This window comes from Chenopodium quinoa, unplaced genomic scaffold (assembly GCF_001683475.1).
Source record: "Chenopodium quinoa cultivar QQ74 unplaced genomic scaffold, ASM168347v1, whole genome shotgun sequence".
Lineage (NCBI taxonomy): Eukaryota > Viridiplantae > Streptophyta > Magnoliopsida > Caryophyllales > Amaranthaceae > Chenopodium > Chenopodium quinoa.
The window spans coordinates 1272558-1344646 of NW_018743792.1; the positions used below are offsets into that span (position 1 = coordinate 1272558).

General features: G+C 41.4%; 4 protein-coding genes across 6 annotated transcripts; 3 read left to right on the top strand and 1 right to left on the bottom strand.

The window, feature by feature from the left end:
* Positions 1-33126: 33126 nt before the first annotated feature.
* LOC110685259 lies at positions 33127-33513 on the bottom strand. The gene has a single exon (XM_021861756.1). The coding sequence runs from the start codon at positions 33511-33513 to the stop codon at positions 33127-33129; it is 387 nt and encodes a 128-aa protein (XP_021717448.1).
* Positions 33514-34444: 931 nt separating this feature from the next.
* Positions 34445-35290, top strand: LOC110685150 (NDR1/HIN1-like protein 6). Its single transcript, XM_021861609.1, has one exon. It carries the CDS (start codon positions 34459-34461, stop codon positions 35149-35151), a length of 693 nt encoding a protein of 230 aa, XP_021717301.1. The 5' UTR covers positions 34445-34458; the 3' UTR covers positions 35152-35290.
* A 5603-nt stretch (positions 35291-40893) lies between these two features.
* On the top strand, positions 40894-44607 carry LOC110685180. 2 transcript variants are annotated; one of them, XM_021861653.1, is made up of 5 exons: positions 40894-41454; positions 43845-43973; positions 44047-44145; positions 44239-44296; positions 44417-44607. In XM_021861653.1, the coding sequence occupies exons 2-5, from the start codon at positions 43881-43883 to the stop codon at positions 44590-44592; spliced, it is 426 nt and encodes a 141-aa protein (XP_021717345.1). In that variant the 5' UTR covers positions 40894-41454; positions 43845-43880; the 3' UTR covers positions 44593-44607. The 2 variants fall into 2 exon arrangements, with proteins under 2 accessions (XP_021717345.1, XP_021717346.1); XM_021861654.1 differs by lacking the exon at positions 40894-41454 and adding an exon at positions 41494-41742.
* Positions 44608-48915: 4308 nt separating this feature from the next.
* LOC110685151 (ELMO domain-containing protein A) lies at positions 48916-58720 on the top strand. 2 transcript variants are annotated; one of them, XM_021861610.1, is made up of 8 exons: positions 48916-49173; positions 50006-50084; positions 50885-51000; positions 51604-51658; positions 51831-51951; positions 55409-55456; positions 58080-58174; positions 58268-58720. In XM_021861610.1, exons 1-8 carry the CDS (start codon positions 49082-49084, stop codon positions 58367-58369), a joined length of 708 nt encoding a protein of 235 aa, XP_021717302.1. In that variant the 5' UTR covers positions 48916-49081; the 3' UTR covers positions 58370-58720. The 2 variants fall into 2 exon arrangements, with proteins under 2 accessions (XP_021717302.1, XP_021717303.1); XM_021861611.1 differs by having other exon boundaries at positions 49057-49183; positions 50016-50084.
* Positions 58721-72089: the final 13369 nt, after the last annotated feature.

Genomic DNA, 72089 nt, shown 5'->3' on the forward strand with positions numbered 1-72089 from the left:
ATTATGTCCAGAAGTGCTTCTCGATTTTCGAGTTCAACTGTCAATAAGCAGATGATTTCAAAAATCCATCTGAGCACGGCCGTGCATTTTCACAGTCTCGCCCTTCGAGAGGCCTTGTAAACAACAAAGACATATTCGCTATTGTTAATAGGGGGCCATTCCTAGTCTAGCAATGTTAGCTTCCCTTACTAAGAGTACCTAGTCGCCTGAGTGTTACCGTTATAATCCCCTTTTACGGCAGACGTTTGACAACATCAAAACGGACTAGTACTTAAACAAGAGAACTTACAATACTCATGGTCGAGGAAAATGGTTCTGATAGCTATAATGAGAAATATACCTATGACAATTTTATATCTTTTAAAGTATTCTCATAGGTTGATCTGGTATAGTTCTAAACCAATACCTGTGCAAATGATATATGACAATCATGTCCTCGTAAGAAATGGTGCCATAAATCATACTACACACTAATCTCAAGTGGTCATTAATCGTCCATCATTTAAATGACCTTGATTAGGGATAATTTTCGAATGAAATATTCAATGTTCACTTAACAGGTGTTTCTTTATCAAAGACATGGTCTTGATACCCTGTGTTGAATATTCTCATAAATCAAATGGACTCGTTATTAATTCTAAATCACAATTAAATAGAAATGGAGTAATAATAAATTTGCAGAAAATTTAATTGCTCCAAAATCGAATAGTTCAACATAGTGTTTTACATTAAGAAATCAAGTTTAATTAAAACACATATACAGGGAAATCAAAGCCAATCTCCAACATGCTTGATTCCCATTGCCTCAACGTGCTTGTCGTCTACATTGTCGTCCGTTCCAATCTTACAAATTCTGATTTCACCCTTGGACTTCCATTCCCTTATCATGTAAAATCGCCGCTTGACGTGTTTGACCTTCTGATGTTCCTTTGGCTTCCTAGCCTGAGCAATAGCTCCATTGTTATCACAATAGAGATCTATTGGACCCTTGATGGAGGGTACGACATCAAGTTCACTAATGAACTTACGAATCCAAACTGCCTCCTTAGTTGCTTCCGAAGCTGCCAAGTATTTGGCTTCAGTTGTAGGATCTTCCGTGGTGCTTTGCTTAGCAGTCTTCGAACTAAACGCTCCGCCATTCAGGCCGAATATGTACCCTGACTGCGAATTGGAGTCGTCTCTGTCAGTCTAGATGCTTGCATCAGTATAACCTTCAACAACCAAATAATTACTACTACCATAGACCAGAAACTTATCCTTGTTCCTTTTAAGGTACTTTAGGATATTCTTGGCTGTAGTCTAATGCGCCTCTCTTGGGTCCGAATTATATCGGCTCGTAGCACTCAAGGCATACGATACATCTGGCCTAGTACATATCATGGCATACATGATCGATCCAATAAGTGAAGCATATGGAATCTGACTCATCCTCTCTCTCTCATTAGGTGTCTGTGGACACTGCTTCTTACTAAAAGTTATGCCATGAGACATGGGTAGGTGCCCTCTCTGTGCCCCTTCCATGTTGAATCGTGCCAGTACCTAATCAATTTAAGTACTTTGGCTCAATTCAATCATCCTTTTAGATCAATCCCTGTAGATCTTGATGCCTAATATGTATTATGCCTCTCCCAAGTCCTTCATTGAAAAGCACTTTCCAAGCAAGCCCTTTACGGACTCTAACATTTTAGTGTTGTTTCCAATGAGTAATGTGTCATCGACATATAAGACGAGGATTGCGATGTCACTCCTATTGACCTTCTTGTAAACACAAGACTCATTTGGATTTTTGATAAAACCAAACTTACTATTGGCTTCATCGAATCGCATATTCCAACTTCTGCTTGCCTGCTTTAGTCCATAAATGGACTTCTTCAACTTGCATACCTTCCCAGCATTGCATGGATCAACAAAACCTTCCGGGTGTGTCATATACACGGTTTCTTCCAAAAATCCCCTTAAGGAAGACGGTTTTGACATCCATTTGCCATATTTCATAATCATAATATGCAGCAATCGCTACGATAATCCAAACAGACTTAAGCATGGTGACTGGAGAAAAGGTTTCATCATAATTAACGTCGTGAATTTGCATGTAACTTTTGCCACCAATCTAGCTTTATATATAGATATATTACCATCTTTGTCGGTTTTCAATTTGAAAATCCATTTGCAACCAATAGGTGTGTAACCTTCGGGCAAATTAACCAAGTCCCAGACTTGATTTTCTATCATGGATTCCATCACGGATTTCATGGCCTATTCCCATTTTGCAAAGTCGAGGCTCGTCATAGGTTGTTTGTATGTTGCGGGCTCATCTCCATCCATAACTAGGATGTCTTGATCTTCGGTTAAGACAATACTGAGGTATCTGTCTGGTAGAGATCTTGGCTGTTGCGACCTACGCAAGGTAATAGGTTGAGCATTCGTATAGTCGGTTTGACTCTGACTAATGTCATTAGCTGCATCTAAAGCACTCTGACTTTGTTGCTCTTTTGGCGGTATCGTTAATGTTTAGGGTAAAAATTACCCTAGACACGTGGCCCAATGGGCTGGTGACACGTGGGGCATCGCCATTAGTCAACAGGGCTCCAATCCCCTGTTGACACGTGTCCTTTGTACCCTCCATGGGGGACTTGTCTGCCCTACTATAAATAGTGGGGTAAACCTCATTAATGGGGTATTCATAAATACAAACACTATTACCGAGCAATATTAATTGCGGAATTCTCCCAATCAGCGAGAAGAATTTTACCTATTCCGTACTCTTTCCTCCTGAACGTATACTAATTTGATCGTTGGAGGCGAAGCTCCTACCAACCGGAGTCTTCGTGATCTTGCAGGTACAGGCACCGGCAGCTCAGTCTTGGAATCGTAACTCTCCCACAGGACACATAAAAAAACCCTGAAACATTGGCGCCGTCTGTGTGGAGGGTACTTCTAAGATGACTTCTGATACTGTACCACTGAATCTGGACAAACGGCCCATGGCCGAACCTGAGCTCCAGACGGACCATGAAAGTGGTGATGACTATGAAATCAACACCTACGTGGCCCCAGATGGGTCCTTTAGAACAAAACGCACCCGTTCCAAAGAATTGAAGGAACGAGGTGAGAGTCAAGCTGCTCCCAACAACACAACCGGTATGCCGGTTGGGGAAGCTCAAGCAGCAGCGGAATCTGCTCCCATCACGAGAAACGAACTCATGACTTTCATGAATAGTTTCAAAGGCGAGATAAAGAATCTCATCCGTTCAGCCCCCCCTCAGAAGGGTCAGCCGGCCAAGAAGCCTTCATCCTCAGGGAAGAAGGCTCTGAAAGACCGTGTGCCCACCCCTCATCCAAAACCCAAAGTAGGGGAAGGGCCTCAGATCGATTTAAATAGGCTCCGTTTCCCTGAGATGGAGCACAGGAAAGCCATCCGACACTTACAGCCGGATGGGTCCAAGAAAACCTTCTATGATGCCCGGACGTTTCTCTAGGAGAAGAGAAATCAGCAACTATCTGCGTCGGCCTCAACGTCGACCTTCCCTTACAGCCTCCGTAGTGTCTCCGTCAGACACTCGGAGACAGACCAAGCGGATCAGTCTCGCGAACCCTCCGCGTGATCTGGTCCCAAAGTGATCCAGCCGGGACAATATGGTCCGCCATATGTACCGGGTGGATCCCCTTTTTCCGCACCAGGCCTCTTCGGGGGTCATCTGTAGCAGCCGTTCCAACCCACGGATTGGCAGCTGCGCCTGCTTAATCTGGGAGAACAGCCAACGGCGTTCTCGCCGGACATAACCCAGGCGGCACAGCCGCCTTAGGCCAAGAATGTGTTGGTAGGTGCCTATGATGGCACCTCCAACCCGGAAGACCACCTAATGGCATACTCCAACCTCATGTATCTACAGGGGTTGGATGATGCCGCCTGGTGTCGATGCTTCCCGGCTACCCTGAAGGGCATTGCCCAACGGTGTTTTGGTAATCTACCAGCCGGATGCATAAACAACTTCAGAACTTTGGCGTATTTATTCATGTCAAACTTCTCATTGAACATCCCTGCCAAAAAGACCAGCCTTGATCTTGGGGCAATACAGCAGGGTGAAAAGGAAAGACTCCGGTCCTATGTCTGACGAGAATTCAGACTCCAGGGCTGTCTGACGAAGTTGCTTACACAGACTTCTTCAAGGGTCTGAAAGATGGGTCAACCTTCAAGTTCGACCTCGTCCGGAAAAGGGTAGCCACCCTTCAAGAGGCATTAATGGAAGCAGAAGCCTATATACAGGCGACGGAGCTTTGTGCTGTAAAGCAACCGTTAGATTTCAAAAAATTTGACTGGAGAGATAACCGGCCACAACAACCGGCAAAAAAGGAAGACGAGAGAAAAGGAATCTGGGCGGCTGACCGGTCTGCTCATCCGGCCCAGAAGGCAAGAAGAAAATCTGAACTGTACGTCCCCAAGTACGAGTTCACAAAAGACTGCATCTCCATTCTCATGGAAATCAAGGACCGGTTGTGCCTCCATAAACCAGCTGCCATGAAAAGCCCCGCCAGTAGCCGGGATAAGAGCAATTACTTCCAATACCATGAGGATGTTGGCCATGACAATAATGGCTGTTACAGCCTCAGGCGGCTATTAGACCATCTAGCTGACGAGGGAGCTATAAAGTCTTACCTGCCAAAGCCTAAAGGCAACCCCAAAACAAACAAGGGGCAAACGACAAAAACCGATCCTGCTAACTCCAAAACGGAGGAAGAAACTGCCTTCACAATAGCAGGCGGTTTTGCCGGTGGAGGCCCAACCATCCGGGGAGCAAAAGACAACATCAGGAAGCTGGTCAACTCAGTGGATGAGGGCCAGGCGTCGAAAGACACCTTTCTTGAGGTCCTTATTTATGAAAAGGACCGAGGCAAGGTCAGACGGCCTCACGATGACCCCATCGTCATCGAATGCAAGGTTGCTTACCAAAAGGTTGGCCGGATCCTAATAGATATCGGGAGCTCGTCTGACCTAATTAGCTATCAGTGCTTGACAAAGCTCAAGTACAAGCCCACCAGCATGCAGCAGGCGCCTCACCCCTTAGTTGGTTTTGGGGGAGGAGTGGTGCATCCGGTAGGAAGCATTGATCTTCCTATCCGGTTGGGTGAAAATTGGCAAGGACGCCACATGGTCGTCAAGTTCTTAGTTGTGGAGGAACTGACTGCTACTACATGATATTTGGCTGTCCGACCCTGAACGAGTCTAAGGCTGTCATTATCCCGTCTCTCATGCTGGTCAAATTTGAGAAGGATGATGGTACAGTCGGTTCCTTAAACGGGGACTAGAAGACGGCTAGGGAGTGCTATCTCTCTGACGTCAAGCCAACTATGGGTACAGTCGGTCAAGGTGAGCCCATAGATGTTGATAACTGCGATCCAGCAGTCCCGGCTCCAAGGGCAGCCGGTAAGAAAAGAAAGGCGGACCAACTGGCACCCGTCAAAAAAGAAAAGCAATAGCAATCACTTGCCGGAGAAAGGTCGGATGACTTTCGACCCCAACCGGCAGGAGAGAGCGTTGATGTCGTCCTAGACGACAACCGGCTCGACAGAACCATCAAGGTTGGGACGGTTGCTTTTGAGGTGTTGGGGGCAGATTTGCTCCAACTGTTGAAGGAATTCAAAGACATTTTTGCCTTTGAAGTGGAAGAGATGCCAGGCGTAAGCCCGGATCTAGCTGTCCACAAACTCGCCGTGGATCCAAAAAAGAAGCCGGTTAGGCAGAAAAAGAAAAATCATGGCGAGGAACGATATCAGGCAGCAGCCGCCGAGGTCAAGAAGCTGTTAGATGCTGGGTTCATTCGGCAATGCTACTACCCGGATTGGGTAGCAAACGTTGTCCTAGTTAAAAAGTCGAACGGAACTTGGGGGATGTGTGTAGACTACACAGATCTGAATAGAGCATGTCCAAAAGACAGTTACCCGCTTCCACAGATCGACAGCCTGGTCGACTCTACAGCCGGTCATGCTCTGATGAGATTCATGGACGCTTACTCAGGTTTCCACCAGATACCCCTTTGGAAAAAAGATCAAGAGAAGACGGCATTCGTCACTGATCAGGGGTTATTCTGTTACACTGTGATGCCGTTTGGGTTGAAGAATGCGCCTGCTACATTTCAGCAAATGATAAACACAGTTTTTCTTCATCAGATAGGCAGGAATGTAGAGACGTATATCGATGACATGATAGTCAAATCCAAGATATAGACGGATCACCTAGCTGACCTCCGAGAAACGTTCACCACACTCAGGCGGCACAGGGTCATGCTTAACCCTAAGAAGTGTGTCTTTGGTGTTGAGTTTGGGAAGTTCCTCGGATTTCTAATTGACCAAAGGGGATTTGAGGCTAATCCGGAAAAGGTACAGGCGGTAATTGACATGCAGTCACCCCACACTGTAAGAGAAGTCCAGAAACTCACCGGTTGCCTGGCGGCATTGGGGAGATTCCTCAGCCGGTCTAGCGACAAATGCCTCTATTTCTTCCAAGCAATTAGGAAGAGGTCAAGGTTTGAATGGGGAGAAGAGGCTGAGGCCGCATTTCAGAAGCTCAAGCAGCATCTGCATTCTTTACCAAGGCTAGTGAGCCCTCTGCCCAGGAGGCTCTCTATATGTACCTAGCCGTCTCAGATCACTCTCTTAGTGCTGTTCTCCGTGCTGAGAGAGACGACAATCAACTCCCGGTGTATTTCATCAGTCATGTCTTTAGAAATGCTGAGCTCCGGTACCTTATGATTGAAAAATTTGGGTTGGCCCTCTACAAAGCAGTCAAGCGGTTGAAGCCCTATTTCCTGGTGCATTTGGTAACTGTATACACTGATCAGCCACTCAAGCGCCCAATGACCACCATAGAGTCATCCGGTAGAATGATCAAATGGGCTGTTGAAATGCAAAGCCTGGAAATAACCTTCGAACCCAGGCGAGTAGTGAATGGTCAGGCGTTTGCCGACTTCATTGTTGAGATGACTAGGCCGGTGCAACCGAAAAATCCTGATCAGGTTTGGAAGCTGTTTGTAGACGGTAGTTCTACAGCAAACGGCTGTGGTGTAGGCGTTATTTTCCATTCTCCGGAAGAGGATAAGTTTGAATATGCATTGTGGTTTAAGCAGAATATGAAGCCCTGCTACCCGGCATACGTATGCGTAAGGCAGCCGGAGCAAGAAAGGTTGACGCCTGCTCAGACTCTCAATTGATCGTTAGCCAATACCACGGTGACTACGAAGCCACCCATCGGCTATGATCAAATATCTGCAAGCGGTCAGGGAAGAGGCTGCATCACTTGATGAATTCCATTTGAGTCAAGTGCCACGGTCTGAAAACAATCAGGCGGATGCGCTCTCCAAATTAGCATCATCCGCCTCCTACGACACGCCGAGGACAGTCTTTTGGGAAGTCATGGATAAAAGAAGCATAGAGCATGATCCCATTGGAATTTTGGACCGAAGCGCTACCTGGATGGATCCCATCTGGGCTTATCTGACAGACGACTCTTTGCCGGATGTCCCCTCAGAAGTAGCTGCGCTCAAAAAGTGAGCTTTGAGCTTTGTTATGCACTAAGGAGAACTTCTCCGGAATGGACACTTACAACCGTTTCTGAATTGTGTAACCCTAGAAAGAGGAAAGGAAGTCCTGGAAGACCTGCATGCGGGCTTTTGTGCCTCGCATATAGGCGGTAGATCCCTGGCTAAAAGAACCAGGCGGCAAGGATATTTTTGGCCCACTCTTGAGGCGGATGCCATGGACCTGGTAAAGAGATGTGATAAGTTCCAACGGTTCGGCCGGTTGATTCATCGTCCGGCAACGGATCTCACAGCTATACACAGTCCGGTCCCGTTTGCAAAATGGGGGATGGATATCTTGGGACCTTACACGCCTGCTTCAGGCGGTCAGCGCTACATCTTGGTAGCCGTAGACTACTTCACCAAATAGGTTGAAGCAGAGGCGGTCAAAGGCATAAAGACCAAGGATGTGATCTCCTTTATTTGGAGAAACATCATCACCCGGTTTGGGGTCCCTATGTCTATGGTCTTCAGCAATGGTCCTCAATTTGAAACGCATGTGCTCTATGGCTGGTTGAGGGATCAGGGTATCTCCAATTGCTTTGCGTCTGTAGGAAGGCCCAGGAAAACGGACAAGTTGAGGCCTTCAATAAGGTTATCTCAGACGGCATTAAGAGGAAAGTTGAACGGGCTGGTGATCTATTGGCAGAGGAATTGCCTCATGTCCTTTGGGCTATCAGAACAACTGAGAAAGGGGCAACCGGTGAAACCCCATTCCTTATGGCATACGGCTCTGAGGTTGTCTTCCCTATTGAGCACTATGAGCCAACTCTCCGTGTCATTCTATATGATGAAGAGGCCAATAAGGAAGCCATGCGTCTTGCCCTGGATGCTCTTCCAGAGCGAAGGGGCAACGCCGCCTTAAGACAAGAGGTCTACCGTCTGAAAATGACTAGAGCCTACAACAAGCGGGTACACAAGCGGCCCTTGAAAGTAGGGGACTTTGTACTCAGCAAAATGGAGGCAACCGGTAGGGCTAATGAGAAGGGCAAGGTAACCCCAAATTGGGAGGGCCCCTACCGGATTTTTGAAGAAGTTAGAGATGGTACATACCGCTTGAAGACCCCAGACGATAGGAAGTTGCCTAGAACTTGGAATGTAGACAACTTTAAAAAGTACTACTTCTAAGAACTGTAAATCTCTTGTAATTACCGTATGATTAATGAGAACAGTTTGGTTCATTAAGTTTCTGTATCTCTACCATGTCATGTGCTTAACACAAGCGGCTTTCATCATTTAACTTTCCATATGCCAGGTCTTATGCTTAACACAAGTGGCTTTTATTATTCAATTTTCATGCGCTATCTTGGGCATTACCCAAGCAGCACATCCGGTGACACCCATACAGGTGAATTCACTGAAGAGAGCATCTCCCTTCTGGGTGGTAAATTGTTCTAGCGGTCAAAACTCAGGCGGATATAATAAATGGTCATCGGTCCCTAACCGGCGGCATACGGATAGCCGCCTGGCTAAGCTCAGCTCTACCAATCACTTATCCGGGGGGCAATATACTCATCCCCACTGCGTCTTTGTTTCGCACGGCAATAGTACTTGGAGAAATTTCAAAGCAAAATTTAAAGTGCAAGTAGGGAGAAATCATTTAACAAAACCGGCACAGCCGGTGAGAAAATATATATATTAATATCCAAAGTAAAAAACAATGGCAGAGTAAGCCGACTCATCCGTCGCGATTACAAAATAATGCACGGCGCGCAGGCCAGGAGATCGTTACTATTCTATCTGTACGGTCACCCGGTCCTCTAGAGCCTGAGTCCCTTCTGGGTGGTGACAGGTCAACGATGGGGACGGAGCCAGGAGCAACTTCATCTTCAATTGCCTCCTCGTTAGCAGCCGCTTCCTCCTCCATCCTCTTGAACTCCACCTTAACCCACTTGTCATAGGGTTCAGGCCCCGCCTTACCCTCCTCTTCAGCCAGAATGGCAAGATCTGCATATTTGTAGGCGAGCTCCCAGACGTTATAGTTTGTACACGGATGGATAATGGAGAATGCCCACTTCATCCTGTTTTCGCAGTCTTGCTGATTCTCCTCAATGAGCCGGCTCTGTTCTGCTTCAAGGTTGGTCTGGAAGTTGACCTTTGCAACAGCAGCCTCCTTGATCAGGCGGTCATTATCTTGTTGCAGGCGGGTGCTGGTCTTCTCCGCCTGATTTAGCCGCTTGAGGGGCTCCTCATGTTCCTTGAGCTCCTTCTTGGCGTTATCCAGCGCCACCTTGAGATTGTCCAATTTGACCTTGGACTCATTGAGGGCCTTTTGGAGGGTCTTGACCTGGTCCGCCTGTCGCATGATTATAGATTTAGTTTCTAAGTTATGCACAATCAATGAATATTCAGCAACGTTATAAGCGTTATCCGCATAACGTTTGGCTCTCCTTACCTCCTCCTGTTTGCGTATGTAGGCCTTTTTGAGCCCTTCCACGCACAGCAGTGCCTGCAAAAACACAACCGGTGTTAGTAGAAAAACCGGTTGTGCACATTACAAATAAAATGCCGGGTGGGTACTTTCAGCTTACATCAGCTAGCTCGACCATTACACGGTTGGCGTTGAAGGAGTTGATTCTAGGAATCGCCTCCTTCTCGTCCCGGGGGACGGCTTTCAGTATGGCCCGGGCATACTGAGCTGCATCCGGCCAGCGGGGGGAATTATCTTCACCAGAAACAGACGGTGAGAAAACTGCATATGCTCCGCCTATAGATTGCCCGCTGATTGGAGAATCTCCCGGCTGAGACTGAGAATAAGACTTAACCCGCATGGGCAAGTCAAGCAGCGCGAGGCTGAAGGGATTTGTACATTGTTGTTGGAAACCTCTCTGGCCTCCGTCAGTAGATGTACCAGTTGTGGTCCTTATTGGTGTGACCTCTTTCGAGGCCGCTTCAGTAATAGACCTGCCTAGGGTCTTTATTGTTTTACCACCGGTAGAGGGCCGGGTGGTGGATGTGGTCTTCTGCACCTTAGATGCAGGCTCCACTACAGTCGGCCTTTGTCGAATCTGCTTTTGCAGGGAGCGAGGAGTTTTTCTCCCATCCTGAAACGAAGTCACAAACGGTCAGGTGAAGAAATGGGCAAAACGGAAGTAAAGCAAACAAATCAAAGAAAAGTCAGACGGTCCAACCTTCTTAGCCGCCTAAGCGGCAAGCTTTTTCTCCAGATTCTCCTTGCGAATGTTTGAAGCCTTTCTAGCCGGTGTTTTATCTATTGGCAACATGTTCTTTGCTTCTTCTGCAAAAAATAAATCAAACACGTCCGGAAAAGGTCAAAACAATAGCAAACAGGCATTGTAATCAAGAGAAAATAGTCAACCGGCATAAACACGCCGGATGAGGCTTTTAACCTACGTTTTTCGAACATGTTGCTGAGCCTGCAGGCGGACAAAAAGGCCTCATCCCATAGAAACTCATGTTTGGGCACCCAGTTTCTGGGCACCCTTATTACCTCTCCGGTTGAGAGGGTGGAAGGGACGAGCTCGAAAAAGTGGGAGTCCAGGATTGCTTCCCTATCCCTCTCCGGTACTGGGGGTATCTGGCATTTCTGCCCCAAAAGTTCAGGTTTCCGGTTGTATGTCCGGAACACTCTGTTTTCCTCATTAGTTGGAGCCTTGACCAGGTAGAAGCGGCTCTTCCAGTCTGACCACTTAGACGGCTTGTCAAGTGTCATGAGGACTGGGGGTAGGTGGTCAGGGTGTACCAGGCTCTCCAGCCGCCTGGGCTCCTACTCAGGTAGTGCATATGGGCAAACGCCTCCAATCCGAGGTTCAAATCCTGCATTTTGCAGGCGGCGATGTACCCAAGAATATTCACCTAAGAGTTGGGGGTGAGTTGCCAGATGCCCAGGCCATATCCCCTTAGTATGGCCTTTATTGTGTCATGAAGGGGGAAGCGGAGCCCCGCTAAGAATGCCGCCTCGTAGCAGCCAAGCTAGCCGTCTTCTTGGTTCTGGCCATTGTGTCCTACACAGACACGGAGACGGTCGGATTGGGAGATAAACAAGGCAAATCCCAGAGGCTACAGTCGGTGTTTCCAGTTCTAGACTCATCCGTACTAATAGACCGGTTGGTCTCATTATTATGTTCGGATGGGGGTATAAAGGGTCCATCTAACTATGGGACAAATAAACGAGAAAATAAACAAAAGACTCAAGCAAAAATACATGAAAGAGCTTGAAAGAATAGAGGCGGTACCTAAAAGAAAGAAGGAGAAAACCGCTTGGTCGCTGAGAATTTCTTGGGATTGCAAAGACACAGGCGTCTCTTGAGCCGGCTGTGTTGTCTGAAGTGCAGGTGTAAATTTTGATTGCTATCAAACCCCTCAGACGGTTGTAAGCCGGATGATCACGCGATGTTTATCTCAGAAATGCTCTCAAATACCGGCTGCTCTCGAAAATAAAAAAATTCGCAAAGTTTGTAAATGAGAGTTCGGGGAAGGGACTTGCCTATTTATAGGCCCCTCCTCAGAAGGCGAAGAGTCCCGACTCTTCACCTTCTGCTTCTCCCGCCTTTTCACCCAAACAGCAAGAATCCAAGAAATTAAAAAAAAAAAAAAAAGGGTTCTTCACAGGTGCCACGTGGCACAGCCACGTCAGCACCTGTGAGGGGCAAATGTTTAGGGTAAAAATTACCCTAGACATGTAGCCCAATGGGCTGGTGACATGTGGCGCATCGCCATTAGTCAACAGGGCTCCAATCCCCTGTTAACACGTGTCCTTTGTACCCTCCATGGGGGACTTGTCTGCCTTACTATAAATAGTGGGGCAAACCTCATTAATGGGGTATTCATAAATACAAACACTATTACCGAGCAATATTAATTGCGAAATTCTCCCAATCAGCGAGAATAATTTTACTTATTCCGTACTCTTTCCTCCTGAACGTATACTAACTTGATCGTTGGAGGCGAAGCTCCTACTAACCGGAGTCTTCGTGATCTTGCAGGTACAGGCACCGGCAGCTCAGTCTTGGAATCGTAAATCTCCCGCAGGACACATCAAAAAACCCCGAAACAGTTAATGTTATAAGCTTGTTTGTCTAATCATATGTAAAATATGCAATTTTCATAGAATATATAAGCAAGACATTCGAAACAACCATTGTCATAGTCTTGTGATCAATATAACCCGGTGTCCAACACCAAATATCAAATTTAAGTATGTTCAAAAGCATTATAAACAAAGATTAGTTAATTACAAGCCATAGACAAAATATGCCTACAAGCACGACCGAAAGACCATCTTTATCGTCCGCTCGTAGTGCACATCCACTTGTGCAGCCCTCTCACTTGGTCCCTGAAATGGGAGCATAAAGTGAGTTAAATACGGTATCTAATACCTATGATTAGCTTTATACACAAGTGTTAATGAAGATACTTGAGGTAGATGAAACATTCCTCTCCTCCTCATCCTTTCGGAAGATCTTGCATTTCCTCTTGTAGTGGCCTTGTTCTTAGTGCACATCCACCACAATAGAAGCATCGCATCTTCGCCTTGTTCTTGAACTCCATCTTTCTTGCTCTTAAGGGCCTTTCAGTTACTCCATAGGAGGTGGCTCGGAGAAGAAGCTGCACCACCTTTCTTAAAGAGCGTCTCTCCCTTCCCGCAACTATATGCACTCTAAGTGCATCATAGCCCGAGTGGAGTGAAGCAAGCAAGATATGACCCGCCAACTCATCCTCCAATGTGATTCCGAGAATAAGTATGCTTTGCTTGTCTTAACACTTAATATTTTAGAGTAAGCAATCCAATTGCTAATAGCTCTAAGCTACTCTTGGTTCGATAAAACGTCGCATCTAATGCTTCCATGACATTTTATCTCCATTGCCACGACATCTAAGGACTCTTTACTGATATCGTTGAGCTTAACCAAGACCATCTTGTATACCTATTTGACCTTACATTCCTAAGGAAGTAGTGATGCCTAGCTTTAGCGTAGCCCATCACTACGCGCATTAGTTCGGTAAGTGCTGTTCTTGGAATGTGAAATTTGGCTCAATATTATAGAGACCTAGGTGAAAGGAATGGTGTCATTCGAACAAGTGTATTATTCTGATAGAGGGTTCAGAATTATTACAAAGCTAATTCTTCAGTAAGGTCAAGTGACCAGAATGCCTAGGTGGAGGCTGCTTCCGATCAATAATATTAAGGTACAATTAATATTACAGCTTAATCTTAACTGAACCCTTTGGGTCGAACCCAATCGAACAACCGATCCGAGACGACGAATCAATCGGATGGATTCGATGAGTCGTCGGAGTTTTACGAATACAAACGTCGGATATCTAGCCTAGGGTGTCGAAACTAAGCGTCGCAAAATAATAAGCAACAAGTACGAGCATAGCCGTAGCATCACATTGGCCTAGCCATGTGAGTGCTAGGCTAGGCTAGTTCATCGCAAGCCTAGGCGCACCATGTGTGTGCTAGGCGTGCCATGTGTGCTAGGCGCACAAGGCAGCACCATCGCAGCATCATGCTTGCGTGTGTGCGTGCCTTCGCATAGCACAGCACCACCGCAGCATGCGTGCTTGCGTGCCTAGGTGCTATCGCAAGCCCTCGCACAGCACAGCACCATCACAGTGCTAGGCACTTGCGTGTGTGTGCGTGTGTGTATGCCTAGGGCCATTGCACCATTGCAGCACAAAGCACAGCACTAGGAAGCATCGCCATGTGTGTGTGCATCGCTAGCACAGCACCAAGCAAGTGCGTGCTTGTGCGTGTGGCTGGCGAGGCAATGCCTAGCATGCGTGGCTTGCTAGCAGCACGCATGCTGGCTATGCGAGTGTGTATGCAAGAGGGCAGTGCGTGCTGGCTAGCAAGCAGCAGCAGGGAAAGGGGCCTCGCCCAGCACCGAGCACCCAACAGCATGCGTGGCTCGCTAGAATCACACATGTGCTTGCTGTGCTGGCTAATGCATGTTGTGCGTGCTAGCTATGCCAGCTGGTGCGTGCTGGCGTGCTAGCTGGCAGCCAGCCCAGCTGCCTTACTAGGTGGCTAATTGAGGTGTGGGGACCAAAAGCCTCAAGGCTTCCCTAGGGGAGCAAGGCAATGTTTCCCCCAAGGGACATGGTCCTCACCTAACTCTCTCTACTCTCTTGACACTTGTTGCATTGTGATTGCTTTTGATTAATTATATAATTTAGAATTAAATAAATCATCACAATTGCACATGATCCCACATTGATCATGTACAAGGGGTTCAAGTCCTCATTCCTTATAAATACCCCTTGAGTGGGATTTTGGGAATAGACACTTGAGTGGAACTATATAGGCATCTCCATTGTTGAGAATACCTTAAGTTCGTAAAACTCCAAAGTTTATATTTTGTTCGGGTCCTGACTAACCTTCAGGACTCAGGACGATCGGGTCAGGTTCGAGGGTACGAGCCGTCGGAGACCTTGCGTTTGGGGGTTCAAGTAAGAGCTCTTTTAGCGAGCGAAGCACACATCTAGGGTATAATTCTTTATCCCTCTTTCTCTTAATTATGTATTAATTATGTTTTGTATGCTTTAATTGCTTTAGTTATCGGGGCGGGTCTTGGTGGGTTTCTTTCCGCGTAGAGTGGGTCTCTACGAAACCCTACAGCAGTATCAGAGCCGCGCTCCTTTTAATTATTGCAATTATTTATTAATTAAGGTGTTTTAAAGTAGATTTAATTTCTGGTTTTGCTTTTCTAATTGGATTAGAAGCTCGTTTTAAAAAAGTTTTAAAACTCGTATTTTTCTCTTTTTGGTTGTCGAACCCAGATTTATGCTCAAAAATAGTGTTTTTTGGGTGGAATCAATGAGACCTATCCAGAAGCCAAATTCGAACTACAAACCCAGTTTTTTGAGGGTTTTTCGTTTTAAACAAAATTTTAAATCTTTTATGCCTTGAATAATGCAATCATGTCAAGGGTAGATTAAATGCATTATTGCATCCCTATTCTACTGCAATTTAGATATCTTTTAAGCATGATTATGGAGTTATAATATGTGCTTAAGTTGATAAGTTCTTTTTCACATAAACTTGTTTTTCACAATTATGCAAATAAATTGCATTAATGTGTGAATGTTTGTTGTGAATGTGTAATTTTAAGTTCCTAGTATGTTAAAGATCTAATCTTTAAATGTTTAAATGATTGGAACTTTAACCCTAAATTCCATGTTGAACTAATTTTTGATTTTTTATATTTGGTTGATTAAAATCCTTGGAATTCAAATGCTTGTGAGTAAATGTTGATAAATCTTCATATTGGAAGATGTAATCTTGTTATTTTACACAAGTATAAAAGTTGGAAAATTTTATCATTGGATGATTAATTTATTTTTCCAACTCCCTATTTGTCAAATCCATTATTAATTTGCGTATTGGTTAAATTAATTATGGACATAGCTCTTTCAATTTTAAGCATCAAGAAAGACCTAAAATATTCCAAGGTAATTTTGGAAATTTAGGCTTGTGCACCATTAAAATTGAATTCAATTAAGTTGGACTTATCTTATTTTCATTTTGTCCTAAATTAATTCTAGAAATAAATTTAGATTAATCTTACGTCGCACGTAAATCGGGATTAAAATCCCGAGAAAATGCACACAAATCGAGGCAAAACCCCCAAGCGTCACCAAGGCTAGTCTATGGTGCGCACAGGGGCTGAGCATCGAGCATGCGCTGCTGTGTGGCGAGGGATGCTAGGGCTGATGCGCGGGCAGTGGCCTAGGCTGCTTGAGTGCTTGGGCACGCTGCTAGGCAGCATGGCAACAAGCTCCAGCCAGCCCGCCACTTTTTGGCAGGCGCCAGCATGCAAGGCAGGCTGCTGGTGCTAGCAGGGTGGCATGCTACGCTAGGCGCTACATGCTAGCACCACGCACCAAGCACACCCCATGGGCTGCCTAGCAGCCATGGTGCGCAACCCACAAGGATAAGAGTGGGTTGTTTTTGCTTAATTTCGAGCTATGTGTTTTGTGAAAATTTTTGCCGTTTTAAAATATTTATGTAATTATTTTAACGAGATTAGACCTCGATTTTTCCGGCTCTTGCAAAATTTTTGATTTTGACAAATTTGGGTTAACCGGCTTAATTAATTGGATTAATTAAGTTGGATGCGGAATTTAGTGGGAGCTTAGCTAATTACGTGAACAAATTGCACTTTAGTAATTCATAATTTATTAAACAACTTTGACTATTTTTAATTAGGCACGTTAATCGGATTAACCACCTAGGTTAGTTACTAGTTTTGCGTGTTTACTTGTTTTATCTCGTAAAATGCATGGGCCATTCACAAATAGTGAATGGGTGAATGAAAGATTGTTTCAAAACAGGTTTTGAGAAAAATGGCAACTAGTAGGACCCGACTAGGATAGAAAATACGGACTGCGTTCCGTTACGTATTTTTGTAAATCTAACGGTCTGCGAACAGTTAAGTATTTTTTTACTTTAGATTAATCTTAGTCGTAGTAGCTAGTAATTTTATTTTGGCCAAGATGTCTCAAGACGGCGTTTCGATGAAGACGAGCCAAGATGAAGACCCTTGAAGATTTGAAGATTTCAAGGGGTCATGCTAGTTGCCAAATGCATCTATTTTTATGCCTTATATATTTGTTGTTATATATATATTTGAATGTTAGATGCATGTCTAGGATTTCAAATATTGCGATGATTAGTTAAGTTCACTTAAATCAACCAACATAGAAACCCTAGGTCCCTTTAAATATTGAGCTAAAATTTGTCGTTCCAAGAACAACACTTACCGAACTAATGCGCGTATGTGATGGGCTACGCCAAAGCGAGGCATTACTACTTCCCTAGGAACATAAGGTATACTAGGTATACGAGTTGATCTTGGTTAAGTTCAACGATATCAGTAAGGAGTCCTTAGATGTCATGGCAAAAGAGATAAAATGTCAGGAATGCATTAGATGCGACGTTTTATCAAACCGAGGTAGCTTAGAGCCAAAGCGTGCTTAACCATTTCTTGATCTTTAGGATCTCGGAATCATTTTATTCTCGCCTAAAAGGGACAAATTATTAATGCGTGGATAAAATGCTCAATAAGATTGAAAATTTGCATGAACTCTTTTAAATTTCAAACTTATTGGTTATATGAATGGTTTTTCATTTTGAATTCTTTCAATTGTAGAACAATGTCTGCAAGTAACTCAAACAACAACCAATTCTCTTTACGCTCAATTCTCGACAAGGAGAAGTTGAGCGGGCTAAATTTTCTTGATTGGCAAAGAAATTTGCGTATTGTTCTCATGCAAGAACAAAAGGAATACGTCCTTGATGAGGAAATGCCCGACGCTCCCAATGAGGAGGTCACTCAGGCTGCCCTTAAAAGATGGCATAGTGCCAATCGGGATGTCAAATGCATCATGTTGGCCACTATGTCTCCGGACCTTCAAAAAACTTTCTTTGAGAAGGAAACGGCTTTTGAGATCATTTCTGAGCTTCAGAATATGTTTAAAGAGCAGGCCCAAACTGAAAGGTTCAAAACCCACAGGCAAATCCTTGAGAGCAAGCTCAAGAAAGGGGAGCTGGTAAGCCCGCATGTTCTTAAAATGATTGGATTATTTGAGAACATGGAAAGGCTAGATGCTGGGTATTCAACCGAGATGTCAATTGACATCATTCTCCACTCGCTGCATAAAGACTATGATCAGTTCAAAATGAACTATAATATGCACAACATGGAGAAAACTCTCACCTAGCTTCATGGTATGTTGAAGCAAGCCGAGCTTTCCCTCAAGGATGAGGGAAAGCACGATACGCTCATGGTGAGAAAGGGAAAGCCATTTAAGCACTCAGGCAAAAAGAAGAGCTTTAAAGGGAAAAAGAGAAATTTTCCGCCTAAGTCTAACACTGCCAAGGGCAGAAAGGACAAAAAGGTAGCCACTTCCAAATCCGACTCCGAATGTTTCTACTACAAGAAGAAGGGACATTGGAAACGGGACTGCCTCAAATTCAAGGAAGATAAGAAGAACCGCATCATTGCTTCTTCATCAGGTATTTTTGTTATAGACTTAAACTTCGCTAGCAAAACATCATGGGTATTAGATACCGAATGTGGCCCACACCTTTGTTCCAATGCTCAGGGACTAAGGATAAATAGGAGGCTAGAGAAGGGAGAGGTCGAGCTTCGGGTCGGCAATGGAGTGAGGATGTCTGCCGTCTCAGTTGGAACTCTCAGTTTGTCTTTGCCCTCTAGGCTTATTTTAGAACTTGACAATTGTTATCATGTTCCTAGAGTTACCAAAAACATTATTTCAATTTCGGCGTTGGACGCCAAAGGTTTTCAATTTCGAATTAAGAACAATAGTTGTTCATTTTATTTCGATAATGTTTTATATGGTAAGGCATATTCAGAAAATGGTCTTTATGTGCTTTCTCTTGACAAACGAGTTTATAACATTGATGATACCGCCAAAAGGGCTAAGACCATCGAGTTGAATCAAACCTACTTGTGGCATTGTCGTCTTGGCCATATTAACGTCAAACACATCAAGAAACTTCGACAAGAAGGTGTTCTTGACTCATTCGACTTGGAGTCGTTTGAAAATTGCGAAGGATGTCTATTAGGCAAGATGATAAAACAGTCGTTCTCCAAGTTGGGAGAAAGGGCTAGTGACTTATTAGGTCTAATACACACGGATGTATGTTGGCCAATGAGTACACACGCAAGACAAGGTTACCGATATTTCATCACCTTCACCGACGATTTTAGTAGATATGGCTATGTCTACCTAATGTCGAATAAATCAAAATCTTTTGAGAAATTCAAAGAATTTCAGATAGAAGTTGAGAATCAACTTGGCAAGAAAATTAAAGCACTTCGATCGGATCGAGGTGGCGAATATTTGAGCCATGAATTCGACGATCACTTGAAAGAATATGTTATTCTTTCAGAGTTAACACCTCCCGGAACTCCTCAATGGAACGGAGTGTCCGAACGGAGGAATCGAACCTTGTTAGACATGGTTCGATCAATGATGGGTCTTAGTGAACTTCCTATCTCTTTCTGGGGATACGCATTACTAACTACGGCACTAACACTGAACCAAGCTCCGTCAAAAGCTGTTGAAAAGACTCCATATGAATTATGGACTAAGAAACCTCCTAGGTTGTCTTTTCTCAAGATTTGGGGATGCGAAGCATATGTCAAACGATTAATTTCGGACAAACTTCACCCCAAATCCGACAAGTGTTTCTTTGTGGGATACCTAAAAGAAACCAAAGGGTATTACTTCTACAATAAATCCGAGAACAAAGTGTTCGTTGCTCGTAATGGTGTCTTTTTGGAGAAGGAACACCTTTCCAAAATGACAAGTGGGAGGAAAATCAAACTCGACGAAGTTCGAGAGGACGAGTAACAATGTCAACCTGATAAAACTGACAATCTAAGTGCTTTGGAAGCAGCTGAGAAGATTGGTCAGAATCAAACAGACAATGTAAATGCTCAATCCATTACCCTTCGTAGGTCGCAACGGCCAAGATCTCAACCAGACAGATACCTTGGTATTGTCTTAACCGATGATCAAGACATCCTAGTTATGGATGGTGATGAGCCAGCGACATACAAACAAGCTATGACGAGCCCCGACTCTGCTAAATGGCAAGAGGCCATGAAATCCGAGATGGACTCCATGTCTGAAAATCAAGTCTAGGACTTGGTGAATTTGCCTGAGGGTTACACACCCATCGGTTGCAAATGGATCTTCAAACTAAAGACAAAGACAGACAAAGATGGAAATGTATCAATATACAAAGCTAGACTGGTGGCGAAAGGTTATAGACAAATCCACGAGGTTGACTATGATGAAAATTTTTCACCAGTTGCAATGCTAAAGTCTGTCCGGATTATCCTAGCGATTGCTGCATATTACGATTATGAAATATGGCAGATGGATGTCAAAACCGCCTTCCTGAATGGGATTTTGGAAGAAATTGTGTATATGACACAGCCAGAAGGTTTTGTTGATCCAAGCAACGCTGGAAAGGTATGCAAGCTTAAGAAGTCCATTTATGGACTGAAGCAGGCAAGCAGAAGTTGGAATCTGCGATTTGATGAAGCCATCAGCAAGTTTGGTTTTATCAAGAATCCAGATGAGTCTTGTGTCTACAAGAAGGTCAGTGAGAGTGACATTGCATTCCTAGTCCTATATGTCAATGACATACTGCTCATTGGAAACAGCACAAAATTACTAGAGTCCGTAAAGGGCTGGTTGGGAAAGTGCTTTTCAATGAAGGACTTAGGAGAGGCATAGTACATATTGGGCATCAAGATCTATAGGGATAGATCTAAGAGGATGATTGGATTGAGCCAGAGTACTTACATTGATAAAGTACTAGCACAATTCTACATGGAGAGTGCCAAAAGAGGGCACCTACCCATGTCCTATGGTGTAACTCTCAGCAAGAAAAAGTGTCCACAGACACCTGTTGAGCGAGAGAGAATGGATCAGATTCCATATGCTTCGCTAATTAGGTCGATCATGTATTCCATGATATGTACCAGGCCAGATGTATCGTATGCTTTAAGCGTTACGAGCCGATACCAATCAAACCCAGGAGAGGCGCATTGGACTGCGGCCAAAAACATCCTAAAGTACCTGAAAATGAACAAGGATAAATTTCTGGTCTATGGTGGCCACAAAGACCAAATTGTTGAAGGTTACACCGACGCTAGCTTCCAGACTGACAGAGACGACTCTAAGTCACAGTCAGGGTATATATTTTGCCTAAATGGAGGAGCGTTTAGCTTGAAGAGTGCCAAGCAAAGCACCACTGCAGATTCTACAACTGAAGCCGAATACTTGGCAGCTTCAGAAGTCACTAAGGAGGCTGTTTGGATTCGCAAGTTCGTCAGTGAACTTGGTGTTGTACCCTCCATCAAGGGTCCGATAGATCTCTACTGTGACAACAATGGAGCTATCGCTCAGGCTAGAGAGCCAAGAGAGCACCAGAAGGTCAAACATGTCCAAAGGCGATTTCACATGATAAGGGAATGGAAATCCAAAGGTGAAATCAGAATTTGTAAGATCAGAACGGATGATAATGTGGCCGATCCTTTGACTAAACCTCTGCCTCAAGTGAAGCACAACAAGCACATTGAGGCAATGGGAATCAAGCACGTTGGAGATTGGCTTTGAAATTCCCTGTACATGTGTTTTAATTAAACTGGTCGTTTTAATGTAAGACACTGTATTGAAACCATTCATTTATATAGTAATGAATTTTATATTTTATATTCACTCCATTGCTATTTAATTGTGGTTTAGAATTAAATAAAAAGTCCATTCGATTTATGGAAATATTCAAAGCAGGGTATGGTCATCTAACTGATGGACGATTGATGACCACCAAAGATTAGTGTGTAGTATGATTTACAGCACCATTTCTTGTGCTGCAAGGACGTATGGTTATAAATCATTTGCACAAGTGTTAGTTTAGAACTGCATTGGATAGACCTATGAGAGTACTTTAAGAGATTTAAAATTGTCATAAGTACATTTCTCATTATAGCTACCGGAACCTGTTTCCTCGACCATGAGTATTGTGAAGTTTTCTTGTTTGAGTACTAGTTTCTTTGATGTTGCCTAACGTCTGTTGTAACTGGGGATTATAACGGCAACACTCGGGAGATTAGGTCCTCTAGTAAGAGAAACTTACAATACAAGACTGGGAATGTCCCCCTATTAACAATAGGGAACATGTCTTTATTGTTTACAAGGCCGCTCGAAGAGCGAGACTGTGAAAATGCATGGTCGTGCTCAGATGGATTTTAGAAATCATCTGTTTATTGACAGTCGAACTCGGAGATCGAGAAACACTTCTGAACGTAATAAGGATGACGAGGAATCTTACCTTATAGTTCACGAAGAGACATTAAGAGACATAGGAAATGGGCTATACACTGTGTCCACTCTTGTCCGGGAGGACAAGTGGGAGATTGAAAGGAATGGTGTCCTTCCTACAAGTGTATTATTCTGATAGAGGGTTCATAATTATTACAGAGCTAATTCTTCAGTAAGGTCAAGTGATCGAAATGCCTAGGGGGAGGCCCCTTCCGATCAGTAATATTAAGGTACAATTAATATTACAGCTTAATCTTAACTAAACCCTTCGGGTCAAACCCAATCGAACAACCGATTCGAGACGACGAATCAATCCGAAGGATTCGATGAGTCGTCGGAGTTTTACGAACACAAACGTCAGATATCGAGCCTAGGGCGTCGAAACCGAGCGTCGCAAAATCACAAGCAACAAGTACGAGCATAGCCGTTGCATCACATTGGCCTAGCCATGTGAGTGCTAGGCTAGGCTAGTTCATCGCAAGCCTAAGCGCACCATGTGTGTGCTAGGCGTGCCATGCGTGCTAGGCGCACAAGGCAACACCATCGCAGCAGCATGCTTGCATGTGTGCGTGCCTTCGCATAGCACAGCACCACCACAGCATGCGTGCTTGCGTGCCTAGGTGCTATCGCAAGCCCTCGCACAGCCCTTCGCACAGCACAACACCATCGCAGTGCTAGGCACTTACGTGTGTATGCGTGTATGTATGCCTAGGGCTATCGCACCATCGCAGCACATAGCACAGCACTAGGCAGCATCGCCATGTGCGTGTGCATCGCTAGCACAGCACCAAGCAAGTGCGTGCTTGTGCGTGTGGCTGGCGAGGCAATGCCCAGCATGCGTGGCTCACTAGCAGCACGCATGCTGGCTATACAAGTGTGTATGCGAGAGGGCAGTGCGTGATGGCCAGTAAGCAACAGCAACGAAGGGGCCTCGCGTAGCCCCCAGTACCCAGCAGCATGCGTGGCTCGCTAGCATCACGCATGTGCTGGCTGTGCTGGGTAGTGCATGTTGTGCGTGCTAGCTATGCCAGCTGGTGCGTGCTGGCGTGCTAGCTGGCAGCCAGCCCAACTGCCTTGCTAGGTGGCGGATTGAGGTGTGGGGACTAAAAGCCTCAAGGCTTCCCTTGGGGAGCAAGGCAAAGGTCCCACCAAAGGGACATGGTCCTCACCTAACTCTTTCTACCCTCTTGACACTTGTTGCATTGTGATTACTTTTGATTAATTATTTAATTTAGAATTAAATAAATTATCACAATTTCACATGATCCCACATTGATCATGTACAAGGGGTTCAAGTCCCCATGACCTATAAATACCCCTTGAGTGGGATTTTGGGAATAGACACTTGAGTGGAACTATATAGGCATCTCCATTGTTGAGAATACCTTAAGTTCGTAAAACTCCAAAGTTTTTATTTTGTTCGGGTCCCGACTAACCTTCGGGACTTAAGACGATCGGGTCGTGTTACGGGGTTCAAGTAAGAGCTCCTTTAGCGAGCGAAGCACGCGTCTAGGGTATAATTCTTTATCCCTCTCTCTCTTAATTATGTATTAATTATGTTTTGCATGCTTTAATTGCTTTAGTTATCGGGGCGGGCTTTGGTGGGTTTCTTTCCGCATAGAGTTGGTTGATTTAAGTGAACTAAATTAAACATCACAACATTTGAAATCCTAACCATGCATCTATCATACCATTCAATCATATATAAACACAATTAATATATATATATATATATATATATATATATATATATATATATATATATATATATATATATATATATACATATTTATAGATGATAAGAAAAAGATGCATTTGGCAAATAGCATGACCACTTGAGTCTTCAAATCTCCAATGGGTCTTCGATGCATCCTCTTGGCTTGTCTTCTTAGAAACGTCGTCTTTAGATATCTCTTCCAAATATGAAATTACTAGTTACTAAGACTAGGATTAATCTAAATATTAAGGTATAAAAATATGCAACGGTACGCAGACCGTAGTTAGATTTACAAAAAAACATAACGGATCGCATTCCGTATTTACTATCCTAATCGGGTCCCACTAGTTGCCATTTTTACAAAACCTGTGAAACAATATACATTTCATTCATCCATTCACTATATGTGAATGGCCCATGGAAAAACAAGTAACAATGCATAACACGCGCAAACTAGTAACTAACTTAGGTGGTTAACACGATTAACATGCCTAATTAAAACTAGTCAAATTTGTTTATCTTTTTATGTGATTAAAATGCAATTCGTTCAAGTAATTAAAGACGCTCCCACTAAATTCCGCATCCAACTTAATTAATCCAATTAATTAAGCCGGTTAACCGTATTTTGCTAAATTATTTTGCAAGTGCCGGAAGAACCGAGGCCTAACCTCGTTAAAAAAATTAAATAAATACTTGAAACTGCCCAATTACAAAAAAATGATAGCCTATCATATGCCCAAGTGCCTAGCATCAAAGCCACGGGGCTAGGCTTTCTAGGCACCAAGCTTTGTGGCTAGCTTGCCTAGGGTGCTGGCCTGCCCAGCCAGCAGCGCACCCCACGCCTGCTGGCACCAAGAGCCTCGCAGCATGCTCGCATGCTGCTGGCGCTGGCAGCTTGTGGGTAGCCTGCTAGCGTGGCTGGCTTGCTGCCCCTATTGACGCACAAACCGCAACCTATTGCTCAGAAAACGCAGCACATAACAAACTAGCCGCAGCATCAAGTTTGCACTACCTTGCACACATCACACATTAGCGCATCAATGGGGCAAGGCACCTGACACACACGCAACTTGGCAGCCACATGTGGGTTGCGTGAGCAGCCCGGCTAGCCCAAGGTGTGTTTTGAACGGTCCTTGCCTTGATGTGCATGCACTTGCCTTGGGATTTTTTTAATCTCGATTTATGTGTGATAGAAATTAATTCTAAATTTATTTTAGAATCAATTTAGAGCAAAATGAAAATAAAACAAGTCCAACTTAATTAAATTCAATTTGAATAGTGCACAAACCTAAATTATTCAAGAACCGTTGTTTAAATCAATTTTAGGTTTATCTTGATGCCACAAATTGAAGGGCTATACTCATAATTAATTTAACCATACATAAATTAACAATGAGATTTGACAAAATAAAAGTGGTTGGAAAAAAAAACCTATTCATCTAATGAAAATTTTTCAAATCTAATTTGTGTATAATTGAAAAATTACATCTTCCAATATGAAGATTATTTAAACTTCAATCACATGTTTTGAACATTAAGGATTTTGATCAACTTAAAATGATTATATCCAAAAATTAGTTCAACATGGAATTTAGCAATCAAAGTTCCAACAAAATAAACAAATAAAGATTGGATCTTTAACATATTAAAGACTTCCAAATTACAAGTTCACCATAAACATTCACACTTGAAGCAATTTATTTGCAAAAATGTGAAAATTTCAAGTTTATGTGAAAAATAAACTCACCACAGAAAGAGATAGGAAGTTCACTAAGACCCATCATTAATCGAACCATGTCTAACAAGGATCGATTCCTCCGTTCGGATACTCCGTTCCATTGTGGAGTTTCGGGAGGTGTCAACTCTGAAAGAATACCATTTTCTTTCAAGTGATCGTCGAATTCATGGCTCAATACTCGCCACATCGATCCGATCGAAGTGCTTTTATTTTCTTGCCAAGTTGATTTTCAACTTCACTCTGAAACTCTTTGAATTTCTCAAAAGATTCAGATTTGTTTGACATAAGGTAGACATAACCATATCTACTATAGTCCTCGGTGAAGGTAATGAAATATCGATAACCATGCCTTGCAGGTGTACTCATTGGTCCACATACATCCGTATGTATTAGACCTAATAAGTCACTTGCCCTTTCTCCCAACTTGGAGAATGGCTGCTTTATCATCTTGCCTAATAGACATCCTTCGCAATTTTCAAACGACTCCAAGTCGAATGAGTCAAGAACACCGTCTTGAAGAAGATTCTTGATGCGTTTGATGTTAATGTGGCCAAGACGACAATGCCACAAGTAGGTTTGATTCGACTCGATGGTCTTAGCCCTTTTGGCGGTATCATCAATGTTATAAACTTGTTTGTCTAGAGAAAGCACATAAAGACCATTTTCCGAATATGCTTAACCATATAAAACATTATCGAAATAAAATGAACAACTATTGTCCTTAATTCGAAATTCAAAACCTTTGGCGACCAACGCCGAAATTGATTTAATATTTTTGGTAACTCTAAGAACATGATAGCAATTGTTAAGTTCTATAATAAGCCTAGAGGGCAAAGACAATCTGAGAGTTCCAACAGATACGACAGACATCCTTGCTCCATTGCCGACCCGAAGCTCGACCTCTCCCTTCTCTAGCCTCCTATTTATCCTTAGTCCCTGAGCATTAGAACAAAGGTGTGAGCCACATCCAGTATCTAATACCCATGATATTTTGCTAGCGAAGTTTAATTCTATAACAAAAAAAGAAGAAGCAACGGTGTCGTTCTTCTTATCTTCCTTAAATTTGAGGCAATCCCGTTTCCAATGTCCTTTCTTCTTGCAATAGAAACATTCAGAATCGGATTTAGAAGAGGCTACCTTCTTGTCCTTGCCACTCTTAGCAGCTCTTGACTTAGGCGGAAAATTCTTCTTCTTTTTCCCTTTAAAGCTTCTCTTCTTGCCCGAGCGCTTAAATGGCTTGCCTTTTTCTCACCAGGAGCATGTCATGCTTTCCCTCATCCTTGAGGGTTTGCTCAGCCTGCTTCAACATACCATGAAGCTCGGTGAGAGTTTTCTCCATGCTGTGCATATTATAGTTCATCTTGAACTGATCATAGCCTTTGTGCAGCGAGTGGAGAATGATGTCAATTGCCATCTCCGTCGAATACCCAGCATCAATCCTTTCCATGTTCTCAAATAATCCAATCATTTTAAGAACATGCGGGCTGACTGGCTCTCCTTTCTTGAGCTTGCTCTCAAGGATCTGCATGTGGGTTTTGAACCTTTCCGTTCGGGCCTGCTCTTGAAACATATTTTGAAATTCAAAAATGATCTCAAAAGCCATCTCCTTTTCAAAGAAAGCCTTTTGAAGGTCCGGAGACATAGTGGCCAACATGATGCACTTGACATCCCGATTGGCGCTTTGCCATCGGTTAAGGGCAGCCTGGGTGACCTCCTCATTGGGAGTGTCGGGCATTTCCTCATCAAGGACATATTCCTTTTGCTCTTTCATGAGAACAATACGCAAATTCCTTTGCCAATCAAGAAAATTTGGCCCACTCAACTTCTCATTGTTGAGAATTAAGCGTAATGAAAACCGGTTGTTTGACTTATTTGCAGACATGTTTCTACAATTGAAAAAATTTGAAATGAAAAACCATTCATAAACCAATAAGTTTGAATTTTAAAGCATTTATGCAAATTTTCAATCTTATTGAGCATTTTATCCACGCATTAACATTAGTCCCTTTTGGGCGAGAATAAAATGATTCCAAGATCCTAAAAATCAAAAAGTGATTAAGCATGCTTTGGCTTGTCTTAACACTTAATATTTTAGGGTAAGAAATCCAATTGCTAATATCTCCAAGCTACTCTTGGTTCGATAAAACGTCGCATCTAATGCTTCTTTGACATTTTATCTCCGTTGCCATGATATCTAAGGACTCCTTAATGATATCGTTGAGCTTAACCAAGACGACTTGTATACCTAGTATACCTTATGTTCCTAGGGAAGCAGTGATGCCTCGCTTTGGTGTAGCCCATCACCACGCGCATTAGTTTGGTAAGTTTCGTTCTTAGAATGACAAATTTGGCTCAATATTATAGGGACCTAGGGTTTCTATGTTGGTTGATTTAAGTGAACTTTTTAATCATCGCAACATTTGAAATCCTAAACATGCATCTAACATATCATTCACATATATAATTATAATTATATAAATAGAAAACATGAAATAAGATGCATTTGGCAACTAGCATGACCCCTTGAAATCTTCAAATCTTCAAGAGTCTTCGATGCACCATCTTGGCTCGTCTTCATAGAATACGTCGTCTTGAGACATCCCCGCTAAAATGAAATTACTAGCGACTACGACTAGGATTAATCTAAATATTAAGGTACAAAAATATGCAACGGTACACAGACCGTATTTTGATTCACAAAAATACATAACACATCGCAGTCCATATTTACTATCCTAATCGAGCCTACTGGGGCTTGCGAGCATCTCCAGCAGCCACGCACCACAAGCATCAAGCACCCCCCATTGTGCACTCCTAGCCTGCCACACAGCCGCATCACTTTGAGGTGGGAGCACCTCCATGCGCACTAAGGCAGCCACATGTGGGCTGCGTGAGCAGCCAGGCTAGCCTTGGTGGTGTTTGGGTGATTTTACCTCGATTAGCGTGCTATTATTTCGGGATTTTAATCCCGATATATGTGTGACATAAAATTAATCTAAATTTATTTTAGAATCAATTTAGAGCAAAATGAAAATTAAAATAAGTCGAACTTAATTAAATTCAATTTTAATAGTGCACAACCCTAAATTATTCAAGAACCATTCTTTAAATCAATTTAGGTCTATCTTGATGCTATAAAATTGAAGGGCTACACTCATAATTAATTTAATCAAATGTAAATTAATAATGAGATTTGACAAAATTAAAGGGGTTGGAAAATTAAACCCTTTCATCCAATGAAAAATTTCCAACAATAACTTGTGAAAAATTGAAAAATAACATCTTCCAACATGAAGATTAATTTAATTTCAATAACAAGTTTCGAACTTTTAGGACTTTAATCAACACAAAATGATTAAATCCAAAAATATTTCAACATGGAATTCAGCAATCAAAGTTACAAACAAATAAATAACTAAAGATTGGATCTTTGAAATATTAGAGACTTCAAAATTACAAGTTCACCATAAACATTCACACTTGAAGCAATTTATTTGCAACAATTTTAAAAAATCAAGTTTATGCAAAAATAAACATACCAAATTAAGCACCAATTATGACTTCATAAACATGCTTAATGAGGTTTATAATTGCAGTAGATTAGGGATGCAACCATACATTTAATCTACCTTCAACATGCAATAATTAATCAAGGTTAAAAGATTAAAAAAAAATCGTCAAAAACGAATAACCCGGTGAAAAACATGGTAAAAAACGGTTTAGAACATCGATTCCACCCAAAAATCACTATTTTTAAGTCAAAATCTGGGTTCGTCAGCCGAAATTAGAAAAAATGCGAGATTAAAACTAATTAAAAACGAGCTTCTAATCCAATTAGAAAGCACAACCAGAAATTTAAATCCATTTTAAATCACCTTAATTAATTATTAGTTACAAAAATTAAAGTGAGCGCGACTCCGATACCGCTGTTCGGTTTCGTAAAGTCCGACTCTACACGGAAGAGAAACCCGCCTAAGACCCGCCCACTAATTAAGGCAACTAAGCATGCAATCACATATTAAACAACAATAAAGAGAGAGAAGGAAAAGACATTCATACCCTTGGCGCGTGCTTCGCTCGATCTCGATCTATTACTTCAAAACCCGAACCCTGCAAATGCGAAGGTCTCCAACGGCTCGTACCCACAAACCCGACCCGAACGGTCCTAGTCCCGAAGGTTAGTCTGGACTTGACCAATAAAAACTAGAGTTTTATGAACTTAAGGTTTTCTCACTTTTCTAAGGAGATGCCTTTTTAGTTCAAATCAAGTGTTCTTCCTAAATCCCAAAACTTGGGTATTTATAGGAAAATGAACCTTGATTTCCCATTCTCAATCAATAAGGGAGATTTGCAATTTCCCTATTTTATTTTAATCAAAAAAAAATAAAATTGCAATTCATTCAACAAGTTACAAGTGGCAATGTGAGGAGAGGGAGAAGGTGAGGACCACCAAGGGAGGGGACCAACCCACCTTTCTCCCCAAGGCAATGACCAACCATTGGTCCCCACACAACAAACCGGACTACTCCTCCATGTGGTTGGCTGGCAACCTACCTTGGCTGCCAAGGCTGCCAGCTGGCACCTTGCACCAAGGCTGGGCAGCCCATCCAGCCAGCTAGCACACACGCACAACTAGCTCGCAATGCATGCGCAGCCAGCCAGCACAAGGCCAGCCAACACGCATGCCTCGCTGATGCTTGGTGCATGGTGTTGGGAGCTGCTATGCGAGGCTGTTGCCTGCTAGCACACTCGCACAACCCAACATGCCCAGTACGCTGCTAGCTGGTGCGTGGTGCTGTGCGATGTGCGAGGCTGCTGCTAGCAATGCACCAGGCCTTAGCACGCTAGCAAGCACGAACAGCCCAGCACGCTGCTAGCATGTGCGATGCTTGCGGCTAGTGATGGATGGGTGCTTGGCCTAGCATGCTAGCAAGCACGCACCATGCTTACGATGCTTGCGGGCTGTGCAAGCCTATGCCTAGCACGATGCGATGGCTACGCCTAGCCACGCATGCAAAGCCATACCACATGCATGCACGCATCTTGCGATGTTTGTGCCATGCGATGTGCATGTGCTAAGGGATGCTAGGCACGCATTGCTTGGGACCTTGCCTAGCCTAGCACTCACATGGCTAGGCCAATGCGAGGCTACGGCTAGGCTCGAACTTGTTACTTGATTGATTTCACGTCTCGTCGAATTCCAAATTCGACTCGACTTGCGACGCTCGGTCTCGACGCTTTAAGCTCGATATCCGACGTCTTTGTTCGTAATACTCTGATAACTCATCAAATCCTTCGGATTGATTCGTCGTCTTGGATCGGTTGTTCGATTGGGTTCGACCTGAAGGGGTCAGTAAAGATTAAGCTGTAATATTAATTGTACATTAATATTACTGATCAGAAGCGGCCTCCACCTAGGCATTCCGATCACTTGACCTTACTGAAGAATTAGCTTTATAATAATTTTGAACCCTCTACCGGAATAATACACTTGTTGGAAGGACATCAGTCCTTTCAATTTTTCAATCCGAAGGGCATTATTTTGTAATTGTACACCTTGGAACTTGCAACGAATGTCGTGGTTTTGCTCGGTCATCGGGGTGCATAAAGATCTGATGGTACCCAGAAAATGCGTCCATGAAGCTAAGCAGAGCATGGCCACTTGTCGAGTCAACTAGCTGATCTATCCTCAACAAGGAATAGAAGTCTTTCGGACATGCCCTATTTAGATCTGTGATGTCAACGCACATTCTGTAGGTGCCATTTGCCTTCAGAACCATCACAACATTAGCCAACCATTCCGGATATTGACAAGGTTCAATGAACCCTGCATCCAAGAGTTTTTTTACCTCGGCTGCGATGTCTTGGTTCTTCTGAGCAGAGTAGTTCCGCCTTTTCTTCTTAATGGGGCGGCATGCCGGGTCGACATTAAGCTTGTGAGAGATGAGATTCAGATCGATCCCGGGCATTTCTGATGCCGAGAACGCGAACACATCATTGTTACCCCGAAGCAGTTGGATTAGTTCAGCACGAACGTTTGGTTCGAGTCCCAGTCCGATGCTGACACATCTTTAGAATTTCCTTCGGCTGACTTTATTGACTCTGTCTGATTATCCAGTTCCATAGCTCTGGCACTGGATTCTTCGGATTCAGGTCTGTTGTCAATATCAGCAGACTTCCCAGACTCTGGCTGATCTTCTGAGTCTTTCGGCTCAGACGAAGAACTAGCCTTTTCTTCCCCCAAAGATTGTTCTTTTGTTGGGCTTCCTTGGGCCGAAGTACTTAATCATTTAGGCTTTTTCGCGCAACGGTCCTGCTCTTTTTCCTCCTCATCATCCCGTTCGTCGCGACAACCCTTGGATGGCTTGAGGTGGTTGCATCTTTGGGCTTCCTTTTGGCTTCCCTTTATTTTTTCAGAGTGTCCCTCATCCGAAACATATATCATTACTTGATGGTATGTCGAGAGAACTCACTGAATATCGTGAATGATGGGTCTCCCCATGATCACATTATACACAGACGGGGCATCCACGACCAGAAATTCAGCCATGATGCTTCGTGCTGCTCGGCCTTTGCCGATGGTGACAGGAAGAAGGATCTTCCCATCTGGATATGATGAAGAGCCATTGAATTCGGATACCGGGTAGGGTACCGGAGTTAAGTGCTTGGCCTCCAACTTCAGCTGGTCCAATGCTCCCCGAAAGAGGATATTCGCCCCGCTACCGCCGTCAATAAGGGTTCGCCAGACGTTGCGGTTAGCAATGCCCATTACAATCACCAATGGGTCATCATGAGGGTACACCACCCCCTTAGAATCTTTGGCTATGAGCAAAATGTTCGGCACCGGAGATTGAGGCGCTCGGAGCTCGACATGATTTATTTGATGGGGTTAAACCCCTCAAATGACGTTTCACTGCGCTTCGAGAAGTTCCTCCAAAAATGGCAAGAATGTCAAGGGTGTCCTTGTCTTGTTGCTTATCTTTTTCCGGAGAAAATCCAGATCTTTCCAATAGTCTCTCTCGGCTTTTTTTCTCCTCGGGACGATCCGCGAAGTACTTCTTCAGATAGCCCTTTCGAAGCAGATCTTTGATTTGGTCCTTCAGCTGGAGGCAGTCCTCGGTGCGATGTCCAGGAGATTCGTGGAACTCGCACCATCGGTCTTTGCCTTTCTGCTGATGCCATGGTGGCAGCGGGCTCGGCTTCTTGAACTCCCCTCGTGTTTGGTCGTGCTGTAGATTTTTAGCATGATGAAGAGTAAGGGGAGTTTAAGAATCGTATCTCCCCGTATAGGGGGCGATCTTTTCTTTCTTCAGCTCGGCAGCCGAGGACGGTTCTGAGGCCTTGTCCTTCCCTTTCCTCGATGTCGGGCCCTTAGACAGTTGTCCTTTAGCTTTCCCAGCCCCTGATTGGGACTGAGATTTTGTCTTGATCCATTCTTCGACTCGGATAAATTTATCCGAGGCATCCAAAGCTTCCTCCAAGGTTTGCGGGGGATGCATGACAATGAAGTCAACGAACTTTCCAACTTGCAGACCATTCCGTAGCGCAAATACGGCAAGGCCCTGATCCAGACTTGTAATTCTGGATGACTCGTTGCTGAAGCGAGTCAGATAATCACGGAGGCTTTCGTCCTCGGCTTGCTGCAGACTCATTAGTTATGCAGTTGTCTTCTCTCGGCGGTTTGCCATAGAAAATTTGCTCTTGAATTTGTTGGAGAGATCTTTCCAACCAGATATAGAGCCTTATTTTACCCCCTTGATGATCCACGATTGTGCAACACCTTTAAGGGTTGTTGGAAAATACTTGCACCAGGTAGCCTCGGACCTGGGGTTGAGATACATGTGCCCCTCGTAAGAGGCAATGTGATCCTTTGGGTCCGAGGTAAAACTAGCCTCGGGGGTTGTTCCAGGGAAGGCCCCTCTGATGCGAAAGTCAATATAGTGTTTAACAGAGAGAGAGAATGAGCTATGCAAGAGATTTGAGTGATTGAGGCTGATTGTGAATGAATGTAAAATGAAATAAGTTTTGGCTTTTATACTTTTGCTCAATTAAGGGACTTGGGCCCTTGGAGTCAAGTGGGCTTGCCACTTTGACCGGACCGTTGACTGACTTGGCATTGGGCTGTAGAGTTGAACCTTGCCTTTGGGTTTTGAATTGCATCATTTGTGGACCAGGCCCAATAGAGGATGAATTGGACCCAAACACAAGATTTAGGTAGTTTAATCTAGACTCGTTCAACATGGATGTTGAGACAATCTTTTTATAGAACCAATTAATATTGATTCCAACAAAATAGGAGATATATATGTTTTTATCCATGCCTAGAATGCAACTCCTATATATCAGCAGCATATATTTAGCCTGGTTGTACCCCTAAACAAATAACATTGCCTTTTAATCATTTTACCTCATCAAAAACACATTTTTTGGACATCTAATTTGTCTAAACCTATGACAAAAAATTGAATGATAAGGAGGAAATGGCGTAGATTCTAATATTAGCAGAGTAAAAGTAAACAAGGAAAAATATCCCATTGAATATTATTACCTTCCTTAAGATGTATTCAGGTCAACACCAACCGCCACCAAACTATGTAATGCTGCAACACCAATACGGTAATGTGCCACCCTATTATGCACCTCATCAACCGTATGGTCCGTATCCCCAACAACGTGCTATCCCTCAATATGAGAATCGACGATCAGGGTGTCATTGCTGCCTCAGGTTTATCTGTTGTGTCTATTGTCTTCTCTTTCTGTTGATATTTTTCATGGCATTAGGCCTTGTTTTGACCTACACTTTTTACAAGCCGAAAATTCCCATTTACAAATTAGAAGATTTTAGTGTTACAAGCTTTAATGTACAGCCTGACATGAGCATAGGTACACATTTTATGATTACTGTTAGAGCAGAAAATCCCAACACAAGAATTGGCTTCATTTACGGGAAAGACAGTACAATCACGGTCTCTTTTGAGGGTTCTGTTTTATGCAGTGGTAAGATGCCTGCATTCCATCAAGGACATGAGAACGTGACAATGATCAATATCCCATTAGCAGGGAATGCCGTGTTTGGGTCTGAACTTCATAAGGTTCTTACTGATGACCAACATCAGGGAAGGATTCCATTGATCGTTCAGGTTAAAGTTCCTGTTACTGTCGTTATGGATACGATCCCATTAAGACAGTTCGAGTTTCATGTAAGTTGTCATGTCACAGTTGATGATTTGAAGCCTGATAAGAAGCCCAAAATCCTGTCGACTACATACACATTTGGGATCGGAATATGATTAGTCCTTTTTTGGCAAAGATTTTGTTCAACAATGACGATGCTATATTATTTTTTTTTGTTATTATTTTGGTGATCAGCAATGCTATATTTAGAGTACGTGATTTGATATGGATTGACACAATTCTTTGCAACTCCCTCCGTGTTTTACCGAGTGTTACACGTTTTTTTTTGGCAAAAAACTACTTTCGTTTATTTTTATTTGCACCATTTGTGAATGCGCGGAGTTTTAGGAGAATGAATTTGATATAATAATATAATAATGTGAGTGGATTAATAATTTATTATGGTAAAAGTAATGTGGAAACCATGAAAGTGAAAGTATGTGAGAGAGAATAGTGATAAATTGAGTGGGGTTTAAAGCAAGAGAAAGAAATAATAAAATATAGTATAGAGTTATCATATATAGAAGCAATGTAAATAAAAATAAAAATTAAAAAAAAAATAAAAAAAAAACAACCATAAAAAGGAAGTGATGCAAATAAAAAAATCGGAGGGAGTACACTATAATATTATTTCCCGCCAAAACCTACTATTACTTTTTTTATATATTATTTCTTTTGTCCCCATATTCATTACTTTTCAATAAATTATTAACCCCGCTATCTTTCTTTTATTATTTTTTAATAGTTCAATTACCCCACTTAATTAAAGTGCCTAAGACTATGTGCGGGTCAAAGTGTAACTCTTATTGAAATACGGAGGGAGTATATACGTATTATTTGATACTCCTTTCGTTTTTTTTAGTGCCTTATTGGGGTGTGCGTGAAGATTTAAGCAACAGAGTAAAATAATATATATGTGGATATAGTTAGAAATAAAAAAATTGAAAAAGTAAGAAAAATATAATTAAACGACCACTAAGTATAATGTGTGAGAGAGAAATATTATAAAATGATGATGGGGGTCTAAAGAAAGAGAAGAAATCTAATCATATCACTAATAAATAAAGTCGGCCTCGCAGCCAGGCCACGAGACAACGACACTTGGTGATTAGGGGATTTTTACCCCGCCACGTGGACCAATCAAGACCATCCACGTGGACCAATCAGAGTCCACCACGTGTTACACAGTGAAGAGTCCAAAGTGGATCAATCAGGGCATGACACGTGGCAGACAGATATCTAACTAGGAATGGCTGCCTTCAAGGCCAAAATTCCTAGGCAGCCCAATCAGTCCTAGGTTTCTATAACCTAGGACTGGGCACGTGCTTCGAGACTCTATAGAAGGGAGATGTTCCCACCTTGGGAACAAGATTCACAAACATTTAGTGAGAGCATTAATTGCAGAATCAAACACACTTGAGAGTTTACACTTGGATATTAAGGCTGATTGCTATAGCCGGATGATCATTGCTCCCTTAAGAGGAACCTGATCCCATTTACATTCCGCACTTTTTACGCCCGAACACGTTCTAACTTGATCGTCGGAGGCGAAACTCCCACCCAACCGGAGTCTCCGTTGTTTTGCAGGTATAGGCGCCCGAAATCCGGTCTTGGAATTGTAACTCTCTCGAAGGACACAGAAAACCTGGAAACACTTGGCATTCCAGTTTTTCGTCAAGTGTTGCGCCACGTAAGAGATAATAAATAGGTGTTATTGTGACACATATGATGCTAAGTAAACGATTTTTGGATAGATTTTTTAAAATAAAATTGTTACATAGAGTTTTATTATTCTAATATTTCATATATACAAAATTAATCATAACTTTTAATAAATGTCCTATAACTCAATTCTATTTTCATCATCAAATTCGTTTTAAAAAGTTCCTTAAAACTAGATCCATTTATATTATATTTAATCACAAACTTTTATACGTAGCTGGCCAAACCGTGTCACCAATTATTACAAGATTAGAGTCACTTCGTTAGTGCTATAGGGGTTACTTGGTCGGTGTTATAGTGGTTACTCAATAAGTGTTATAGATAGGGGTTAGTTAGTCAGTGTTAGAGGTTACTCAGTTATTATCATAAGGGTTAGTCGATCAATTTTATAGGGGTTACTTCGTCTGGCTAGATGGTGTGGTTAGCTGCATACAAAATGCATTGTTATTTAATTTATTTAAAAAAATATTAGTGAATCAGTAAAATAAGTTTTAATCAATAAAAATAATTTTAGTTTGGTAAAAATACTTTTAGTTCAGTGAAAATAATTAAGTTCAATAAAAATAATTTCAAGTCAATAATAACATAAATATCTATTTACAAACAAAACTATACAAAGTACACTCCATATGATATTACATGACTTGAAGGTGCAACCATTGACATTTCATCATCATCACCAATTAATGCCTATATAGTCAAATGCACATGACTTCAAGGGGCTATTATCATCATTCAAAACTTTTGTTCGGAGACTCCCCTCTCTTCGAAGGCAATCGAAGGCACATTTATCAATATTCAGTGATCATCCCAAAGCGCGGAGGATTACTACTCATACGTTAATTGCAGGTTTCAAGAGGCGCAGAGACTTTTAATCTTTCATCATCAGGCACTTTTTCCGAGGATAGGAGAATTGTCAACTGTTGCTAACTTCTCGAGGTGTAGAGGTTTGCAGTTTCGTCCTGAGGCGCGGACACCTTTTTTGGTGTGATTTCCGAGACGTGGAATCTTACATATGGTGTTGTGAGCTACTCGAGGCGTAGGAGTTTACGATAGGATTCTCGAGGAGCATAATACTATCATTTATCATCCGATACTTTTCACGAGGCGTGGAAGATTATCATTCATTTGGTAGACTACATGAGGCGACTGAGTCTACGGCATATTTCCCAAGGCGCGAAGACTTGTCATCCCTTTCATTTAGTGGATCGCTCGAGGGGTAGTTATTAACGATTTGGTTCCTGAGGCGCGGAAGACTATCATTCGACATTCGGTAGATTTCTCGAGGCGCAGAAATCTAACAAATGTATTTGCTACCTGTAGGGAATTTTTCAACTCTGCCCTATTGTGGGTCATGTTTTTAGACATGGCGGCGCTCCAAGGAAAATAAGCTAGAGAAAAAAGAGTCGCCAACAAGTTTTAGAAACTTGTAAACCGTTCATGAATATAAAGGTTACACCCATTGTTATTGGGATCGCGATACAGATCGTAGGATCTACGATCTAATTTTTACCTAACGATCTGGATTGTTAGCAAAATCGCAATTAAGACGGGATCTTAGTAGGATCGTACGATCCCATTGATCCTACCCGATCTTACAAATCAACTAAATGGTAAGGAATTTTAGCCAATGTTTGGTAGGATTTCTGTCGGATCGGATAGGATCGCGTAGGATCGTATAGGATCGTACGATCCTACTTGATCCTATGTGATCCTACTAAATTTTTAAATTATTTAGTTTTCTAAATTATTTTTTGGGTTGCATTGTCTTAAACATATCTCCTCAGCTGAGGCACCATTATACCAATTACGGCTATCATACCCCTGATAACCACTATTATAATCACTTAAACTATTATAATCATTAACTTTTCAATAGTTACCAACTTACCACCAAATATTATCAGTCATAGCTAAATAAACACCACTAAACATTCAACAATCGCTCATTCAGCTTAGAAGCAACAACAAATTCACCATTCTTAAAGCAAGAAGAAAATCAAACAGGTTTTAGCAAGCAAAATACAAATCTACATAATAAAACGTGGGGAATACTCTGGTTATAATCACAAACCAAATATTAGCAACTAAAAATCAGAAGTCTACAACGAAATCAAACAGCGATGTATTGAATACACAAGTCTAAAACCTGAAAAAAAAAATTAGGGTTAAACAACACTAATAGCAGAAAAACATGAATCAAAAATAAAAAAAAGTAAAACCTAAGTTTAGATTTCGGGGGTACCAAAGCTATGACATGAGCAGCGATGAGAAGGACAACAAAATTGCAGATATTGAATTAAAATTGTTTCTGAAAACCCTAGCCATCGATGGAAACGCTTGCGGCGTAGTGGCGGAGAAGGAGATCGAAGAAAAAGGCGATGATGGGTTTCTGAGGAGAGAGAGGCGATGGTGGTGGACTGGTTGCTTGGACTGGTTAACTTTTCGGTGATGGTGGGTTTTTGAGGAGAGAGAGAGGCTAGATGAGAGAGAGAGGTAGATGAGGAAATGAAAGAGACCGGGTTTATTATTTATATTTACCAAGATTTTTGGCACCGGTTCGGTTTGAACTGGTGGGGAAAGTTTGTTTTTCGCACTGGTTCGGTTTGAACCGGTGGGGAAAACTAACTTTTCGCACCGATTTGGTTGGAACCGGTGCAAAAACTCTATTTCCTAGTCCCGCCTATTTTTTTCCGCACTGGTTTTCAAAAACCGGTGCGGATTGTGCGGTGCCTATTTCATTTTTTCTACTAGTGGACCTGGCATCCAGCCCAGCCTTGGTGCTAGGCGCCAGCTAGGTAGCCTTGGCAGCCAAGGTGGGCAGCCAGCAAGCTGTGCAAGGGAGGCCAACTCACGGTTTGTGGAGGGGACTGGTTTTAGGGGTTTGCTTGGGGAGCAAGTGTGGTATGGTCCCTCCCCTTCCTTCTTCCCCTAAATGGTCCTCACTTAACCTTGCTCACCATGTGCCACTTGGAGCTTGTTGATTCATTTTGCATTTTTATTTGTGTTATATTAAAATAAATTGGGAAAAATGCAATTCTCCCACATTGATGGGGCATGGGAATTCAAGGCTCCTTTTCCCTATAAATACCCAAGTTTTGGGTTTGGGAAAAAGCACTTGAGTTGAACTCAATAAGACATCTCCTTGAAAGTAAGAAAACCTTTAAGTTCGTATTACTCTAGTTCTTCCTTGGTCTAGCCCCAACTAACCTTCCGGGTAGAGACCGCTTGGTCAAGTCGAGGGTGCGAGCCGTCGGAGGCCTACGCACTTGCGAGGCTAGAGCTTTCAAGTAAGAGTTCGTAAGCGAGCGAAGCATGCGTCGAGGGTAAGATTGTCTTTTCTCTTTCTCTCTCTTTTGTTGTTTAATTATGTGATTGCATGTTTCGTTACTTTAATTAGTGTGCGGGTCTTGGGCGGGTTTCATTCCGCGTGGTGTTAGACACTACGAAACCCAACAAACCATTTATGTATGGAGCAATTTAATTTTTCTGCAAATTATTATTCCATATCTATTTAATTGTGGTTTAGAGTTAAATAACGAGTCCATTCGATTTGACGGCATTCAATATAGGGTATCAAGACAATTTCTTGGATAAAGAAGCACCTATTAAGTGAACATAGAATGTAATATCAAAACTATCCCTAATCAAGGTCATTTAAAAGTTGGACGTACAATGACCGCGCGAGATTAGTTTGTAGTATGATTTATAGCACTATTTCTTGTACTACAAGGACAAGAATGTCATAAATCATTTGCAAAAGTATTAGTTTGGAACTATACCGGATCGACCTATGAGAATACTTTAAGTGACTTAAAATCGTCATAAGTATACATTTCTAATTATTGCTATCGGTACCTTTTTTCTCGACCATACGTACTGTAAGTTCGCTTTTAAGAGTGCTAGTCTGTTTTGATGTTGGTCAAACGTCTGTCCTAAAAGGGGATTATACAGATGACACTCGGGCGACTAGTTCTCTTAGTAAGAGAAGCTTATCAATATAAGATTGGGAATGCCCTCCTATTAACAATAGGAAACATGTCTTTGTTATTTACAAGGCCTCTCGAAGAGCAAGACTGTGAAAATACATGATCGTGCTCAAATGGATTTTAGAAATCATCTGTATTTTACTACTAGAAAAATTGAAATAGGCACCCCCCCTTTAGCACCGGTTCGTGAAAACCGGTGCCAAAAGAAATGGGCGGGATTGAAAAATTCAGTGTTAGCACCGGTTCCAATCAAACCGGTGCCAAATCATATGATTAGCATCGGTTCAAACCAGTGCCAATTTAAAAAAAAAAAAAAAAAAAAAAAAAAAAAAAAGGTATGGAATAAAGTTGGCACTAGTTCGCCTTATATGGTATTTAGCACCGGTTTAAACCGGTGCCATTTTTGAAAAAAAAAACCCGGGCAAAATAAAAAAAAAATCAGGTATTCATTTCTCTGCTTCTTCTTCTTTCTTTCTTTCTTTCTTTCCCCCCTGCATTTCATTTCTGTTAACCCTAACTCTCGTTTAATTTCGCCCTTCTCTTAGCTTCGACCACCTTTCTCCATATTTCTCCTCCATTACGCGTGCTCGTAGTTCTCCATTGAAGCGCATTCTAAGCTTTGTCCATATCACTCCTCCACTACGCGTACTGTTAATTCTCCATTGAAGCGGATTCGAGCTTTCTCACCTTCATTGAAGCAGCTTTGAGGTAAAAATTTGTTTTGTCCTTTTTAGATTATCGATTTCAGTTTTCGCAATCTAAGGTTTGTCGTTTATTTGATTTTCGAATTTAGGGTTAGTTCTTGTAAACTAGGGTTAGTTTACTACTGCAACCCTCTTAATTTCGATTTGGGTTCTCTGGGTTTGGGTTTCACTTTGAGGTTTTTCTGGATTTGACTTTCTTTTAGGTAGTCAATGGGGAGGCAGTTTTGTGGGGGGTTTACAGGTTTCGTGGGTGGTCAGGGTGACATTATGCACCATCTTCCTATTTGCTCAGGTGAGGGGTCAATTAAATTAACCGCATATTTTGTTTTTCTCTTTTCTTTTCGCCTGGGTTTCCTCACGCTGCTAAAGATGTGCTTAAGGTCTTAAACTTTTATTAAATTAACCGCATATTTTTTTTTGAATTGTTAAGTTGTTTGATTTTGCTTATTTTGATTCACTCCAATGTATATAGAATATGGTTTTTGATGCGGATTCAAAAAAAAAAAAATTGTTTGCTAAAAGAGGTTTGTTGTCTTAATTTTTTTTTTTTTTTTTTTTTTTTTTTTGTTTAGTATGTTTGGTTGTAATAGTAATTGTTTAGTCATTGTTGATTATAAGCGGTTACTGCTGAGGAGCTGAGGGGAAACACAGGATCAGTGCTGGTTGTCGTGTATTTTGTGGTTTTTCTTAATGCTATTAACTACAAATTCCATCTGAAATTGTATGGGGTTTTACGTCAATATATTTCTTCTAATGCTACCTGGTTCAATGTACCACAACAATATTTGCTATCTGCTTATTACAACCAGTGGAGGGATGAATCAGGATCAGTGTTGGTTGTCTTTCATACTTTTTTGTTGTATGTCATTTTCAGATGTAGAATTGAAGAGTGAGTAGAATTGAACGGCTATAAGGCTGGTATTTAAATTGAAGTGTGAGTAGAATTGGGTCAAATTCGAATCTAGGAATTGATGAATTGGGTTTGATTTGATCAGTTTTTGAACTTGAAGGTTGAGATTTGATGTTTGGTTGTTTGGTTGAAAACTTGAGCTATTTACTTAATAGTAGTTAAGTTAAGTTGAGTTGCTCCTATTTTCTAAATCGCAACCTTCATGTTGTGTAATTTATTAGTTCAAAAAGAGAACAGTTAGCTTATCCAACCAAATTAGAGAACCTTCAAGTAGAGATATATTGGCTTCACAAATTCATGGGTTGACTAAACTTTTGGAAGATAATATCACCTTGCCCTTAATGCTCAGCATCACTCTTATAACGCTGAAGCTCTCTGTTTGTTTAGTTCCCTGTATCAGATACTTGTGAGTTGTGACTGGCAATCCCTCAACTTCTGGCAGGATTTCTTGCTAGACATGTCAGGTGAACTAAGTAACATTGTCTTGGTTGCTTGCCCTAGTTTAAAGCAGTAAGATAGGTTTCTATGGCTTAGTGTGTATGTTTGCTGGAGTGCCTTCTATTATATGACCTATCAGTTGATTTGGTGAAGTTTACATTCTATTTGATAGCTCAATGGTGTTACGGAGTAATTGGTTTAACTAGAATGCTAGAAGCAAGCTATACGAAGTATGAATGACCTTTTTGTTCTTATTATTTTCTTTCTTCCCCATTGGTCCTAGATTAAGTTTTTGCTTGTGTGGTAATCTATTTGGTTGACTATCTGTGTGTCTGGTTTTATTTACAAAATTGAAAAATAGCTCACAGTTCTTATAAATTTGAGCAATGGGCATAGAGGCAACATGTGTTAAGCAAAAGCTTGGGAATATGGTTGAGCAGATTAGGAAAGGAAGTGATGACAAAAATCTGTCTATATAAAATTCTTACTTTTCTTTTTCTTCCAAAACAGCAAATATTGGTTTAAACGTGAAAAAAGTTGTGAATCTCCTAAATTACTCTTTGTTTTCTTTGAAAGTCTATAGCAGTTCATCATTAGTTAACCAAATTAAGGAGCCATTTCCAGTCTAACCGATTAAAACAAACTATATTTCCTAACATTTTTTTTAATCATTTTACTTTGGAAGAAATAACAAGATTATGTGTTTTGTTTAATCCAGTGTCCGTCTCATATCCATTAAATTTGTTTTGGAAAATAGTTTGAGAATTCGGTTCAATGGAAGGCTGTTATTTGGGAAATGATTTGCAGTTCAACAGATCCTGTAATCACTCTGTTCTTCCAGATTGCCTGCAACCTTAATATCTATGTTACATTTTGTTTCTAGTGTAGCTGCTGTTTCATTTAATCTGATTTTATAATTAGTTTTTGATTAGTTTAAAATTCTTTTTTCCTTGATGCGCTTTACTGAGTTCTCAAAGATAATATACATCTAAGAACTTCTATTTGATCATATTTATCGTCTTACGAAATATTTGTTTCAACAACAGGAGGATCATGTGGCCCTTTTGTCTGCATTTTCAGAAATGGGACTCAAGTTGTGCATGGACTTACCTGAGCAGGCAATGGAAGTGACAACAGTATTCTTTCGTAACTCAACTCCCGCAAGTAAAGCTGCTGTGAGTGCCCAGTTTGGTGTTAAGGTCACTGTTTTTTAATCTAATCTATACTAATTTCATGTTCTCTGTCCAGGAAACATTGAAGAATTTCTCAGAAGAAAGAGCAAAAAAAATGAAAGCCTTACAAGAAAAAATGAAGCTTGATGACAAAGAAGCTAAACGATTTAGTCCTATAAGTACACTTGGTTTCAATGAATGATGCTACGATTGCTACACTATTTCTCCTGTCATATGTGTTTGTAAAAATTGTAATGGTTGCTTTTAGGTTGATGCCTTTCCTGGGGATATAGTGATTTTTGCACGGGTGCTAAATCTTTTGAGAGGCTAGGGCGTTAATGCTTCATAGATAATCTTTTTTTAATTCACCTTCATTAAACAATGTCTTGACTTTTGAGGTTAATATACATGGCTTGATATTAGTTAAACGTCTGACTTTGAAATAGGTCTTTCTGCTACAATGGAAGTCCGCATAGTCTACTTTGATATCATAAGACCAGCAGTAGCAGTGCAGAACCAGGACAACAGTACCAGTGCAGGCAGAAGACACACAGCAGCCAGAAACCTTGGACACTTCAAATTTTTTTGTGGACTAAAATTGTATTATTTTAGCCTTTTTTAATGAAATAATGTAACTTTATATATATGTTAATGTTTCTATAACAATTTTAGTGAAAAAAATGCAAAAAAAAAAAAATTATTTTTTATTTTTTTAGGGTATTTTTGGCACCGGTTTGGACCAGAACCGGTGCCAAAAGTTTTTTAAAATTTTTTTAGACTATAGGCACCGGTTTAAACGGTGCCTAAAGTGGGGTTTTTCGCACCGGTTCTAACTCAGAACCGGTGCCAATAGTATTGAAAATAAAAAAAAAATTTGGCGCCATGGTAGTTGGCACCGGTTAACTGATGCTAAATACTTTAGTTGGCACCGTTTTGAACCGGTGCCAAATTTTCTTGGATTTGGCATCCCTCAAATCCCCAACGGTTCAAAACCGGTGCTAGAGGGGGGGTTTGAACCGGTGCCCTTTTACCATTTTCGTCTAGTGTTTGGCAGTCGAACTCGGAATTTCGAGAAACACCTCTGAACGTAATATGGATGACGATATGTCTTACCTTATAGTTCATGAAGAGACATTAAGCGACATAGGAAGCATATTGCACACTTGTCCGGAAGGACAAGTGGGAGATTGAAAGGAATGGCGTCCTTCAAACAAGTGTATTATTCCGATAGAGGGTTTATAATCAATTACAGAGTTAATTATTCAGTGAAGTCAAGTGATCGGAAAGTCGGACTAGAGGCCATCTCCGATTGGTGAGATTAATTATATTAATCTCACAGCTTTCTTTTTACTGAACCCAATGAGTCACACCCAAGCGTGCAGCCAAAACTAAGGCGACGAATTAAAGCGAAAGTCTTAATACGTTAAACAAAAGGATACGTGCTCCAACGTCGGATTCCAAGCTTAGAGCGTTGAAGCCGAATGCCGAACGTCGAGTTAAATTCTAAGAATTAATGAGACGTACAAATAAGTCAAACAACAATAAATAAGTCAAAGTGCATAGCCCTAGCCTTGCATTGGCCTAGCCATGCGAGGGCTAGGCTAGCACAGCATGCCGCAAGGCAAGCATTGGCCGCAAGCCTAGCATGGTGCGCGCACGCACTAGTTGGGGGCCTATTGGCTGAGTGCATACCGTAAGCACTAGGCCACCAATAGCCCTCGCAAGGCACAACTTGCTGCTGGCCTTGCTTCCGTGCTGGCAGCCTAGTGCTACCGCAAATAGCAGCAGCATGGCGCGCCAAGCAAGCCTGCATGCTGTTTGCTCGCAGTAGGCCTGCTAGCAACGCGCGCCAGCAAGCCCGCAGTAAGCGCCAACTTACGAGGTCTGCTGTTAGGCCCATCAAGGCAGCCTTAGTGCCTATAGCTGGGCTGCCACATGGCGTGACTATAGGGTCTGGTTTTTTTGCTTGTGGGGCAAGAAGGACCTTATGGTCCTCAGCTAACCCTCCCATGTGATTGCCACTTGTTGTTAGATTATTTGTTATTTCATTTTAATTTGTTTTAGAATTAAATTGAATGCATTTATTTCTCAACTTTGCAAAGTCCTACATTGATAGAATATCAAAAGGGTGGATATGCTTATCCTATAAATACCCTAGGCTTACCTTGGGAATTGATTGTAAGAGTTGAACTGTATATAAGGCGTCTCCATTGAGAAAACCTTAAAATGAGATCCTTTTGTTAGTAGTTTTAATATTACCCTAGCCGATAATATTGACCAAACTTTGGGCGCGTGGGTGGACTGCGTAGGAGGAGTCGCATTTGAGGCTCTAGCTCCGTTTGTGAGTTCGTGTTCGTGCTAAGTGGAAAACACGCTTCAAGGGTATGAACGTCTTTTACCTCTTCTTTATCTCTCTCTCCTTTATCCTCTTCCTGAGGAAGTGGTTGGAATTAAGCCGTGTGGCGGTACCTGCCAAAAAAAAGGACTATTTTATTCGTTTTTGGGGCAGGGCCTTTCGTACTCTAATCCACAAATAAGTGCTTGGGCCACAAAAATGTTTATTGTTTTATTAATTATATGCATGTTTTGCTTTAGTCTCTTTAATTTGTTCATGTGCTCCTTCGGCGGGTTTTGGTTCCCTGCGGTGTTTGCACACCGTAAAACCCAACACAATTAACGCAAGATGCTTTATGGATTAATTTATTGAAAGTTGTTTAAAGTGAACAAACAACACTAATTAATTCCTTAAAGATGTTTTAGGACAAGAAAAAGAAAGTGATTTAACTAAGTGCTCGGGAATTACCACTTTTCCTTGCTAAATCATCGCTTACAATGCATATGGACTCCTTCTTGTTCAGGAACCTCCACCATAAGGACAAAATAATCAAAGGGGCGAGTGTTTGGGACAAGAGGGTTAAATCAATGCAAAAATTATGAAGTTACTAAATGTTTTTCTGGGAATTTTGTATGTTCAAAGCTGGTAAATTATTCCCTACCCAAAGAGAACAGCGAGGATTAGGGTTTTGACAATGCTGCCGTGGCAGGGGGCACGCGTAAGTTTGTTAATTGCGCTGAGCAGTAGAGCGTGATCTCCGTTCTTACGCGTGGTACTATGGTAAGATTCGATTCAGTATATGTGTAAGAAATTCTGAATCTGCATGAGCGCAATTCTGAATACCGCGGTGATGCGCTGCCCGCAACCTATAAAGTTGCACGCATCAGCTGAGATCGACTTCTTGAGTTGCGCGCAGATTTTCCAGTGGCAGGTCTTGTTTTTAATCTAAGCGCACTAACTCCGTCAGAAATTTAATTTAATTCGTGGATTAAACCTAATTTTTTAACTGGAACCTAATTAACATTAATTGAACTAATTTGTTTTTTTTTTTTAATTTTTAAGGTGAAAAGAATACACCGTCCTATATATAGAGTACATAGTGTAGGTCACCTTATTTTTTTAAATTAAAACTTTTGAGTTTTAGAGCATAACTAGTCTTTATAGTTCAGAACTTATTTCATTTTTTAAAAGACACAAATCACTAACTTGACATCGGAGTGTAATTTTGAAATTAGCTTGGCCAAGACATACATTTTCTTAACAAAAAGGATGAAGAATTGTATGCAATGAACTACTTATTTTTTAAATATATAGAAAGATAAGGTAGCTAATCATTGGGATACAAGATTGCTAGAAACAAAATTAGTTTCCATAAGAAATGCTCTATGCTCCGTTAAATTAGAAAGAAAAATATTATGTTGCCATGTGACAATTTAATTTACAATGCTATACGGTCTTAGTATTCACAAAGAAAGGAAAATAAGGAAACAAAAGTACCAAGTGATTAATATACTTGTTTAACAAATGTCCTTTATATTGTTGATATAGTCTGCGTTGTCTTCCTCTCTTTCCTTTTACCTCACCACCTCTAATCCAAAATGCCATTTTTAAGTTCCTCTGAATTCACCTTCACAAGCTTTGCACGACGTGTTTCGTCTTTCTCTTTCCCTTAACCATTTCTAATTTATCTCAACCTCCATTTTCAATAATTCTTTTTTTTTTTTCCATCATCAAATTACTACAAAAATGCTACAATAAAAGGTAATTAAGTTTTCGTTTATACACATGTAGCTTTCATTTATTTATTTAACAAGTTGTAAAATTTGGCATCTCTCTAACTAAACTTTATGTTCAAATTGAAAGATGTTTCTAAAATTTCTGTTAAAAAATAGATAGATAATCTTTTTCTGGAAAATTTTCATTGATTTGTCTCTCACCGTTCTTGGGTGGGTAGATTAGATATTGAAAGAATGAAACGTAGTTTTACAAATGATTACCTATCTTGAAATATTTACAACTAAGAATGTAATCATATATACATAATAATTACCATGTACATTTCAATTACCTTATTACCTTTTCATTTGGGATAAAAAAAATCTAGTGAATTCACGAAATTTAAAGGTTTTTATTATTATTATTATTATTATTATTATTATTATTATTTTTTTTTTTTTTTTTTTTTACAATTTTTAATAGTATGAGATTAAGGATTCATCGATGCATTTCTTCTTGTTTTTCTATGTATGAAGTATAATATCATGCCCATATTCATTAGTTTAATTATACCCATGTCATACAATATTATATGTATATTTTGTTTTGATTTTTGGAATATTTTTGTGTAGAATTTTATTTTAAATTCAGCAATGTCGTTGTCCATGATTATTCTTTTAATAAATATATTAACTAAATATTTAGCCTTTGTGTTGTAAGCTCACATATGTTGCCAACTTTTGGTGTAGGATTGAATTTTCATCTTTCGATAAAGTTGCTAATTTATCTAATTTAATCAACTTCTAAAAAATATGTTAAAAAAGTGTATTGCATTTAAAAGAAAATAGAGAAGAATGTGATATCATTTAGAAATGAGAAAGAGGTAAGTTTACATAGTGTTCGAATGTCAAATAATTTACTAGTGTTAATGTGGTTGGTATTAAGTAGAGCTGTGTCCAAATTGTATTGATCGATTTTTTTGGTTTTAATTATAACATATTATTTTCTACATACACAGATTTGTTATTGATGTCTATACATAGTGGTTCTAGCTAGTGCTATGGTTGGATCCCGAACATGGTTTGGTGGAATTCTCTATCGTTCAGGTCTTAGGCGTCATGGAAATGAAAAGTTTCTTGAATTTCAATTAACATCCCATCTGGTAAACCTTATTAATTTCCATGTATTGTACTTTCTTTTATTTCCTTGTGTTAACAACCAAGAAATTTTTTTTCTTTCCTAATTTAATATCATACCACTTTGACTTAATTTTTTGGTGATCTTGTATCCTTTCAATGAATGCAATTACTATTTGTGATATTGCATTTGGCAAATCAGCCATTATGGTGGATTAGCTAAGCACAATCTACAATACACGTCGGTCCTTACAAATGCACTACTACTTTTGCCTCATACATGTTTTAGGCCAACCCAAGTTTGGGAAAATGAGATATTGGATTGAAGCCTAGCATATGCACACAATTAAGACTAGCATATGCACACAATTAAACCACTAGTTGGTCGGCCCAACGCCAAGTTTAAATTAACTTTCAAACTTGGGCAAGGAATTTTCTTTCTAAGGAATATTATTACATCATCAAGGACTAGAACTATATGCAGTGCGTTCATACAATCTTCACAACATGATTTATGAATAGAATTATATAGTGTCTCATTATTACCTTAGCACATTAACAATCTCATATCAATCTTGACTCATTATTAAATACCTTGTTTGCTTTTTCATCTTACATATAATATAATGTCCTTTATTATCACAATAGATAGCATAATACTCTTTAATTATACAACTGTCTAATCAACAACTATTTTTGTTATAATGCGTTGAATCAATATGCTTTTATTCCTTATTTGGACCTACTTTTAGGGCTTACACATCTTTTGTATTATTGAAATATCTAGTTTGGGAAGAATTTTTATACTATAACATTCTTAATCGACGCTTCTTTTTTTGTTCTTTGACATCTTTCCAGGAACAAAGGTTACAAAGGTTGCGAGACAGATGTCAAGTTTCTTTTGATGAAACTCGCTCTGATCATCAAGTAAGCTTCCTTGCACTTTATTTTGTTAGTCGCTAAATCTTAGTTCTAATTAGTTATAACATTATTAATTTATAAAATCTTTATTTATTATGTACTTCTCTATCCACTTTGAATCCATTACCAGTGCCTCCCAAATCGAAAAAGAGAATGAACACAAGAAGGAGGACAATCAAACAAAGAATAAAATATAGGGTTTACAATTAGCTATTTAAACATGCAAGGGATCATAGCTAAACAATAGGTGGTCATCATGTAATTCTTGTTGTTTTCCACACCTTATTAGTTATCCCTAACATTTTAATTGAAAATTAATTAACTTGAAAATTCATTTATTCCTTAAAGGCTTGTTGTGCTTTAGCCACCTTCAAATATTTTTAACAATAACATTTTTTAAATCTTATAACTTCATTAGGTGTTGTTGGCTTGGGGATTTAAAATTTGTCTATAATGATGCATTGGTATGAACAATGTATAATAAAAAATCTCAAGGTGCACCTAAATCAATAAAGGTCCTACTATGCCTAGGCCAGTGCGCTTCGATTGATGTGTCGTGAGGTGCATATTTAGAAAAATTCACTATGGTGTCTTATGTGTGTCTTTGGTGAACCTCATGGCTCATGCACCTAAAATAAAACTGTGCCTTACCTACGAGCAAAAAAGAGCTCTATGCTAATTTCATAGGACTTGAATGTTGTTTTTATATACACTGGATATGATTGTTCAATATATTTTTGATAAAAACGTTGTTCATTTGCAATTAGACACTAGCAAATCGACAATAAATGTGTGTTTATGTACAGGAATCGCTAAAAGCATTGTGGTATGCTGCCTTTCCAAATGACCGTCTTACCGGTTTGGTTTCAGAACAATGGAAAGATATGGGTTGGCAAGGCTCAAATCCATCAACAGATTTTAGGTAAGGGGGTTTCTAGTCCATAAAGCACCATGCATATAACATGATGTTCAGTTCTAAATTAAAATTTTGTTTAAATTATAAAGTTTAATTAGCATAGATGATGTTTCCAATGCGTGTAATATGGAATTATGAGGATTCGGTAAGAATCAAACCATGTTTCATTACTAATAATCTAATTAGTAGATAATATTCGGATTTATTTGGTGTCACTTCACTATCAATAAAACAATCTCTGTTTTTTTATTTCTTTTTTTTTTTTTTTTTTTTTTTTTTTTTTTTTTTTTCACTACCATTTTTGGATGTTCATGAACCTAATCCCTAGCCTTGATTTTATGTGTCTTTAATGTTAAATGTTTTGATAAATGATGAACTCGTATAGATCTAAAATGAGAATATTGTACAAAGAAGAACTTAAGGATATCATCATGTCTGCTTCATACATGTTTTGCTCTATGTCATATAATAATTTTTTAACACTAAGCTAATGTTGGCTATTTTTTTAATAGGTATAATAATATGTTAAATATAGAAAGAAATTTATGAAATCAATTGATCTTGTTATCATCCTCATGAAATTTTTTCCTACATTATGATTAAATACAGGGGTTGTGGCTTCATATCACTGGAGAATTTGCTCTTTTTTGCCCGAACATACCCAGTAAATTCTCTCTTTACTCCACTAGTCTTATATATAGTTATAATAATATGATTAAATCAGTTCCTATGATTTCATCACTAATTTCTTTTTAGATTGTTTTATGTTATTCATTGGTTTTCTGTCTTAGCAACTTGAATATGTTTTCTCAAACTTCATGCACTTACAAATGCAGGTCTCTTTTCACAAGCTATTGCACAAGCAAGATGGCAAGAGAGCAATGTGGGAATATCCCTTTGCTGTGGCTGGGATTAATGTGACTTATATGCTTATTCAGATGTTGGATCTATTCTCAGGTTTGCCTGTGTGAGCTTTGATACCTATTGTTTTAAGCTAGCTCTCTACTTTCCTTCGTTTCTTTTTAGTAGCATCACTTTTCTAAAATGGAAGTTTCAAATTAGTTGCTTCACTTTCTTAGTTAGTTAATAAAGTTTCTCTATCTCTCTCCTATCACATGTATGATGGATTTTTTTTATTATTTTTTTCTCTCTCTTTTTTTTTTCTCTCTATCTCTCTCATCTCCAAATACATTAAAAAATTACAATACCGAAAATTTAAACTAAATACAATGGAACATACAAAAATACACTAAAATAGGACGAGATTATGCTGTACTTAGGATAATATTAGCCCTCCCCATATACATGCTGTTGGGATAACCTATGCTAATTTACCCTATGATTCTCCAATTTCTTAGAATGAAAAACATAGCATAAGGATTCATGGACATGTTTTTGTGAAGCATTGTGTGAGAAAGAAGAATAAAATAACTGATAATCTACATTGTCAATTAAATTGATTATATAGAGATTGACATGGCAGTTATTAATCCCAAAAATAACCGCCGTTCAATTCTATCCGAAAATCATCAATATAATTAATAAAAAATAAAATTTAAATAAATTGGCAATGTTAATCAAATATTATATTGATAAAAATACTACTAATCAAACCACTAGTATAACCATGACCAATTTCAATTACATAAGCCCAAACATATTGTTACACATAGCACACACAAATTAATAAACACATGCATGCTTTTATTTTCTTTCCATGTGGGAGAACTTTTCCCACCCTAAGGTTCACACAATTTGAAGACTATTTACAATAATATATTGTCTAGAAATCCGCACTTTACAAAGTCATGCAACTAAAAACAACGGAGAAATTGAAGCAGATATTTTGCCATTGTAAATACATTACTTTTTGACAAATTTAGGGTGAAAAACTTAAAGAATGACCTGTTTATTATTCATCAATAGATAGAGTATTTATACAAACTCAAAGTTTTATATGTGGCTGGCCACATGGTGTGGCCAACCATAATAAGGATTATTTCGTTAGTGTAATAGCGGTTACTTGGTCAGTGTTAAAGGGGTTACTTCGTCAGTGTTACCGGGGTTACTCGGTCAGTATTACAGGGGTTATTTGATTAGTGTTATATGGGTTACTTTGTTTTTTTATATGTGGCCACATGGTGTGGCCAGCCACACACAAGACGGGCTGTTATACAAAACCTACGCTCATAAGATAGGAAACAATTTTCCTAAAAAATATATTAACATAATCATAAACCTTGTTTCGGGGTTTTTTGATGTGTCATGCGGGAGAGTTACAACACTAGAACTGGTAGCCGACCACCTGTACCTGCACAAGCACGGAGACTCCGGTTGGTTGGAGTTCCGCCTCCGATGATCAAGTTAGAATACGTCCGAGTGAGTAAACGTGCGGAAAAGTAAATGGTCTCTCGGATTCCAGGAGATTCTGCAATTAATATAACTCGGTATTTGTATATGTATTTATGAAGGTGCATGAATGTGCAATAAATGAGGACTTTCCTCTATTTATAGTAGAAGGAGATCAGTTCCCCTATTAGGGTTACAGTGCCACGTGTCAGCAGAGGAGTGTATCCCATTGGGCCTCTCTGAGGCTGACACATGTTAGCATACCATTGGGCCACGTGGCATAGGGTAATTTTACCCAAAACAAACCTAAAGATATATTCTCTAACTAATATACATAAATAAACCTAAATATGTTATTTTCTTAATGATATCTACGGAAAATATATCATACATATATTTTTCGATATCTCATATCTCTAACACCCTCCCGCAATCGTAATGGCAGTAACACGAACGTTGCGATTGGAAATTCTTTTTTTGGTTGAAGTCGAGATGCACTACTTTGGTGATGTTGCCTTCAATTTTTTTTCCTTCTTTTTCAATGATGACAACGTTTATCTTTTTCGAACTCACCAGTCATCAATCAAGCAGGAACGTCATTCATTTCGAACTTGCAAATATAACAATTTTGGTTTTTTCATGAGCAAAACCGAGCTCCAATCAAATATTGGTTTTTCAGAGCAAACCACACTCATTTGTTTTTTCTAAGCAAAACCGAGCTCTAATCAAATATTGTTTGTTCAGAACAAACCACACTCAATCTCTTTTTGGTTTTATTTTAGAGCAAAACCAAACTCATATCAAAAGGAGCAAAATCATGCTCGAATCAAATTACAAACCCTGTCTCACGACACAAGGAGAACCAATATATCTTGTCTCATAACACAAGAGAGTTTTTTTTTTTTTTTTTTTTTTTTTTTTTTTTTTTTTTTAAAAGAAATTTCTTCATTTCCATAAAGATGCAACATTGGAGGAAACCCACACATACACTCCAACTTAACCAAATCATCACATACCACCGTATGTTTATTCCATCAATCACAATATCAAAAAGGTATCTCAAAGGCACTAAATGTGCACAGCAGAAGTATTAAAAAAATCTTATCTAATATATAAAGGGGAGTTTTTTCCCGACTTCTTAGAGAGCCACGTAGGATTGTGAATTTTAGTTATAACCAATCAAACAAGAGATTTATAATATTTTTTAGAATTAAATAATTCAAATGCCACATAAGCGAAATTGGCGAATGAGATTTTAAAGTTTAAATTAACTAAATATTCAATATTATCTTTTGATATTAGAAATTTTATCTAATATATAGCGAGAAAATTCTTAATTTAGTTTAAAATGAAAATAAAATAATACAATACGTATAACGATTAAAATAATAATTTTTATCACATACATTAAAAAAAATATTTGTTTTAAAAAAAATACAAATAAACTGTACATCACACGGGTTTCATCTAGTTAAATATATTTTTGGCTAAAGGTTTATCCCACGGTAGGTTTAATTATCTAACCCACTGGCAAGGGGGGGGGGAGGGGATATTTTTATGAACACTCCCAAGATCTTACTTGCTCTTGATACCATGACAAATTCGTATGAACTCGACTTATATCACACATATATTTTCCGATATCTCATATCTCTAACACTTTTGTAGTTACCAAAGCTAGCCATTGAAGTATAATCATTGTCGTTTATTATCAATTACTTTCTTAGTAATTTAATGCAAGTTCTTAATCCATTGGGCAACTTTTATATTTCTTTACACAATATACAAATTAAAGAATTTCTTTATTGTCTCATTACATTAGGATCATAAAAAATAACATGTGCGCATATGTAGTTTTTTTTTTTTTTTTTTTTTTTTTTTTTTTTTTTTTGACAAAGAGATCATTAAACGAAATAATATTATTACAATCTAGACTAAGTTAAAAAGTACAAGCCACACACACTATAAAAACTACTCATACAAACCAAAATAAAACAAAGCATTAAAAGTTGGTTAACATTATTACAACCAAAATCATATGTTTGATGCATGCTACTCATTGCAGATAAACCAAGATGCATTTCAGGAGTGAATTTTGTTAAGATGCTTGGAGGTGAGTTATTTTTTAGATTGCCAAACTACTTTTTTGGATAGGTATATTAATTCATGTCATTGAAATCAATATAACTTTATTTGGGTCGGGTCACACTTGCATTTATTGTTTATTACACATCAATCCCATAATATAGTGTACTAATTAGTTTTTAAGTGTATAGTCCTAAAATGTTCATTTAAAACAAAAATAAATAAATAAACAAATAAATAAATAAATAAATAAAAAATATTGTTTTTTAAAAACACATTTAACAAATTAGCCTCACAACACTAATATTATTTGAACAATGTCTCAATTTTATTTTGACAATATATGCCTGCTGCATTATTAAATATTCATTGAAAATAAAGTATTTCTTCGGTTGTGATATATGTAGCCCTTAGGGTTATGTATAAAAATAAAATATACTTCCTAAAATGAAATTAAAATGAAATTCATGACAAAATCACACACAGATCGGTGTAATTAATATTAATCTATCTTCAATATATTCTTTTTTTGCTTCTTATACATAGCCCTTAGGACTATGTTTATCATTTTTCTTATTTCTTTAATCCCAACATTTAAGCATGATTATTAATAGTTAAGTTTCAAATATTCTTCATTGATGGACTGTCTAAAGCTGACACGACTCGAAAAATTAACTTGGGAATGATCATAATTTTACTTGCTTGAAACCGAAATAATAGTGACCTGACTGAATCTGATATGACCTAATTTGAAATTAGCTTAAGATATACAGGCTGGGTTGATGTTTAAGGATCGGAGTTAAATCGAGTTTTCTCATTTCAGGTTTGAGCTTGGTTTAGACGAGGTTAATAATTTGCAGGTTATATTCGAGTTGAGTCATTTACAGGTCGAATCATGTTCGAGTTTGGGTCTTGAATTCTCAAGTCACTTATACCAAACTTGAACATGATATTGACTTGATATGTACTTAACTAGACCCATACCTAACCGTTGATCTTACAATTAGTCGATAATAAACTTAACACGAACTTGATAATAACCCAACCTGCTCCAAATGTAGCCCGATCCAACAATGGCCCGACCCAATATTGACCAGAACTCGCCGACAACCCAACTTATAATCGACATGACAAAAAATTAAACTAAACCCAAATAACATACTAACAAACCCATATCAAACCTGAATTGAGTAGATTTAAACTTGAAATGAATCAACTTGAACATAACTCAACATGAACCCAACTTGAACCTAATAAAATGCATGACTTGGCATCACTTGACTTGAATATTACAACACAAACTGAACCCCAGTAGATGAGCCCATCAAACCCTACATGACCTAGCCAAATTGACCTGACCTGCATTAACCTAACTCAAATCTAATCTGAACACTCAAATTGACAACTCTATTAGTGGAGCAAGTAAATCTCAAACTGATTGCAACAATTTTTCTTTAATCTCAACATCCATTATCGATTAAATTAATTTCAACTTGCTTTAATAATCTTTTTGCAAACATATTAAATAATTAAATTTATAACATTGTATCGTACTTATTTGTTAACTTTTATAAGTATACTCTTATGCTCCACGTTCAATAATTACCTTAAAATTAGAAACAAATACTGTATTATGGGACGAAGGGAGTATCTTATGTAGTATACCATGTGTACCAATTACAAAATATAACTCACAATAATGAATATTACATGCAATGGTCAGTTGTTATCAAATTTCGGTGGGACACTAAAACGAAATACCAAAGCTACAAAAGGTCATAAACTCATAACTCATAACATACTTCATGAATTGTTGTAGTTTTAAGCTAATCTAATTTCTAGGATATTTTGCATTTTACTAACAATAACCATTTTTTTTTAATAATATTTTTTTCATTTAAGAACTTATTAAAAGACAACATATTATATTATTTCACCACTTAATAATTTTCGTTAAGAAAATATAGTTAATTTCTATGTTATTATTTTTAAAGACCATCGATTTTTGTGCTGAAAACTTGTTTAATTAGGTTTTGGGGGTCATATTTGCTCTTAACAAAGGGGAATGAGAAGAGGGAAGAACGAGGACTTGGAGAAGGGGGTTTCTGCTAGAAGATGATGACAAGTGAGATGAAGGCCGTTGGTGTATGGGGAGGGAAGAAATGTGGTTGACAGAGGAGAGAGATGGGGTTTCTAGGGGGGGGGGGGCGGAGGGAGAAGATAGAGGTTTTCGATAAGGGGGAGGAAGGAGACGGGGTCGTCATTGAGGAGGTGGTTTGAGATGGGAGCTAGTGAGGGGGAGGCTGGAGATGGGTTCGCATGTGAAGGGGGAGGCTTGCTCGTGGGTGGTAGAAGGGAAGGTGGTCTACCATGGTGAGGGGAAAAAGAAATAATATGACTTTTTTTTAAAATAATTTAAATAATTAAATAAATTAGATGGTGACACGTGGATGAATAATCGGGTACAATAAGTGCCACTAAAATTGAATATGGATTCTAGTTCGGATTAGTAAATAATAATACAAAGTTGTAATAAAGTAGGGATTATTAGAATATTATTTCTATTTTTCTAAGATCAATTTCATCATAATTTTGTTGTGTATCATCTTCAAGTTTTCCTTTATAACTCTATTTCCCTTGGTTGCTTGCAGAAGATGAAGAGGCCTTTGATGTTCTATTTTGTATTGCTTTTGAAATGATGGACGGCCAATGGCTTGCTATGAATGCCTCGTACATGCAATTCAATGTATTGGTTCCTTTATACCCTCCCGTTGTTGACATCTTTGTTATTGGCTCCATTTCTTTCTTCAAACTATGTAATTGTTGCCCTTTTGTGCAGGATGTTTTACAAGCAACACGAACACAACTGGAGAGAGAGTTGTCTTTGGATGATATGCAAAGAGTACAAGATCTTCCAGCTTACAATCTCCTATACAAATAATCACTTATAAATTTTTAAATTTGGATCTCTTTTTGACTAGGGTGGTGTCGAAAATTATTTATGACATAAAAATGAATGGGAAATCGACCTGTTCTAGTCGGAAAGCAATGTGTGATTGTGTTGTATGGCATGCTGATAAAGCTAAGTTCACCGGGGATGTTTTTTCAAGATACATTCACTACGTGACTACTCCAATTCCTTTCGTTGAGAAACCACGTCACGTATCACCTTTGATCGGTCATAATGTAGGGTAGACCAAGTTGTATATATTGTTCTGTACAAATGATTACTCTTAGATTTTCTTACATTCATTGTAGCAATTGTTAATCCAAAAAATCTTTAGAATAAAAGACAAGTAATTCACAATACATTTAGGATATGATAAAGTGATTCTGAAATCATCATAATGTAATTACCCCTGCCACGTGGTCCAATGAGGGCCTGACACGTGTCACCCTCATACAGGTCCAAGGGGATCCAATAAGAGGATGCCACGTGGCATTGAACCCTAATGGGGGAGCAGATTCTCATTTGCTATAAATAGAGGAATCATCCTCATTTATTGGCATTCATAAATACATACACAAATCCCGAGCAATATTAGTTGCGGAATCTCCCAGAATCAGAGAGAAACACCCATTTTACTTTCTGCACACTTACTCATCCGGAATCATACTAACTTGATCTTCGGAGGCGGAACTCCACCCAACCGGAGTTTTCGTGGTTTTGCAGGTACAGAAGTCAGACGCTTATACCCAGTATTGTAACTCTCCCGAGGGACTCCAAAAACCCCCGAACATTTGGTGCCGTCTGTGGGGAGAGTACTAATGAGATGACATCTGATGCTGTACCGAATGCAGAGGGCAGCCGACCTACGGCTGACCCTGAGGTCCATACGGACCATGAAAGTGGCAGTGGTGACGATTACGACGTCGAAACCTACATGGCCCCAGACGGGTCATTCCGTTCTAGGTGCACCCGTTCCAAGGAAACAAGGGAACGGGGCCACGATAAAGTCGGTCCCAGCAACCCAGGCGGCAAGCCCGTGGGACAACCCCAGGCGGTGGAGGGTGCTGCCCCCGTCACCAGAGACGAGCTCATGAAGTTCATGACAAGTTTCAAAGGGGAAATAAAGGACATTATCAAGAAGTCAACTAGCTCAAACAAGGGTCAGCTGGCGAAGAAGCCTTCTCCCTCCGGGAAGAAGAAAATCAAAGACCTGGTGCCTACTCCTCACCCCAAACCCAAGGGGACGGAAGGGCCCCTGATCGACCTCTCCAAGCTTCACTTTCCCTGAATCAGGGCAAAGGAAGGTCATCCGGCATACACAGCCGGATGGGTCAAAGAAGACTTTCTCTGACGCCTTGATGTTCATCCAGGAGAAGAGAAGTTAGAGCATGTCTCAGTCGGCCTCTACGTCGACATACTCAGACAATTTCCAAAATGCTTCAATGAAGCATTCGGAGATGCAGCAAGAGAGTCAGTCACGCGGCGTGTCCGCACGTACTGGTCCTCACGTGATCCAGCAGGCTCCGTATGTGCCCCAATAGCAATACGCCCCGTATGGATCTCCATTCATGAAGTCGGCTCCTTTTGGGGGTTAGGCGGCATACCAGGTCCAGCCTATGGGCTGGCAGCTCCGGTTGCTAAACCTTGGGCAATAGCCTTCGGCTTTCTCCCGGGAAATAACCGAGGCGGCACAGCCGGCCAAGGTTAAAAATGTGTTGGTTAATACCTACGACGGTACCACCAACCCGGAAGACCACCTTATGGCATATACCAACCTCATGTACCTACAGGGGTTAGATGATGCCGCCTGGTGCAGATGCTTCCCGGCTACATTGAAGGGCATAGCCCAACGATGGTTTGGCAGCCTGCCGGCTAGGTGCATCAACAACTTTAAGACGCTTGCATACCTGTTTGCGTCTAACTTTTCAATGAACATCCCTGCTAAAAAGACAAGTCTCGACCTAGGGGCTATCCAGCAGGGTGACAAGGAGGGACTTCAGTCCTATGTCAGGCGGTTCAATCTGATGAGAATTCAGATTCAGGGACTGTCTGACGAAGTTGCATATACAGACTTCTTCAAGGGTCTGAAGGATGGGTCAACTTTTAAATTTGACCTTGTCCGTAAGAGGGTAGCTACCCTCCAGGAGGCGCTGATGGAGGCTGAGGCCTATATACAGGCAACTGAACTCTGCGCCATCAAGCACCCGTCGGAACCCAAGCGGTCTGACAGGAGAGACAGCCGGCCTACTCAGCCGGCCAACAAGGAAGAGAAGAAAAGAAAAGAAGTCTGGGCAGCAGACCGCCCAGGTCAGCCATCCACTAGTAGAAAATTTGAATTAGGCACCCCCCCTTAGCACCGGTTCTTGAAAAGCGGTGCCAAAATAAATGGGCGGGATTGGAAATTTGAGAGTTGGCACCGATTCTAACCTAAACCGGTGCCAAATAGCTTAATTAGCACCGGTTCAAACCGGTGCCATCCTTTATTAATAAAAAATAAAAAAAAACTGAAGCAGGGAGTGGAGTTGGCACCGGTTTAGAGAGTACCGGTGGCAATTACAGCAATTAGCTCCGGTTTGAACCGGTGCAAGTTTAAAAATAAAAAACCCGGGTGTTTTAATTATGCCCTTTGCTTCTAACGTCTCTGCCTCTGGTTTTCGCTGCTTTCCTCTTCTCTTCTGTTTTCGCTGCTTCCCTCTTCTCTTCTCTTTGCATTGCTTCCCTCTTCTCTTCTCTTTGCATTGCTTCCACTCCATTGAATTCGGGTTTAGACCTTCCATTGGAGCAGTTGCCGCCGCACGCACCACCTTCATCTCTCCTCCATTAAAGCATCTTCGAGGTAAGTATACCAGGTTTCAATTTCTCCATTGAATTCCTTCCCATTCATGGATTTTTGAGGATTTGCGAGTCATTTTAGTAATTGTAAGTTTCTTGTAATATAGGGTTTGTCAAATAAACGCGCAAGGCCCCCCTCCACAACGACCCTCCACATATATACTTAGCTTGTATATGGTTATGAAATGTAAGTTCTTGTTTTGATTTTTTAGCTATGTTACTTAATCTGTATGTGAGTATGTTGCTTGAATAGAACAAATTATGCTAATGTTGTATACGTGTGACATCTATTTTATATATATGCATGCTGGTTGGGGGGTTTTGGGGCTGCTGCTTGCTGGTTGTTGGGGGCTTCTAGGGCTGGTGGTGGTGTTGTTGTATGTGTGGCTGCTGCTGGTGGTGTTATTGTATGTGTGGCTACTGTTGTGAGTTGCTGTAGTGATTTGAGGTGATGTTTAGCTGCAAAGGGTGGAGAAGGTCTTGGGTGTTGGGTGTTTGGCGTGGTCGGTGATTAGGAGTAGTATGGCTACAATGGAGCTGAGGGAATGCGGGCTAGATGTGTAGTGTTTTGGTGTAGGTGTTTGAGTGAGGTAGTAGGGGAGCAAAATTAATAAATAAAACTTAGCCACTTATCTCTCGAATTATAAAATTGCAATTACTAAAATGAATAAATAAAACTTAGCCACCAGGGTTCAGTAGTAATAGGTCATATAAAATTGCAAAAATGCGAACCAAACATGTATAAATACATTGTGGCGATAAATTTGATATATAGGCGATATATAGGGTTAAGTAGTGTTATAAATTTTGTGGTTGTTGTGGTTTGTTGCCCCATTTTCTCTCTCATTCCTTAATCATATGCCCCTATATTTTCTTATTACCCATTTCTCATACTTACTAACTTTTGTTTATTCTTTTGTTTTTTCTTTTTTGCGTTTTTATAGATTCATATGTGATATGAAGTTCAATACCAGCTTGAAGACTACATATTTAGCTCAAGTGGGAAGTTAGAAAGATTACATCCATTGTATTGGTATGAATTATAAACTTCTCTAATAAGCTATGTATATTTCTTTCTCTATATTCTTTGAATAAAAGTTTTTTCATGACAAACTAAATACAACAATAAATATGTGAAATGCTTGCATCATCATATGCCTAGATACCTGTTCAAGGCTTTCTCATTAGGAGAAAGTCTTGAATAGTCCCCGGTTGGGACTGTTCTTGAACGTTTACTCTCACTTAGGTGGTGAATGTATGTCTTTTTTTTCGATTTTAAGGAACATCTTAGCTTACCATTTCCTCGATCACCATGTTCTCTGGGTACATATGTGGGTAAGTTATTACCAACATCGTGTACTTGGAGAACTACGGGGAAATGCTGCTGGATTTTCCTTAAAATTGGAAAGTCGATATACATTCACTAGTGAGAGTAAACGTTCAAGGATGGGTTAGGTTGGAGTGATAAGGGCCCTTTGGAAGCATATATGCATTTTTGTATCTATATGAATGTTATATGCATGTTGTGTGTTTGAATTTGATTTACATATATAATAGATGGTAGCAATTATACATGATTCGTAATATGTTGCAATGTTTAGAGACAATTTACTTAATGGAGAAGGATCGTGGCTGGATTCATGGTAGACGTGATACATTGGAATTCTTTAATGGGGTTCAAGAGTTTTGCGAGAGGGCTTCATCTTATCAGCGCAGAATGGGTTTCGATTGCCTCTATTGTCCTTGTGTTGATTGTAATAATGTGAAGGTGGTCAATAGTGTTGATATTGTTTAGGGTAAAAATACCCAATGCCACATGGCCCAGTAGAATCGTGACACGTGGCAGCTCACCAAAGGCCCAACGGGATCCAATCGGATGCTGCCAAGTGGCATCACAACCCTAATCAGGGAACATGTCTCCCCTACTATAAATAGAGGAATCCTCCTCATTTATTGGGCATTCATAAATTCATACACGAAACCCGAGCAATATTAATTGCGCAATCTTTCTAAATCAGTGAGAAAAACCTATTTACCTTCCGCACTATTACCCATCCGTAAATCATACTAACTTGATCGTCGGAGGCGGAACTCCACCCAACTGGAGTTTCGTGGTTTTGCAGGTACAGAAGTCAGGCGCGCATACTCCGTATTGTAACTCTCTCGAGGGACTAAAAACACCCGAAACAGTTGGCGCCGTCTGTGGGGAGAGTACTACTGAGATGGTATCCGATCCTGTACCGAATGTAGAGGGCAGCCGGCCTCCGGCTGACCATGAGGTCCATACGGACCATGAGAGTGGCAGTGGGGACGACTACGACGTCGAAACCTACATGGCCCCAGACGGATCATTCCGTTCTAGGCGCACCCGTTCCAAGGAAACAAGGGAACGGAGCCAAGACAAAGCTTGTCCCAGCAACCCAGGCGGCAAGCCTGTTAGACAACCTCAGGCGGAGGAGGGTGCTACCCCCGTCACCAGAGACGAACTCATGAACTCATGACTAGTTTTAAGGGGGAAATCAAAGATATAATCAGGAAGTCAGCTAGCTCCAGCAAGGGTCAGTCGGCAAAGAAGCCTTCTCCCTCTGGGAAGAAGCAAATAAAGGACCGAGTGCCTACTCCGCATCCCAAAAACAAGGCGACGGATGGGCCCCTAATCGACCTTTCGAAACTTCGTTTCCCCGAAACAGGGCAACGGAAGGCCATCCGGCATACACAGCCGGATGGGTCAAAGAAGATGTTCTCTGACGCCTGGTTATTCATCAGGGAGAAGAAAAGTCAGAGCATGTCTCAGTCGGCCTCAACGTCGACCTACTCAGACAGTTTCCGAAATGCTTCAATGAAGCATTCGGAGACACAGCAGGGGAGTCAGTCAGTCAGTATATCTGCACGTACTGGCCCTCATGTGATCAAGCAGCAGACCTGTATGTGCCCCAACAGCCCAGTATGGATCTCCATTCATGCAGTCGGCACCCTTCGGGGGCCAGGCGGCCTACCAGGTCCAGCTGCAAAACCTTGGGGAACAACCTTCTGCTTTCTCCCGGGAGATAACCGAGGCGGTACAACCGACCAAGGTTAAGAATGTGTTGGTTGGTGCGTACGACAGTACCACCAACCCGGAAGACCACCTAATGGAATACGCCAACCACATGTACCTACAGGAGTTGGATGACGCCGCCTGGTGTAGATGCTTCCCGGCTACGTTGAAGGGCATAGCCCAGCGATGGTTCGGCAACTTGCCGGCTGGGTGCATCAACAATTTCAAGATGCTTGCATACCTGTTTGCGTCCAACTTTTCCATGAATATCCCTACTAAAAAGACAAGTCTCGACCTAGGGGCTATCAAGTAGGGTGACAAGGAGGGACTTCGGTCCTATGTCAGGCGGTTCAATCTGATGAGAATTCAGATTTAGGGGCTGTCTGACGAAGTGGCATATACAGACTTTTTCAAGGGTCTGAAGGATGGGTCAACTTTTAAATTTGACCTAGTCCGCAAGAGGGTAGCCACCCTCCAAGAAGCGCTGATGGAGGCGGAGGCCTATATACAGGCAACTGAGCTCTGCTCTATCAGGCACCCGTCGGAGCCCAAGCGGTCCGACAGGAGAGACAGCCGGCATAACCAGCCGGCCAAAAAAGAAGAAAATAAAAGAAAAGAAGTCTGGGCAGCTGACCGCCCAGGTCAGCCGTCCCAGAAGAAACAAAGAAAGTTGGAACCGTACGTCCCAAAGTACGATTTCAACAAAGACTGCTCCTCCATCCTCATGGAGATAAAGGACCGGGTAACAATCGAAAAACCAGCTGCAATGAAAAGCTTTGTCAAGAACAGAGACAAAAGCAAGTATTGCCAGTTCCATGAGGACGTCGGCCATGACACCAATGGTTGCTATAGCCTCAGGCGGCTATTGGACCGTCTGGCCGATGAAGGGGTCCTGGAGTCCTATCTAGTGAAAACCAAGGGCAACCCCAAATCAAGTGGGGGACAGCCGTCCAAGAAGCCTGCTGCTAGCTCTGAAACGGATGAAGAACATATCTTCACCATTGCAGGCGGCTTCGCAAGCGGACGTCCCACTATCCGGGGTGCCAAGGATAAATCCGGAAACTATCCAACCCAGAAGATGAGGGCCAGGCGTCGAAAGACACCTTCCCTGAGATCTTCATCTCTTAGAAGGATAGGGGCATGGTCAGGCGGCCTCACGATGACCCCCTGGTCATCGAATGCAAAGTTGCCAATCAACGAGTTGGCCGAATCTTAATCGATACCGGGAGCTCATCTGACCTAATCAGTTACCAGTGCATGACAAAACTCAAGTATAAGCCTAGCAGCATGCACAAGACTCCCCATCCCCTAGTCGGCTTTGGGGGAGGAGTAGTGCATCCGGTGGGAATGATTGACTTACCCATCCGGCTAGGCGGTAAAGGAGAAGGGTGGCACATGGTCGTCAAGTTTCTGGTGGTCGAGGAATTGAAAGCCTACAACCTTATTCTGGGCCGCCCCATCCTTAACGAGTCCAAGGCTGTCATCATCCCATCTCTTATGATGATCAAGTTTCAGAAGGATGATGAATCAGTTGGTGCCCTAAGCGGGGATTAGAAGACGGCCAGGGAGTGTTACCTCTCAAACGTCAGGCCGACTGTAACAGCAGCCGGTCATACCGAGGAACCTGCTGACCTCGAAGAAGTGCCTGCCCCCAAGACAGTCGGCACGAAGCAAAAGGCGGACCAGTTGGGCCCCGCCAGAAAAACAAAATAGCAATCACTAGCCGGAGAAAGGCCGGATGAATCCTGACCCTAGCCGGTTGGTGAGAGCATTGATGTCGTCCTGGACGACAGCCGCCCTGACAGAACAGTCAAAGTTGGGACGGTTGCTCATGAAAAGCTGGGGGCAGACTTGCTCCAAATTCTGCGAGAATTCAAAGACATCTTTGCCTTTGAAGTGGAAGAGATGCCAGGCGTCAGCCCGGATCTAGCTGTCCACAAGTTAGCTGTTGATCCCAAAATAAAGCCGGTTAGGCAAAAGAAGAGGGATCATGGAGAGGAAAGGTCTCAGGCGGCAGCCGCCGAGGTCAAAAAGCTTCTGGATGCCGGGTTCATTCGGCAATGCTACTACCCGGATTGAGTAGCAAATGTTGTCCTTGTCAAAAAGCCGAATGGTACCTGGCGGATGTGTGTAGATTACACAGATCTGAACAAGGCATGCCCGAAGGATAGTTATCCCCTACCAAAGATCGACAGCCTGGTTGACTCTACAGCCGGCCATGCCTTGATGAGTTTCATGGACGCCTATTCAGGCTTCCATCAGATCCCCCTATGGAAGAAGGATCAGGAGAAGACGACCTTCGTCACTGACCAGGGGTTGTATTGTTACACGGTGATGCCGTTTGGCTTGAAAAATGCGCCTGCTACCTTTCAACGAATGATAAGCACGATTTTCATAAATCAAATCGGAAGGAATGTAAAGGCGTACATTGATGACATGATAGTCAAATCCAAGCAACAGGCGGGTCACATAGCCGACCTCCAAGAAACCTTCACCACCCTCAGGCGGCAAAAGGTCATGCTTAATCCCAAAAAGTGTGTCTTTGGTGTTGAGTCTGGGAAGTTTCTCGGATTTCTAATTGATCAAAGAGGCATAGAGGCCAATCGGATAAGGTGCAGGCGGTGATTGACATGTAGTCACCTCGCACTGTAAAGGAGGCCTAGAAGCTAATTGGTTGCCTGGAGGCACTAGGAAGATTCCTCATCCGGTCAGGTGACAAGTGCCTTTACTTCTTCCAAGCAATCAGGAAGAGGTCTAGATTTGAGTGGGGAGAAGAGGCTGAGGCGACATTTCAGAGGTTAAAACAACACTTGCATTCTTTGCCAAGGCTAATGAGCCCCTTGCCTAAGGAGGTTCTCTACATGTACCTAGCCGTCTCAGATCACTCCCTTAGTGCCGTCCTCTTTGTCGAGAGAGACGGCAAGCAGCTCCCGGTGTATTTCATCAGCCATATACTCAGGAATGCTGAGCTCCGGTACCCAATGATCGAAAAATTTGGGCTGGCTCTTTACAAAGCTTTCAAGCGGTTGAAGCCATATTTCTTGGCTCACCCGGTGACCGTCTATACTAATCAGCCACTCAAACGTCCAATGACTACCATAGAGTCATCCGGCAGAATGATCAAGTGGGCTGTTGAAATGCAAAGCTTGGAGATAACTTTTGAATCAAGGTGGGCAGTGAAAGGTTAGGCGTTTGCCGACTTCATTGTTGAAATGACTAGGCCGGCACAACCGGAGAATACCGATCAGGTTTGGAAGTTATTCGTAGACGGAAGCTCTACCTCGAACGGCTGTGGTGCAGGCGTGATTTGTAAAGCTCCGGAAGGAGATACTTATGAATATGCACTATGGTTCAAGTTTCAAGCTTCAAACAATGAAGCTGAGTATGAATCCCTGCTAGCCAGAATACGCATGTGTAAGGCAGTAGGGGCAAGAAAAGTTGACGCCTGTTCTGATTCTCAATTGATTGTTAGTCAATTCAATTGTGACTATGAAGCCACCCATCCGGCAATGATCAAATACCTTCAGGCGGTCAAAGACGAGGCAGGGACACTTGATGAATTCCATCTAAGTCAGGTGCCCTGGTCAGAAAATAATCAGGCGGATGCTTTGTCCAAATTGGCCTCATCTGCCACTTGTGATGCGCCTAGGTCAGTCTTCTGGGAGGTCATGGAAAAAAGAAGTATTGAGCATGACCCCATTGGAATTCTCGATCGAAGCTTTACCTGGATGGACCCCATCCAGGATTATTTGGTACACGGCACCTTGCCGGATGCCTCTTCAGAAGCGACAACACTTAAGAAACGAGCTTTAAGCTTTGAAATGTACAAGGGAGAACTCTTCAGAAAGGGTTACCTTCAGCTGTTACTGAAGTGTGTTACCCCCAAAAGGGGATAAGAAGTGCTAGAGGATCTACATGCGGGCTTTTTTGCTTCGCATATAGGCGGCAGGTCTCTTGCAAAGAGGGCCAGACGGCAGGGTTACTTTTGGCCCACCCTTAAGGCAGACGCCATGGATTTGGTGAATAAATGTGACAAGTGCCAAAGATTTGGCCGGCTCATACACCGTCCGGCAACTGATCTTACGGCTATCTACAGCCCGGTTCCATTTGCAAAATGGGGCATGGACATCTTGGGTCCCTATACGCCTACAACAGGCGACAGAAGATACATTCTGGTGGCTGTAGACTACTTCACCAAATGGGTTGAGGCAGAGGCGGTTAAAGGCATCAAGACAAAGGATGTCATCTCCTTCGTTTGGAGGAACATCATCACTCGGGTTGGGGTCCCTATGTCTATGGTGTTTGACAACGGTCCTCAATTTGAAACCCCTACCCTAAAAAATTGGTTGGGAGATCAAGGGATCTCACATTGTTTTTCATCTGTTGGCCGACCCCAAGAAAACGGACAAGTTGAAGCCTTCAACAAGCTCATCTCAGACGACATAAAAAAGAAGATTGAAAGAGCCGGTGGTCTTTGGGCGGATGAGTTACCTCACGTCCTTTGGGCCATCAGAACAACTGAAAAGGGGGCAACCGGTGAAACCCCGTTTCTCATGATATATGGCATTGAAGCCGTCTTGCCAATTAAGATTTATGACCCAACACTCCGAGTCATGGTCTATGACGAAGAGGCTAATTGGGAGGCCATGCGTCTTGCATTGGGTTCTCTCCCGGAACGCAGGGGCAATGCTGCCTTGCGCATGAGATATACCGGCTGAGAATGACGAGGGCTTACAACAGAAGAGTACACAAGCGGCCCCTCAAAGTGGGGGACTTTGTGCTACGAAAAATGGAGTCAACCGCTAGGGCAAATGAATAAGGAAAACTAACCCCATATTGGGAGGGCCCCTACCGGATTTTTGAAGAAGTAAGAGATGGCACGTATTGCCTGGAAACCCCAGACGGCAGGCCTTTAGCCAGAACCTGGAATGTAGACAATTTGAAAAAGTACTACTTCTAAGGAAATTGTAATTACTTTTTGTAAATAGAGTAAATGAGCAAAGGATACTTTATTTCAATTTTTTGTTTTAAAGTCCCATGTGCAATGCACACCCAGACACCTTTCAAAGTCCCGCGTGCAATGCACACCCGGGCACCTTTAAAAGTCCCGTGTGCAGAGCACAACCGGGCACCATTCAAAGTCTCTGTGCAAGGCACAACCGGGCACCTCTAAAAATTCCCTTGTGCAATGCACAACCGGGCTTCCTAAGTACCTAACTTAGCCGAATAAAGGCACAAAGCCAATATATCTTAAACCGTCTGCTTTAAATACAAAACAGGCATCCGACGACACCTATCCGGGTGAATTCGTTGAAGAGAACATCTCCCTTGCGGATAGCACATTGTTCTATGCGTCATATTCTCAAACGGCTTCAACCGCCTAGGTTGAAGATAACCCATGTACGTTTGAATGACTTATCGCAAACAAGATAAAACCGGCTATTGCCCCAATGCAATACAGACGGTAACTTAAATCTTGCTAAGCAGCCGGCTTTGCCCAAAAGCACTACAGCCGGACCCCGCTTCTATCCCGATTTTTACAATCATCTTCAAATTGACATTAGCTATTTCCCCAAGGCCATACAACCGATATAAATGCCTTATATTGCAACCGGCTATTGCCCCTAGGTAATACAGCCGGCAATTGACAACAATGTCAACTACATTTGTGCTTGGTTATTGCTCAAAAGCAATACAAGCGGTAATCCACATATTTATATATATCCGGATACCATTCAAGACGCATGCGTTCGGTACGATTCTATCCACATGGACGTTGAACTGAGCCAGCGTAGTCAACGAATTCAACTAACCCACCCTGTTGTACAACGCTCAAGGACCGCCTAATCGTTTGTCCGGATGTATATGGACGGCTGCCTGCTTAGAGTTGGTAACTATAAGCAAACAACCATCCAGGGGCAAGCAAGGTTCACACATCCGGCATATAGCATGATTTAACGATTTGATGCAAAAAAAATAAAGAGAAGAAAAGCGAGAAATTGAAAATATGCAAAGCAAACCGACACAGTCGGCACAAATATATTAAAAATATGTCAAATGTTAACCGGACCCCTGTCCAGGAAAACTGATACAAAAATTCAAGGCTCGCAGGCCGGTTAAAGAAAAGAAAGAAAAAATCCTACTGCTGCTGTTGCTGCTGCTCCAACTGCTGGCCTTGATAGGCGTTAGGGGCATCTTGGGTCTGCTGGGTTTGAGTTCCCTCATCTGGAACCTCACCTTCCGTGTGCTCCTCCCCTACGCCGGCCCACTCATCAAACGGCGCCGATTGCTGAAGCTCGAGAACTTGAGCATTAAATACTTTAGTTGTGTATTTGTACCTCAAGTCAAAGAAGGCGTAGTCGGTCTCCGGATGGATCATGGACCACGCCATCTTCATGCGTGCTTCGCAGTCACGCTCGTTCTCATTCACCAGCCGGGTCTTCTCAGCCGCCAGCTGGTTTAGAGCATCTTTCTTGGACTTGACCAAATCATTTTTGGCCTTGTCCAGCTCCCCCTGCAGCCGGGTGACCTCCTCCTTCAACCCAGTATTCTCCTTCTCCGTATCCTTCAGAGCTTGGATGTCAGTTTTGAGCTGGTCGATCTGGAGTTGACAGTCAGCAGCCGTCTCGTTGGCAGTGTCAGCAGCAGCCATCAGCTGCTGGATGAGTTCCTCTTGTTTCATCTCCCGGGCTTTAGTGTGGATTTCAAGCATTAGGGAGTTGTACTGACATACATCAATTAAATTGGCTGCCCGTTTCTGGGCATCCCTTACCTCCTCTTTCTTCTTTCGCAAGGGGGCTTTTAACCCATCCACTCTTACCATCGCCTGCAAGACCAACCGGTAATTGAGTTAGCAAAATTAAACTTAAAAACATAAGCTACCAAATCTCGCACAAAAGTACCTCATGCGTTAAAAAAGCAGATTGTGCAAAGCAACTACATCCGGCAACTTACCTCAGCCAGCAATGAGGTGATCTGGTCAAGGTTGACCTGGCTGACACCCGGCACAACCTCCCTCTCGGACCTGGTCAAGATCCTTATCATTCTCCTGGCATAGTTTTGCATGTCCGGCCAGCGAGAAGTGGTATCTGCATCATGAGATATATCGGTTAAGTGTTGGGAATAAACGACTCCTACATTCAGCCGGTTCCCGACCGAGTCTCCCGACTGAGAAGTATGAGACTTGACTCGAACTGGCCCAAGCGGCCAAGGGGGGTCAAAAGCTGAGTCCATACCTTGGTCATCCGGCTGAGGGGTGCCACCACCCCCAGCCGCATTGGAGCTAGATGCAATAGCAGGCACCCGGCTAGAAGGAGCAGGCTCCCTAGATCCGGTCTCAGCCGGCTTAGAGCTCAGGCTAAGACTTTGCAGGCTTTTTCCTGCAGTAGTGGGCCTCACAGGAGCCGGAGTCATGCCGGCTGATGGCGGAGCAGGGCCTCCTGAGACCCTGCGCCTTTGAGGAGGCGGTTGAGGAAGCTCCCCACCCGGTCTCACCATCTGGCGGATTGAGCGGGGAACATTCTAGCTTCCCGTCTGTAAAAAAACAATCCACAAGTCAGAATCAAGGTTATTAGCAAAATAAGCAAACGGTTATATGACAGCCGGTGCTTAACCCACTGGCCCGGGCAGCAAGTTGGGCCCGTTTCTGCTCCAACTGCTCTTTCCTGATCTCAGTGGCTGACTTAGCTGGCGTCATCTCAGGCGGAGTCATTTCTAAACCTTCCTCTGCAAAATAACAAGAAAAAGTTAGCATCATTTGCATATCATACAAACGGCATAAATTGCCGGTTAAGCAGTAGACCTTTGTTATACAAGGTGTTGAGACCGCAGGCGGAGAGGAAC

Bases quoted from the DNA above. Each gene is read 5' to 3' on its own strand.
- LOC110685259 (XM_021861756.1), bottom strand. From the start codon at position 33,513: ATGAGTCTGCAGCAAGCCGAGGACGAAAGCCTCCGTGATTATCTGACT.
- LOC110685150 (XM_021861609.1), top strand. From the start codon at position 34,459: ATGCTGCAACACCAATACGGTAATGTGCCACCCTATTATGCACCTCAT.
- LOC110685180 (XM_021861653.1), top strand. From the start codon at position 43,881: ATGGGACTCAAGTTGTGCATGGACTTACCTGAGCAGGCAATGGAAGTG. The intron at 44,146-44,238 runs ATAAGTACACTT...GGTTGCTTTTAG, and splicing joins AAGCTAAACGATTTAGTCCT to GTTGATGCCTTTCCTGGGGA. The intron at 44,297-44,416 runs GCTAGGGCGTTA...ACTTTGAAATAG, and splicing joins GGTGCTAAATCTTTTGAGAG to GTCTTTCTGCTACAATGGAA.
- LOC110685151 (XM_021861610.1), top strand. From the start codon at position 49,082: ATGGTTGGATCCCGAACATGGTTTGGTGGAATTCTCTATCGTTCAGGT. The intron at 51,001-51,603 runs GTAAGGGGGTTT...GATTAAATACAG, and splicing joins AATCCATCAACAGATTTTAG to GGGTTGTGGCTTCATATCAC. The intron at 58,175-58,267 runs GTATTGGTTCCT...CCTTTTGTGCAG, and splicing joins CCTCGTACATGCAATTCAAT to GATGTTTTACAAGCAACACG.